Source organism: Pristis pectinata, chromosome 12, assembly GCF_009764475.1.
Source record: "Pristis pectinata isolate sPriPec2 chromosome 12, sPriPec2.1.pri, whole genome shotgun sequence".
In the NCBI taxonomy this organism is placed as follows: Eukaryota; Metazoa; Chordata; class Chondrichthyes; order Rhinopristiformes; family Pristidae; genus Pristis; species Pristis pectinata.
In genome coordinates this window covers 46,066,962-46,139,050 of record NC_067416.1, presented here as the reverse complement: position 1 = coordinate 46,139,050, position 72,089 = coordinate 46,066,962, and the positions used below count along the sequence as shown (strand labels likewise).

The window sequence follows — 72,089 nt, the reverse complement described above, 5'->3', positions numbered from 1 at the left end:
CACGATTCGGATGCTTTTCGGGGTGAGGAAGTCACTACCGAGTAAACACTGAAGTGTCGTTTGGGTTCCATCATGGAACATTTGGATTTCGTATTTACTCTCTCTATGTTTCTCTACGTCTACGTCTTATCTTCAGACAACGGTGGTTGTTGAAGAAGCCCTTGCTCATGTTTCACCTGATGGCTTGCAGATCTGAACTTTAAGAACCATTCCGAAACTGGGAGTGTTGGACTTTGCCACCCACACACACACGAAGAGTTTAGTTTTGGGGTTAACGTTCAAGGTTTAACATTTTTGAATTCTGACATACTAACATTTTTACTTTTATTTTACATATTATCATAAGTAGTGATTAATAAAATAGTTTTTAACACTGAATCATGCTCAGTGTGTTTCATTTGTTGCTGTTTTTTACAAAATTGTGGGCTCGTCCGGGAGAGTTCCCAAGGTTAACGAGATTCGTCCGGGATCCAATCCAAAGATTAACGAGTGTAGTCCGGGATAGTTCCCGAGATTGACGAGATTTGTTCGGGATTAAATGTAGAGATTTCTGTGGGAGGTCTGCTAAATTCTTTTTAATTGGCTTGTGTGTGTGGAAACCAGCAGCAATGGATATTAAGGCATTTTTGGAGTCACCAACCCAAAAGGGATTGGAGGTGGCGAAAAAGGATAATCTGATAAAGATTTCTACAAAGATAAACCTTACAGAAGTAAATCAGTCTATGAGAAAGGCAGATATTCAGAGACTGATAGCTGGCCATTATGTGGAAAAGAAGGTGTTTGAGAAGGAAGTGTTAAAACAGTTTCCTGGCAATGAAATAGAAATTTCTGAGGTACAGGTACAGCTGGCAAAGATAGAGGCTGAACGAGAACAAAAGAAATTAGAGACCGAACAAAAGATAACTCAGATGAAGTCAGAAGCTGAGCGGGAACGAGAGATAACTCAGATGAAGTTAGAGGCTGAACGGGAACGAGAGCTAACTCGGATGAAGTTAGAGGCTGAACGGGAACTAATTCGGTTAAAGTTTGAGGCAGAGGAGAAGGAAAAACAGAGGCAGCATGAGTTACAAATGAAGCGTAGGAGTTTGGAATCTGATTCTGATGATGGCTTATCAGCCAGTAGGGAGGTTCGATTAGTCCCTCCGTTTGAGGAAGATCAGGTTGATCACTATTTCCAACATTTTGAAAAGGTTGCTGTGAGTTCAAACTGGCCAAGGAAAGGATGGGCTCTTATGGTACAGAGTGTAATTAAAGGTAAAGCTCAAATTGCTTATTCTGCTTTTTCTGTTGAGGATGCAGCTGATTATACCAAGGTAAAACAAGCTATATTGAAGGCCTATGAATTGGTACCTGAAGCTTATAGACAAGAAAATTAGAGATTTGAGGAAATCTGCAGATCAGACTTATATAGAATTTGCCAATGGAAAGAGAATATGTTTTGAACGATGGTACATGGCTATAAATGTAGATGTGGATTTTGATAAATTGAAAGAATTGATATTTGTGGAAGACTTTAAAGGATGTGTTCCAGCTGAATTAACAACATATTTAAATGAAAAGGCAGTGGAAACTTTACAAGAAACTGCTAGGTTGGCAGATGATTATGCTTTAACCCATAAATCCAAAGGGGGACAACCTAAAACCTTTCAAAAGAGTTACAAGGACAATCCAGGTAAACCGAAGATTAAATTGGGAGGTAATCAAAAAGGAATAGATGAAAAGAAGCCAGTGCTGGAGAAACCTGTTGAGCGTACTTGTTATTACTGTAGGAAACCTGGCCATGTGATATCTAATTGTGCCCTTCTGAAGAAAAGGAAGGAAGCTGTGCCCAATGCTTGCTTTCAGGCAATTAAAAATCAAAAAGGTTTAGGAGATGCTGTTAAAGATCAGTCCATGCAAGAAGGAAAAAGTGGAAAAGTTGGAGGAGGTGAGAAAGGAATTCCGTTCTTATGTATCAGAGGGTTTTGTTTCACTGAATGATGAGACACCCCAGGTGCAAGTAAAAATTCTTAGATATACTGGAGCTTTTCAATCTCTCTTGCTGGACAGTGTTTTAAATTTTGGTGAAGAAAGTGACACTGGTGAGGTAAATCTAGTGCGAGGCTTTACAGGTGACACCATGTCTGTCCCTTTACACAGGGTGATTTTAAAGTCAAAGTTCGTAGAAGGACCAGTCGACATAGGGATAAGACCTAGTTTGCCAGTGGAAGGAGTTTCTTTGTTATTGGGAAATGACCTTGCCGATGGAGAAATTGTTCCGGTGGTACGGTTACCGACCAAACCAAGGATTGATGAGTCTGAGAATGATCCAGATGTTTACCTATCATGTGCGGTGACTCGAGCTAGAGCTAAAGAATTAGCCAAGACAGATAGTCCGATGCAGTCTGATGTGGTTCCTTGTGACATTCCTAAACAGGAGGAAAATTATGATGCCTTATCTGAGAGTTTTCTGTCTTCACTGGAGGATCAACAACCTTATAGTGAGCCTGAATTTAAAGATTTGTCTTTGTCGAGGAAGGATTTTATGTTGGAACAGACAAAGGACCCTGAGTTGACAGAATTGAAAGAAAAAGCACTCTCATGTGAGGAGATTGAAAAAGTGCCAATTGGATATTATGTCAAAAATGGAGTGTTAATGAGGAAATGGAGACCTCCCCATGACCAAAAATTTAAAACTCGGTTGGAGAAAGTCTGCCAGCTAGCGAGAGAGAATTTGAAAACCAGCCAGATAAGAATGAAGACATATTTTGATAGACGTGCTCGGCCTAGGACATTTGCAGTGGGGCAAAAGGTGTTGGTATTTTTCCCTAGCCAAAATAATCCCTTGCAATCTCGTTTTTCTGGACCCTATGTTATTGAATCTCGAGTGACTGATGTAACATACATAATCAAAACACCAGAGAGACGCAAGAAAACACAACTCTGGCATGTAAACATGCTAAAGCCTTATTATGAGAGGGATTCAGTGGTGGCCTTGGTGGATGATGTAAAGGTTGTTTCTAGCATGCCTGATGTTGAAGTTGAGGAAGGCCAATTTAGACCAAATATAATTCCATCGAAACTAAAAAACCAAAATATCCTGGAGAACCTTGAAACGAAGTTGGACCATTTACAATTTTCACAAAAACAACAGATGAGAGAATTAATTTTAAAATTTAAAAATTTGTTCCCAGATGTTCCAAACAGAACATCGATAATTACCCATGATGTTGATGTTGGGGATGCAAAACCAATCAAACAACATCCATATCGAATGAATGTGGAAAGAAGTAAACTTGCTGATCAGGAACTAAAGTACATGTTGGAAAATGAAATTTTTAGACATTCTACTTCGAATTGGAGTTCGCCCTGTTTTATTGTACCTAAATCTGATGGAACTGTTAGATTTTGCACAGATTACAGGAAAGTGAATGCTTAACAAAGTCAGATGCTTACCCTATTCTTAGGGTGGATGATTGCATAGATAGAGTGGGAAAGGCAAAATTTCTTACACAGATTGACCAATTAAAAGGGTACTGGTGTGTTCCATTAACAGATAGAGGAAGGGAGATTTCAGCCTTTGTAACCCCTTCTGGATTGTATGAATACAATGATTTGCCATTTGGAATGAAAAATGCTCCGGCAACATTTCAAAGAATGATTAATTCAGTGATTCATGGGTTAAAACATACAGATGCCTACATTGACGACTTAGTGACTGGGAATGATACTTGGGAAGATCACATCTCTGCGTTAGAAAGGTTGTTTGAAAGGCTTTCTAAGGCTAACCTTACAGTTGACTTGGCTAAAAGTGAATTTGGCCATGCCACTGTGACGTTTCTTGGTTATGTTGTAGGTCAAGGCAAGCAAGCTCCTGTTCAGGCAAAAGTTCAAGCAATATCTGAGTTCCCTATTCCCACAGGTACGAGGACTGTTAGAAGATTTTTGGGAAGGTTGGATATTACCGAAAATTTTGTAAAAGTTTTGCTGATATTGCTCTTGCCGTAACTAATCTTCTTAAGAAGGGAGTAAAGTTTGTTTGGACAGATCCTTGTCAAGAAGCATTTGAGAAGCTGAAAGCCATTTTATGCTACCATCCTGTGCTCAAAACACCTGGCTTTGAAAAACCATTTTCATTAGCAGTAGATGCCAGTGATGAAGCTGCAGGAGCTGTGTTGTTGCAGAAGAGTGACCTTGACGATATTGACCATCCTGTAGCTTACTTTTCAAAGAAGTTTAATGAGCATCAAAAGAATTATTCCACCATAGAGAAAGCATTACTGTCGCTTGTTTTAGCCTTGCAACATTTCAGTGTATATGTCTGCACCGCACAGAAACCATTGACTGTATATACAGATCATAACCCATTGGTGTTTCTGAGCCGAGTCAAAAATAAGAACAGAAGGCTGTTAAACTGGAGTTTAATTTTGCAAGAGTTTGATCTCATGATAACTCACATTAAAGGCAAAGATAATGTGATTGCTGATTGTCTTTCCCGATGTAAAATGAGAAACATGTATCTGTACTAATCTGATAGTCTGTAGTTGTGTAGCACAATTATTAACATTACTAACTGTATGCGCGGTTAAATTTTTCTTGGGAAACATTTTTCTTAGGTGGGAGGTGTTACGGACTCAGTGAAATTCCCTTTAAGATAGAGAGTGTGTGTGTATGTGTGTGTGGGGCGTGCTTACGTCGATAGAATATAAAGGACGTAACACGTTGTTGAAGAAGTTAGAAGAAGGAGAGAGAGAGAGAAGGGAGAGAGAATCCAGCCTGCTTGTTTTCTCTATCGATGGATGAGAAACAATAACTGTGTTTGCCACTGAAATCCATGTATGGAAGTTGGAAGTAATCCGGTGGAGTTCACTTTGTTGCTGACCTGTTTAAGGAAACAGGTATTTGTGTGTGGACGACCACGATTCGGATGCTTTTCGAAATGAGGAAGTCACTACCGAGTAAACACTGAAATGTCGTTTGGGTTCCATTATGGAACCTTTGGATTTCGTATTTACTCTCTCTATGTTTCTCTACGTCTACGTCTTATCTTCAGACAACGGTGGTTGTTCAAGAAGCCCTTGCTCATGTTTCACCTGATGGCTTGCAGAACGGAACTTTCAGAACCATTCCGGAACTGGGAGTTTTGGACTTTGCCACCCACACACACACGAAGAGTTTAGTTTTGGGGTTAACGTTCAAGGTTTAACATTTTTGAATTCTGACATACTAACATTTTTACTTTTATTTTACATATTATCATAAGTAGTGATTAATAAAATAGTTTTTAACACTGAATCATGCTCAGTGTGTTTCTTTTGTTGCTGGTTTGTGACACTGACCATTTCACCAAATCTTCCAACTGTGAGATCCAGTTCGAATCTAGCCTTTGTACAAAAGAAGCTTCCATCTGCCACTGAAATTTTATTAGCCTCCTCTTCCTTGACGATGACTGTTGCAGAATACGTATCAGCTTTCCAGCCTTTGCCTTCATGCGTAGATCATCTTATTGGTTCCTAATCAGATGCATTTAGTACCTACATGCCTGTGGAAGGCTTTGGAACTCCTTTTAATATTAACAGTCATTTTCCTCCCTTTTTTTCCTCTTCATCTCGCTTTTCACCTCCATTAAAGGTTATAACAAGCTCTCAGTTTCTCCCTTGAATTATCCATATTTTTACTTGTTTCTTTATAATAGAGCAGACCTTTCCTTTCCTCCGTGTCAGCGAAGTGTAGGGTATTAAATTACTTTTCAGACACGGGACTAGGTTCTGTTCCTGCCGCACGTCATCAGCACTGCTCAGAATTGGTCCTAGTGCAGCTTTGCGCTCGTGCTCCAGTCTCTGTATTTTTTGCTTCAAGGATCCAAATGCTTAAGTGTTTCTGTTTTCCATTAGTCACTATGCAATCTTTCCCTCAGAATACAAGCCAGCATTGACACTGTGGCAATAAAAGTTATTGTTCAGTGCACAGAGATAAATTTGATAATATGTCATGTTGCCTGAGTTAAAAGCAACTATCTCAGTTGGTGATTTTTTTTGCTAATTTGTACATTTTTGGTTTCTTGCTGCAGCATCCCAATTGTTCTGAAGCAGATGGCGTTAAGCTGCATTCTTGAAACGCTGCAGTTCTTATAGTGAAAGTACCATCACAGTGCTCTTGTGCAGAGGGTGTCAAGATTTTGACCTAGAGACTCTAAAGAAAAGAGTGACCTATTTCTACGCAGGATGGCGTGTGTCTCGTCCTTGGTATTGGTTTATTATTATCAAATGTACAGTGAATATGTTTTGTTTGCATGACATCCAGGCACAGTATTCCGTACAAGTGAACATCGAGGGAGTAAAAAATAAAAACATGATGGAGAAGATAGTTAACAGTTATGGAGAATGTGCAGTGCAGGTAGACATAAAAAGTGCATAACCACGACGAGGTAGATTGAGAGATCAAGAGTTAATCCTTTAATGTAAGATAATTCTGTTCAAGAGTCTGATAACAGTGAGATGGAAGCTGTCCTTGAGCCTGATGGGACGTGTTTTCAAGCTTCCAGCACGATCTGCTGATGCTTATGTTCACAGGCATCTGGTGATCTTGTGTGTCATGTTGAGAGAGATCGTGACTTTTTATGGTATTGTCAGAGTTACCTGGATAAGTGACTGCATCTTTAAATGGTACTCTCTGCAGCCGCCGTGAACTGTTGGCGCAGGGTATGAATGCTTCAAATAGTGGCTGCTTTAAAAATCAATTTCGGCCTAGACAGTTTTGAGTTGTTGAAACTGTAATAATCCAAAGAAGTGGGCAGTATTCTATCAAGGTCCTTGCCGATGCTGGTAAGTGTTTGCGGTGTCAGTAGATGAGTTACTCACGACAGCAGACTCAGCGATTTACTTTCTATTCCAGCCATTGCTCGATCTGTAAAACATCTGGTCAACCGTGACACCCCAGATTGATCTTGAATAACAGAAGGTTATATTCGATTAAGTTAGAGATGTCATCACTTGGCACTTATGTAATGGAGAATTTGCCTGTCAGTTATTAGTCCAGGCTTGACTGTTGTGTCGGTCCTGCAGTACATAAGTATCAACTTTTTTTTGATAAAATGACGAGTCTCAGTGGGGCGGCTGGTGGAACTGTTACCTTGCAGTTCCAGCGTTTCGGCTTCAGTTCTAATTTCCAGTGTTGTTTGTGTGGGATTTGCACGTCGCGGTATCACTGCGTAGGTTTCGTTCACCATCCCAATGATATTCGTAGATAGATTTATGGAGGTATACTGCAGGGAAACATGCTCTACAGTCCAACTCGTCCACGCAGTCCAAGATGGCTATTGCGCTAATCGCTTTTGCCTGTCCTTGGCCCATTTTGATCGAACCTTCTCCTACTCTTGTACCTGTGCAAATGTTCTTTTTGTTTTAAACGTTGTAATTGGACCTGCCTCTGTCACCTACTTCTGCAGTTCGCTGTGTGCCCTGTGTGTGAACATTTTGCCGCTCAGATTCACTATAAATCTTCCCCACCCCCCTCATCCTGAACCTATACCCTCTAGTTTTCGGATCAACAGCCATGGGAAAAAAAGAGTATGGTTAACTTTCATATCCACGCCAATCATAAGTTTTACAAACCTCGGTAAGGTCAACCCTCATCCCCCTTCGCTCTGGGGCAAACAGTCCACGCCTGTGCCTTTTGACCTTCACAGTGGTCACCCAACTTCCTGCTGCCTGTACATTCGGAGTTACCAAATGGATCATCATCACGCATGCTGCTCAACGAGTCCAAATCCAATTCAGCCTCTCAATGTGGTCAGTCAGGAACTGCAGCTGGACACGCCTCCTGCAAGTACAGTCACCAGGGACACAGGAGTTTACACTATTGCAGAAGCGGGAACAGAAGGGAAACAGACTTCAGGTACCAAGAGCATAATACAGCATAAACACTGGGATATATTTTATTAGCTTCTCCTTGGTGAATACAGAGGCAAAGTACTCAGTTAGGACCATGCCCACACATTCCACCTCCAAACACATGTTTCATCCGTTATACTTGAGTGGTCTTACTCTCGCCCTTGATTTTGAAATCTGCATAGAATGCCTTGGTATTCTCTTCAGTTTTCATTTCCAAGGCCATTGCATGCCCCCACGCCACCCCCACCCTATGCAGTTCTCCTAATTGCTTTCTTGAGTTCTTTTCTGGCTTCTTTATTTTCCGCAAGGGCCCTGACCGATTGTAGCTTCCTAAACATTACAGATGCTTTCTTTTTCTTCTTGACTAAATTCACAACTTCTCTAGTCACCCACGGTTCCCTTACCTTGTCATCGTTGCCCTTCCTTCTTACTGCAACATACCAGTCCTGTACTCTATGCAGTTGTTCTTTGAACAAACACCACATATCAGATATGAACTTGCCGAAAGACAGACTTTCCCAATTAACTTGCCCTCGCTCCTACTTAATTTTCACGTTATCTTCCCTCCCCCAATTTATAAGCTGTAGGAATCTTTGGTTAGGCGGAGTTGGATAATTGAGTGCAATTCTGGTCACCACACTGTAATATCGACGTGATCAAAACAGAGAGGATGTAAGAGGATGAACATAGGTGTTAGTTGTGTTGGAAGGCTTGAAATACATGGAACAACTTGATAGCCTGTGTCTGTTTTTCCCTGGAGCAAAGAAGGCTGAAGTGTGACATAACAGAAGTAAATAAAATTCTGAGAGGCACACATAGTGTTGATCGCAGAATCTGTTTCCCTTGGTCGGCATGTCTGAAACTAGAATATCTAAGATGAAGTTTAAAGGGGATCTGAGCCGTACATTTTCACACAAATGGCAGATAGTATCGGCAAAGTGTTGCCTAAGCAGTTGGTGGAGACAGGATCACTAACAACATTTCAGACGTATCTGGACAGGAGATTGAATGAGCAATGCATTTTGGGATATGGAATTAGTGCACTCAAGTGTGGATGCTCATCATGGTCAACAGAGACGCGATGGGTCGAAGGCCCTGTCACAACGTTGGAGAACACTACATCTATGTAGAACTTCGTGAAGTAAGGACTGCTCCAGATTTAAGAATTTTAACGAATCAACAAAAGAATAATATGGCAGATCTAGAGAACTGAAAACAATGGAACCGCTCAGGAGTATTGAAAATATACGGGCGTACAAAAACTGGGAGAGAAACGCTGTCATGAAATATCAGTGGCGGACCACATTAAGGAAAATGCCAAAGTACTTTGTTACCATTTTAAGAACAAAAGGGAACTCTTGATCCATTAGGGACCAAAATGACACTCTGTGCGTGGAGCCAGAGGACATGGGTGAGGCAGGAAATGTACTTACTACAAAATTGTTCCATCTTTCAGAGCGGGGACAGCGAAAGTCAAGAAAATCTTATCATTCAGAATGAAGGCATATTTTGAATCTAAATGGACTTAAAGTTGGTTAAATACCCAAAAACTAATGCAATGTATCCCGAGGATGTGGGTGGAAACGGAAGAGATTGTCGTAACCTTGAAAAATATTTTTAAAACTTGGCTAGCCATAGGTAGGTAAAATATGACTGGAGGAGAGCAAATGACAACTTATGTAAGAAGGGTAGCAAGGATAAAGTCAAGTTATAGCAGAACGGTGAGTGGCAGGGAATTTATTGGACTAAATTCTGAGAAATAAAATAAAATAAGAATTGGAATGGAAAGAAAGCAAAACTAAATCCTGTTTAGGGGCAGATCCTAGCTGACCCTCTTTGATGGAATATGTCGAGGAGGAACCAAAAGACATCGATGAGGGGAGTGTGGTTGATATAAGTCATGCTGAATTCCGTTATTCCTGTGACAATGTCCCTCATGGGAGACAAGTGATAAACGTTAGAGTCCATGCAATCCAAGTATGTTTGGCAAGTTTTATACAAAGTTAGTATTTCTGAAGAGGTAGACTTTAGTGTTAAAGCCGCTAATCCCGTCAACGTTGTAGCACAGGTCGATAATTAGTGAATAAGGCACTCGGAGACTTCACGTTATTAGATGTCGAACATAAGAACAGGAAAGTGTTAGTTTAACATTACAAAATATTATTTGGTCCATATCTACAGTAGTGTGTGCAGTTTGGACGTCACACGATAAGAAGGGCATGATTGCACAGAAGTGGTGATTCTCCAGGTTGATAAATGCGTTGAATTATGAGTATAGACTGTGTCAGGTTTCCTCTTTCTTCTCTGGAGTGGAGGAGGCTGTGGACACCTCATGGAGCTACGCAAAATTTAAGAACATTTTTAGGCTGGATGGCAAGAAAAAGTCATGGAGTAGAAGTATATAAAATAAAAGGGATAGGTATATGATGAGGGTTGAGAAGATTTGACGTAATCTGGGGAAGAATCTTTTTTCACTTAGAGTGTGGTTGGAATCTGGCGCGCTTTGCCCAAGTGGGTCAGGGGGACAACTGCTCTCACATGCACTTGAATTGCCAATGTACAGGAAGCTGCTGAACAATTGCTGATAAATGACATTACTATATTTTATTTGATGGTTGGCATGGACATGGTGGGCGGATGGGTTTGCTTTTCGCTGTACGACTCTAAGACTCGAACCCTTTTCATGTGTTATCTCGCACTTCAACAAGTGCAGTGGCGATGACCGAATATTAAAACTGAATCTGATATAAATCAAATACGCAGTAGCACAAGCGTTAATGCAGTGTGACGGTAATTAGAACATGGAACATAGAACAATTACAGCACAATTCAGGCCCTTCGGCCCACAAAGCTGTGCCGAACATTTCCCAACCCGAGATATTACTAGGCTTACTCATAGCCCTCTATTTTACTCAGCTCCATATACCTATCAAACAGTCTCTTGAAAGACCTTATGATATCAGCCTCCAGCACCGTTTCTGGCAGCCCATTCCATGCACTCACCACTCTCTGAGTAAAAAGCTTACCCTGACATCCCCTCTATATCTACTCCGCAGCACCTGAAACCTATGTCCTGTTGTGGCCACGAATTCAGCCCTGGGGAAAAGCCTCTGACTATCTACCCTATCAATACCTCTCATCATCTTATACACCTCTATCAGGTCCGACCTCATCCTCCGTCTCTCCAAGGAGAAAAGGCCGAGTTCCCTTAACCTGCTTTCATAAGGCATGTTACGCATTCCAGGCAGCATCCTTGTAAATCTCCTGTGCACCCTCGTGATGGCTTCCACATTTTTCCTGTAGTGAGGCGACCAGAACTGAGGACAATACTCCAAGTGGGGTCTGACCAGGGACCTATATTGCTGCAACAATACCTCACTGCTCCTAAATTCAATTCCACGATTGATGAAGGACAATACACTATATGCCTTCTTAACCACAGAGTCAACCTACGCAGCCGCTTTGAGCGTCCTATCGACTGGAACCCCAAGATCCCTCTGCTCCTCCACACTGCCAAGAGTCCTACCATTAATGCTATATTCCGCCAACACATTTGACCTACCAAAATGAACCACTTCACACTCATCTGGGTTGAACTGCATCTGCCACTTCTCAGCCCAACTTTGCATCCTATCTATGTCCCTCTGTAACCTCTGACAGCCCTCCAAACTACTTACAACACCCCCAACCTTAGTGTCATCCTCAAACTTACTAACCCACCCTTCCACTTCCTCATCCATGTCGTTTATAAAAATCACAAAGTGTAAGGGTCCCAGTACAGATCCCTGAGTTACACCACTGGTCACCGACCTCCACTCCGAATACGACCCTTCTACAACCACTCTTTGCCTTCTGTGGGCCAGCCAGCTCTGGATCTACAATGCAATGTCCCCTTGGATCCCATTTATCCTCACCTTCTCCATAAGCCTCGCGTGGGGTACCTTATCAAATGCCTTGCTTAATTCCATATACACTACATTTACTGCTCTCCCTTCATCGATGTGCTTAGTCACATCTAGCAAAAATTCAATCAGGCTCGTAGGGCACCACCTTCCCCTAGCAAGCCATAAAGACTATTACTAATCATATTATACCTCTCCAAATGTTCATAAATCTTTCCGCTTAGGATCTTCTCCATCAGCTTACCAATTACTGAGGTAAGACTCAGCGGTCTAAAATTTTCTAGGCTATCCCTACTCCCCTTCTCGAATGAGGGAACAACATTCTCAACCCTCCAATCTTCCGGAACCTCTACCGTCTCCATGGATGACACAAAGATCATCGTCAGAGACTCCTAAATCTCCTCCCTCACCTCCCACAGCAACCTGGGGACATCTGATCTGTTCCAGGCGACTTATCTAACTTGATGCTTTCCAAAATTTTCAGCACTACCTCGTTTCTAATATCTACATGCCCAAGCTTTTCAGGGCCGTGCAAGTCCCCACTACAATCCCCAGATCCTTCTCCGTGGTGAATACTGACGTAAAATATTCATTAAGTACCTCCGGTATTTCTCCGCATACATACACACTTTCAAGGTTACCTGAAATCTGCCTGATTGTCAATCCAGTGTGAACTATTGGAGTGACGATATTTTCAAATTAACAAAGTGTGTGTATGGAAATGTGACAAAAGTTTGATGAGTAAAGTCAAGATCATCTTCCTTTGATATCTATTTTTGACACGGGGCAATAGAGCAAAATGTTCACAAAGTTATTGAACGCTGTGATCGAGAGGTATTCCAGTCCAGCACTTCCCCAGCTCTGGCTGAACGATCAACCGAGTTCACTCTCAATGGCTACAGCAACACAATAAATAACGAGATTTGTTTTTACAAGTCAGGTGGAGTTTTGCATTTACATTCAAATACAGTAGAGGTGATTATTATTGCGGACCAGTGTATTCGCAATGGAAATGGGCAGACGTTCAAATTCCAAAATATTTCGATGAGGTAGAGATATTTGTGCTCTGCACTTTCGCATATTTTCCCACGGTCAATATATTTAAATATAGCTGTTCGCACAATGAAGTTACTTCATTTGATTTTGGGGAAATAGCAGTCCCGGTTAGTGTCTCAGCCGTGTGTGAAAGGAGACGGGCAGGAATATTTTTTTTTATTTTCCCCATTAAACAGTGCTTCCTGTTTCCTGTCATTTCTCTCTGTGTGTCTGTCTGTCTATCTCCCTCTCTTTATTTGAGCAAGTGATCATAAATTATCATCTACCAGACTGCGATAATAATCGTGTCTCTCGAGGATATGTTCAGTCATCGACCCTGTTCAAACATTCATCATAATTAATTATTTTCCTTTTTAGCAAAATAAAATAAATTACTGATCTAAAATTATCAGCTTAACTTATGTCACTTATGTCTCATGAGGGAGTTTTCTACTCCCCAATCGCCAATTAATTGAAGAAAATTTTTCAGTACTCCTGTGCTAGATAGCCTGTCTCTGATGCTACCAACATGTTCCTTTACACCAGACTCCCGCATGAGGTGAAACTTCGCTTTCGTTTTCCAATTAATTAGTATAAAATGTTCTAACTTGTTCTATTCTCTTGAATAAATTGTGTGGTGAAAGCATAAATGCTTTGGCCCATACAGAGAACCATAAAGTGTGGCCTGAATCATGTTGACCGATAGTGAATGTCTTTGGAGGAAACCGGTGGCATTCAGCCATTCAGACTTCAGCAACCTGAACTGTTCAGGATTGGTAAAGAGTGTACAAAAACGAAGTAACTTTTTCCTTCCTGCGAGGTATGGTGAAGAATTTCTATAAAAAAAGGAAATGACGTGGAAAAACCTTCCAACCTCTTAAAAGATTCGAAGCTTTGAAACGCGCTCCCACAACAAAGTACACTTCTCAATTATTCTGATTGAAGCCACTTGATTTAGTAATTATCCTTGGAGGTTATGAAGGGAAATTTAGGTAGGTTATCGAGGAAAGCGTTAACTTCGTCAGAATTTTGATGTTTGATGGAACCTGGACAAGGAGAAGAAGGTCCGATCCTGTTCCCATGTCTCCGTGCTTTCTCCCAAAACTAATCCCCCAGGCTCTCTAAGGGCCTGCAGTACACCTAAATGAACATCGGTCACTTCACCCGCTACATAACACTGAATCGTTACCAAACCAAAAAAAATCATTTCGTTGACAAAGTGAAAACAACTGAACTGATGCCGGAAATTTCACATAAAAACTGAAAATGACGGAAATACTCAACAAGTCATGCCGCAGCTGTGGGAAGAGAAACAGAGTTAACGTGTCAGATCGAAGACACTTTGTCAGAACTGGGAAGCAAACAGAAAACGTTGTGCAATCGCAGTAGGGCTGGAGTAAAAAAGTATATCAGAGACATGGCCTGACCTGCTGAGTATTTCAAATATTTTCTGTTTTTCTTTCACATCCTTTCATTCCTGCTATAGTTTTTGTATCAATAACAAGGTCGTCCGATCGGGATTCCGTATTTAGTTATCAGACACATATTACTCCGTTTGGTACATTAATTCAGTTACTTGTGTACAATTAAATTATCTTCAGAGGGAATGATGAACATGAAGCCGTCACTTTATCAGAGAAACCCTCATCTTGTTCATTGGTATCTTCAGGGAACGAAATCTGTTATCATTACTTTGTTAGACCGAAATATGAATTGAGATCCACTGCAATGGGTCTTAACAGTCGTCTGGTGCCCCTTTAGATTGGGAGAGGCGTAAAGCACATTAATCAACATTGGCGTTGTTTACAGCATCACACTTTTCAGTCAAATAGTCAGACGCTTGTTTCATAACAGGAAATTAAATAAGGTTTTCTTTATTCTCTAGTTCAGACGAAGAGTCTTTGTCATGAAACTTTCTGTCTGTTTTGCCTTCACGTGGAACTGATCTGCTGGATTTCCCAGCATTTTCGGCCGTTAGTGATTTCTTGTTTGCAATGTCAGACGGCCCAGAGGGAACAGTACGGTGGTACAGAGCCCCAGGAGTTCTCAGCCCGATGGAATTTCATGGCTTCCGAACAAACAATATTACCACCTACCATCATTCACCTCCCTGATCTGATGAATCAGGGTTTCCTAAGTTTGAACAGCGCTTGTAACAAAACACTAAAAACACAATCCATTCTATTTTACTGAGTGTAGATTTTTGACATCAAAGACAATCGAGTTGGCCGAGTGCGAGAAGACATTGCTGCAGGAGGGAGGGTTTTAGATTTCTGGATCATTGGGATCTCTTCTTGGGAAGGTGGGACCTGTACAGAGAGGACGGGTTACACCCGAACCAGAAGGGGGCCAATATCCTTGCGGCGAGATTTGGTAGGGTGGTCCGGGAGGGTTTAAACTAGTTTGTGAGGGGGAAGGGAACCGTAGGAGTAGGTCAGAGAAAGAAGGTAATGGGGAAAAGTTAGATCAAACAGGTAGAGAGACTTTGGGGAAGGAGAAGCAGAATACAGTCTATAAAAGTAGTACGGTAGATGGACTGAAGTGTGTTTACTTAAATGCAAGAAGTGTCAGGCATTAGGGGGATGAACTCAGGGCTTGGATAAGTATGGGGGACTATGATATCGTGGCTATTACTGAGACGTGGCTGACGTCAGAAGAGGAGTGGATATTGAATATTCCTGGTGTTCTGTGCTTTAAGAGCGATAGGGAAGGTGGGAGAAGAGGGGGAGGGGAGGCGATACTGGTCAGGGACATTGTTACGGCTGTGGGAAAGATGGATGTTGTAGAAAAATCATCTCCAGAGTCCGTATGGGTGGAATTAAGGAACACGAAAGGAGCAGTTCCTCTACGAGGAGTATTCTATAGGCCCCCCGGTAGCAGTAGAGATATAGAGGAGCAGATTGGCAGGCAATGTTTGGAGAGAAGCAGAAATAACAGGGTTGTTATAATGGGAGACTTCAACTTCCCAAATATAGACTGGAACCTGCTTTGTGCCAAAGGTTTAGATGGGACGGAATTTGTTAAGTGTGTCCAGGAGGGATTCCTGACGCAGTATGTTTACAGGCCGACTAGTGGGAATGCCATGTTAGATCGAGTTTTAGGAAATGAACCGGGCCAGGTGAAGGATCTATTGGTGGGTGAGCATTTGGGGGACAATGACTATTGCTCCATAACCTTTAAAATTGTCATGGACAGAGACAGGTGCAGAGAGGACAAGAGGTTTTTCAATTGGGGAAGGGATAACTATGAGGCTATAAGGAGAGAACTTGGGAGTGTAAATTGGGATCTCCTTTTTGAAGGAAAATGTACCATGGAGATGTGGTTGATGTTCAGGGATCTTATGCAGGATGTTAGGGATAAATATGTCCCGGTGAGGCAGAGAAGGAATGGCGGGGTGAAGGAACCGTGGGTGACGAGAGAGGTGGAACGACTTGTTAGGGAGAAGAAGGTAGCATACGTGAGGTATAAGCAGTAAGGTTCAGACAGGGCCCGTGAGGAATATAGGGTAGCGAGTAAGGAACTTAAGAAAGGGCTGAGGAGAGCTAGAAGGGGACATGAAAAGGCTTTGGCCAGTAGGGTTAAGGAAAATCCCAAGGCCTTTTCAAGTACATGAAGGGTAGGAGGATGGCCAGGGTAAAGGTAGGTCCGATTAAGGACAAAGGTGGGAGAATTTTCCTGGAGGCGGCGGAACTGGTAGAAGTTCTCAATGAGTACTTCTCTTCGGTATTCACCAGGGAGAGGGGTCTTGATGAATCGGAAGGGAGTGCTGGTAGGGGTAATGTTCTCGAGGTTGTAGATATCAAGAGAGAGGATGTGTTGAAGTTGTTAAATAATATTAAGAGAGATAAATCTCCGAGGCCTGACGGGATTTTCGCCAGGCTGCTTCGACAGGCTAGGGAGGAGTTGCTGAACCGCTGGTAAGGATCTATGAGTCCTTGTTGTCTACGGGGGTGGTGCCGGAGGATTGGAGGGCTGCGAATGTTGTCCCCTTGTTCAAAAAAGGTAATAGGGATAGGCCAGGGAATTATAGACCGGTGAGTGCCACGTCTGTGGTGGGTAAGCTGTTAGAAAGGATTCTAAGGTATAGGATTTATGAACACCTTGAGAATCATGGACTGATTAGGGACAGTCAGCATGCCTTGTGAAGGGAAGATCTTGCCTCACAAGCCTGATAGAGTTCTTTGAGGAGGTGACCAGGAAGATTGATGAGGGCAGTGCGGTGGATGTGGTTTACATGGATTTTAGTAAGGCATTTGATAAGGTTCCTCATGGTAGTCTTCTTCAGAAGGTCAGAGGGCAAGGGATCCAAGGAAGCTTGGCTGTGTGGATTAGGAATTGGCTTGCATGTAGAAAGCAGTGGGTTGTGGTGGAAGGAGTGCCCTCGGATTGGAAGGCAGTGACTAGTGGTGTCCCGCAGGGATCGGTTCTGGGACCTCTACTTGTTGTGATATTTATAGATGACAGGTGAGGGGGTGGAGGGCTGTGTTAGTAAGTTTGCAGACGACACTAAGATAGGCGGTGTTGTGGATAGTGTGGAGGGCTGTCGGAGCTTTAAGAGGGATATTGATAGGATGCAGAGCTGCTCTGACAAGTGGCAGATGGAGTTCAATCCGGAGAAGAGTGAGGTGGTACACTTGTGAAGGACAAACTCCAGGGCAGAGTACTGTGAATGGCAAGGTACTTGGCAGTGTGGAAGAGCAGAGGGATCTGGGGGTTCATATTCACAGTACATTGAAAGTTGCTTCACAGGTGGAAAGAGCAGTTAAGAAGGCCAATGGGATGTTGGCTTTCATAAGTTTCGGGATCGAGTTTAGGAGCCGCGAGGTGAAGATGCAGCTTTACAAAACTCTCGTTAGGCCACACTTAGAGTATTGTGTTCAGTTCTGGTCGCCTCATTATAGGAAGGATGTGGAGGCATTCTAGAGTGTGCAGAGGAGATTTACCAGGATGCTGCCTTCATTGGAGTGTATTGAATATGAGGAGAGGCTTAAGGTGCTAGGGCTTTATTCACTGGACAGGAGGAGGATGAGAGGAGACATGATAGAGGTATATAAAATACTGAGAGAAATAGATAGAGTAGACAATCAGCGCCTCCTTCCCATGGCACCAATGCTCAAGACGAGAGGTCAAGGCTTTAAGGTAATGGGTGGGAAGTTCAGGGGAGATGTCATTGGGAGGTTGTTCAGACAGAGAGTGGTTGGTGCATGGAATGCACTGCCTGGGGTGGTGGTGGAGGCAGATACACTGAACAGGTTCAAGAGCTTGTTGGATAGGCATATGGAGGGATGTGAGATAGAGGGATATGCGGGAGGAAGGGGTTAGGTAGTGTGAGGGTGTTCTGATGGACGGCACAACATGGTGGGCCAAAGGGCCTGTTTTGTGCTGTATGGTTCCATGGTTCTATGGTTCTCTGGTTCAAGATTTGCTCCAGGTTATGTTTTGCGCGAATCAACCCGAGTGATAAATCTACTTGCACGAACAACCAAATTGCACACAACACTTTGATGGTCGATATGCCATTATGTGATTTCAGTTGTAAAATTTATCACGTCGGATTGTCTTGCCTTTAATTCAAAGGTACTTAAAATCATATAGAAATAGCAACGGAATGTACAACCCTGATTTCCCTTGCTTGAAACGAGTAATGTATATTTCACACCTTTGTGATGCAGTCTGAAATCGACCCCGCTAACTCTCATGTAATGGCTCCCCACGGTAAATGTAGTCAGGAACTGAGATGGATGACTTGAGATGGAGAGCCATGCACCGCAAAGAGTTGAATAGCATTTGATACTCATGACTAGCTGCTCTCAGACACAGCGATTGGACAGGAAATGACCGCAGCTGCATGTGCTTTTCCATGGAGATCTATTTGTTTATTCAAGGAAGGCAATCAGGAAATGGATACAAAGGTAAACGGCTTTAAGCCGAATAATTTATGGTTACACTTTGAAAGAATGGGGAATAAAACGCAGATATTGCCTGACACTGTTATGTTTTTGAAGGTTTTGCCTTGTTTTTTTCCACCAAACAGCTTCGGGCTTTGGTAGTGGGAGTAGAATTTTTTATAATAAAATATATCAATATTTTTCTTCCTTTATTAACTATTATATGTGATTATTAATTTAGAGTATTGTAATCTTAAGTATGAATTAACACATCGTACTCAGTTAGTATAAGTACTCTCTTTTTTGAAGCATGTACTTTATTTTCTTCATGGATTCAATAAAAATATTGTAAAAGAAAGAATAGTTACACTCAAAAACGTACTTGCGATTGAATTTTCGGCTCATTCCTGAGGTTGTAGTGTCCTGTAATGTATTTTTTTGTTTCCTTTTGCTGGAAATACAAAGAGCGTTGGTTGGCAATGGAAATAAAAACATACCTTTGGTCACTACTTGAAGTTGGATTCGCAGTGCAATCTTTGAATCTTTCGGGACACACGTAAGATACTCCGATCTCTCCTTCTGTAGGGGTAGGATCATATTCGGGATGATAGTGTGTGATGTGAAGTTTCAAGGTATATTGATCACATTGCTCGATCATTCTGTGAGCCGTCTGTACTTAAGGAAGGACCAAGAGTGACCTCTTCAATCAAAATGTGATCCAGGAGAAGATCCGGGATCACCCGACAATTGAACAACAGCATGGTAAGGAATAAGTTAATATGTTGCAGATTACTTTCTTTTGCTGCTTGCCGGAGCTTTGGGGTAGGTAGTGCCTGGAGTGATTATTTTATCAGCACATAGAAAAGGTCATTTCGGCCTATCGAGTCCTGCGACTGACAGAGCAATCTTACACACCCCAATAACTTTCATTATAATGCACCCATCCCAAGTTCTCATTAACCTCCCCATCTCCATATCGCCAAATTCTCTCACTCATTGACATACTCGTGATAATTTATGGTGACAAATTAACGTACTGACAGGCACATTGTTGGTGTGGTGGAGGAAACTGAAGAACCCGTGGAAACCCACGGAATCACGGGAACGTTTCCAATTTGTGCTCCCACCGCCCGCCAGAAAATTAGATCGAGACAGAGTGTGGATTAAACTTCTTCACCTAGACCTCAGTTTGGCGAAGTAGCAGAGCAATAAATATGTTTTAGAGAAAGGTAAACCTGAGTATCTTCTCAAATCATGATTGTCCTAACTGTGGATGCGAAAACATATTGAGGACCCCATTTTAGAGAACAATAAACGCTTACTGGAAAGTAAAAAAAAATCACATACACCGCCTAAATAAATGTGCTTTGCATAGGAGATGACAGGAGGAGGTGGTGCTGGTGACGAGGGCTGAAATAGAAAGGGAAGGCAGATTAGGATGAAGTTCAGTTGAATTAATAATTGAACCTTTACTTCTAATTTAGCATGCTGTAATCGATGCTCACAGTATAGACTCCTGTGCACTGGGAAAGCAAACGTTAATTGGGTCACTGTTTGGCAGACACACATACGTTTAGTCCGCAGGAACGACGGCGAGCTTCCACTCGCATGTTAATTTAATCTTCCGCATCACTCCGACTCCAGTCCTTTTGACCGCACAGTTCAATTAATTTTTGAAAATTAGCTATTTTACTTCAGACTTGACATTGAATTTGGCAATTTGGGGCGTATAGCTCTTATTACTACTTTCCAAATTGTTATCCGCTCTTTTGATCTCCCTTCTGCCACTTTTATCTCCATCTGGCGTAACTCTCCACACTTTTTTGTCAGTTGGTACTACTTTTAGGGTCATTGACGATGTCTTGTCCTGGTCTTTTCGCCTCCCTTCCCCTTTGTTTGCTGTATATAGAGCCTTTCTTTGCAATGTATGAAATAGAAGCAAGATTAGGCTAATCGTTTCACTTCGATGCCGATATCCTTTACCAACCTCAAATTCGTCGTTACTTTACCATCGATTTTGCTTTGAACATCCCAACGCCTCAACCTCGGCAATGCTTTTGGGCAGAGAATTTCAAGGAGTCCCTACTTTTTGCCTGAAGAAATGTCTTCAAATCTCAGTCATGATTGGATAATCCTCATTTGGAGATCCTCAGCCAAGCTTCATCATCTCTGATTCATTCTGTGAAGCCCCAAATGATTTCGTGTATTTCAAAGGCATCGCTTTCCATTGTCCTAATTTTTATGCAGTGTATGTCCAGTTTTCCTAATATTTCCTCATCAGCTAATTCCAATCGCCACCCTCGCCACCCAGCGCTGGTGCTTAGACACAGTCTTGATAACACTAATTAATCGGGATATTTAACAGAATGTTATTGTTTATTGCCAGGGGAAATGAATGTAAAAGTTGGGAAGTTATGCTTCAGTTTAGTAGGATATTGGTGAGATTACACCTCGAGATCTGTAAACAGCATTACTTTCTTTATTGTGGGAAGATATTAATTATTTGCAATTAGTGGCTCACTAAATTCATAAGTAGAATGGGAAGGATGTGTTACTTGTCTCATGAGGAAAGATTGAACAGGTTGGTATTGTATTCGCTGGACTTTCGAAATGTGTTGGGAATGGTTGATAAATGTAATGTCCTGAGGATTCTTGACAGCATGTACGTAGACAGGTCGTGTCCTCTTAGGGTTGGATCTATAACCAGAGGTCAGCATTCTCTGTCTCTCTCTGTCTCTCTCTGTCTCTCTGTCTCTCTCTGTCTCTCTGTGCATCTGTCTCTCACTCTGTCTGCTTGTGTCTCTCTCTGTCTCTCTGTCTCTGTCTCTGTCTCTTTCTCTACTCTCTCTCTCTCTCTCACACACACACACACACAAACACACACACACACACACACACACACACACACACACACACACACACACACACACACACACACACACATTTTCTACAGGTCCGGGTGACATGGCCCAGACCTAATATTCCGACATTAAATCACTAGAGTCCTGCATAATTTCAGTGAAGTCCTTTTATTTTCAGTTTTCAATTTTCTCACTTCTAATGCAGTTATCACCTTGAATTCTCGCCCAGCAGATGAAACAAACTGCTGATTATTTCCAGAGTTTTCTGCTTCCTAGTTGTATCGACTCTTTTTTAGAACTCATCTGTGGTACACTTTATTTATGACCACTGCATCTCAACAAGCTTGCATTGATAAATGCTGAATTCCATCCACACTGGAAATCCTTGGTAAAAGAACAACACAAAATGTGTTTGATCGAGCTTCTTCTGTTAGAGGGTCAAGGAGGTTTAAAATTGAACTGTCGTTCATCAGACTAGGGGTTTTGTTTCATTAACAAGTATGCTGTCCGTGGGGAGTACTGTGCAGAATTAGCGGAATTATATCAGGGCTCAATATGTACAATGCGAGGAGAAGACTGTTGTCCTTCCTGAAGTTAAGAATACGATTGATTGCACTGAAGAGATAAAAGTCGTCAAACTTGACAGAACATAATGGAATAAAATAACGCTGGTGTGCGATTCTATAAAACGATTTGAGTAAAATTAGGGAACAACTTTCTTTTTCTTTACCTCTCAAATTTACACAACTTTTGACCAAAAGTTAACAGAAAAACAAGAAATTGAAATGCGAGCTGGCTGAAGGCAATAGGTTTCATTTTGTTTGATGGATGTATCAATGTATTTGAAATATAGCAGATAAATTGAGTTAGAATACAGAAATTGTCATCTTCGAGATTGGCAAGCTCCTGACTTGCTATAATCAGCAAACTAGATGATGCAACTGGAGTTACATCACATTAAATTTCTTCCAGAATCAGAATCACAATCAGAATCAGGTTTGTTATCACTGAAGTGTCTGTCGTGAAATTTGTTGTTTTGCGGCAGCAGTACAATATAAGAACATACAAAACAATAAAAAAAACAAAATAAGAAAATAGTGCAGGAAAACAATGATGAAGTCGAATTCATAGGTTCATGGACCATTCAGAAATCTGATGGCGAAAGATAACTAGCTGATTCTCTGTCGTTGAGTGAGGTCGTGTTCAGCCAATAAATTAAGAACTCGAGATTTCAATTTACGCTGTGATGCTGTTCCAGCTCTTCTGCTGGCATCAACCCAATGTGGATTATCTTTGGAAAAGCAAGAATTATAAATGTTTCGTGGTAACCGGCAAGAAGTTCAGTTTGTGAGAATGGTGTGACATATAAACCAGACTGGTGAGAGAGTGCAGATACTCTTTCCTGATTGGCACGACAGAACCAAATGAGCTTTTACGATAATCCGGTACTTTAGCTCTTGTTCATGATCTGCTAAAACTAACTTCAAAATAAAATCCAGGGTGCATTTACTTAATGATTTCCAATTCTCCAGTTGCCAAGGTTAGATTACGGCTCATGTTGCTGGCTGTTAGTCCATCAGCAGCTTAACTATTCTGAAGTTAACTCTCTCCATGTTATCAAATGTCACTCAGTTTCTATCGGCCACCACCCTCCTTTCTCCTACGTCCCCAACCCTATCTTGGCACACTCTTCCCTATTCCTGCTGAAAATCATCTCTCCGAATAATGTCCCACTCTCCCTCGCATTCCATACGACCATAACATGTGGGAGATTGTCATAAATATATTGGTCACTGACAGAGAGAACATTTGTTTCTTTGTCCTTGACACTCCTGTCTTATGCACTGAAACGTTTAAAAAATCGTTCTTAACGCTGCCCAACCACAAACTAACTGTTGTCTCTATTGTCTTCTCCCATTGCCAATCCGTGTTAATCTTGACAAAGTGAATCACATCTTTCGCTCTCAATGGTAATGTCATCAAACTGCTGAGCATCCTCTATCTTTCACCTCAGAAAACACGATTGATCAGAACAGTTCAAAAAATTGATTGGTTTCTGGTTAAAAATGGATGGACATGTACATTTCTCCAATAGCAAAGAAATGCAGCTTAGGGAGGATGTTTATGTGGGAATTTACAGTCACTTGGAGGAGAAAAATTGAGTATATCCAGTTGGCAGTTGGCATAGCAGGCGGGTAAATGCCGATGTGGATAAATGTAAAACTATTTGCATCTATTTTAATGTAAGAGGCCTGTCTCGTGCTGTCGTTGAATTCAAGGCTTTATTTTAAAACGTCGGGCTATGATATTGTTGACATCACTGATATATGGTTGAAAAACGGCAATCTGTCAACTCACGATACTCGGGACAGAATTTTCGGATGAGACGGGGTGAGATGTAAAATAAGACGTGGTATTGTACTATTAGTCAAATAATTCATTACGACAGTATTGAGGTATGATATCACAGAAAGCTCCTCAAATCAGGCCATATGGAACAAAAAAATGTGTCGTCAATTTGGTGGCGCTGTATTGCAGTTATGCATATCAAAGTTGTTATAGAAAGTGACAATGACAAACCAGGAGGAAACGTCTTAAATCGGGAGAAGACCAATTTCATTTTAGTAGGCATGACATGGTAAAGATAGACTGGGAGCATCGACTTGCAAGTAACTTTACTTCTGCACAGTAAAGACATTAAAAGGAAAAAGAGCGAATGTCTGAGAGAAATTGTTCCAATTACGGTGAAATCCTGGTCCATCTGTGTCATTTTCTATAACAACTTTGTGTTGTTGTAAGTGTGGAGGGTAGCCTTTTGCTACAGAGTGATATCAATCTGTTGGTGAAGGGCTGTAAATGGCAGATGGAATTTATTCTTTATAAACGTAAGAACATGCCTTTTGGGAGTACCGATGAGATTGGGGCATAGATCTCAGCAGAACATAGGAAAAAGAGGTCACGGTATGCAAATCCCAAGATGTGAAGGTAGTAGAGCAGGTAGACAACGTGGTTAAGAAGCCATTGGTTATACTGGCTTTCTTATGTCTAGGCACTGAATACAACTGCAAGGGCGTATATATAGTGCAATTATCATATTGAAGATAGCGTACTAATGTAGTTCTGCTCACCGCACTGCAGAAAGAATGTGGTGATGCAGGAGAGGATACGGAGGAGATGCACCGGGATCTAACATGGGATAGTGCTTTTCATTTATGAGGAGAGACTGGAGAAGACCTGGAGAGCAGGATGTTAAGAGCGGACATAACTGATGTTGCGGAAAATTGCGAGCGGTATGCATGGGGTCGACTGCAGGAAATGTTCCCTATTTTAATAGTATATAACATTGGAGGACACAAATTTAGGCCTAGGGGCAAGATACTTGGAGGGGATCTGATGGGATCTTTTTAACAAGAGCGTGTTGAGTATCTGGAATTCACTACTTTGGGGTGGTGGCAGTGATGGTGGTGTTGGTGGAACAGAGTAGCTGACAACATTTACGCAGATCTTGAATAGAACTTGAGTCACCCATGCAGCTTCGGGTCAAGTGCTGGAAGGTGGAATTAACACGGGTGGGTGCCCACTGGTCGCCGTGAACGTGCTGAGAAGAATGGTCTGTTTCCATTCTGCATGATTCTATAACACTAATTCCCAGAGTGCCAACATTGCCTGATTGCCTGTATCAGCTTACCTGCCGTTAAATAAATGACTCGTGCAATTGTTAACTTTAAGCGAGTCTGTTCAAACACAAACATTGTACACTTCGTTTATTACGCCCTCTATAACAGTGAAGTCATCAATTCTTTTCGAAGCATCAGCCTTAAACTCACCTGGCTCAATCTTCAATATTTTTAATGTAATTCCTCGTCTTATTGGTTGCCATTTAGGCAGTTTTCAAATGCTCGACTCTCTTCTCAAATTTCTCCACGATCTTGCTTCTCCTGTCTCAGCATTCTCTATGTCGAATAGCTTCTAAACCATCTCCATTTCCCTAAATCTTCCCTGTTGACCATTCCCAAATTTTGTCATGTTACCATCCACATTTAAATGCCGAGGCCCTTGAATTCCTTCGGTAAACATCCCCACTCTAAATTTCGCTTTGTGCATTTTACAACCACCGCTTTACCCTAGTTTTCTTGATCAGTTATAATATACCCTCATGGGATGCGATGTTAAGTATTTAAGACTCTGTGTAGCACAGTGAATGTTTCGCCATTTTAAGATCTATTCCATCATGTTCTGAATAAAGTTATGACTATGCACGTGTATAATATTACTTTTTCGACTTCATTTCATAAAGGTCTTCAAATATCAAATCGTATGTTAACGGAGAACTCCAGGAAGGCGCGAAACTGGAGCGTATCATAATCAGCAATTTCCATAATTTAACTCCCGACGGCTGCTATGAATTTTAATTTAAATAAAGTTGAATTACATATAGTAAATTTAAATTGTTTAAAACATTTGTTGAGAAGGTTACCGATTACATGTCTTTCTTAGTCATAAATATAATAATCAAAATGGTTGACGTTGTTGTTAAGGCATTTTAACAAATGTTAAAACAAGTATCCCAGTTGCTTGTCTGAGCTGAATCTTTATGTTATTTTCTTTATACAACATGCAGTTTTATTTCTGATTACACCGGATTTTATTTACATTCAGTTGGGCAAGTGAAAGGTGCATTAAAATGTAATTGAAGACCAGTGAAATTTCGACCAGAATTTTCAGCTGAAGAAAAGTCAATACATCATTGAGCATTTTTATTGCATCCTCTTTGTTTGCACTTTAACAGTAATTTAATACGAGTGAGCAAAGTATAGAATCGTCAAAACAGAGATAAGCAAATCATCTATTTATGAGTGCATTTATTTTCCACCAGAATTTGTCAGGATATACGAAATTCTGACGAAGTAATTGAATTGGCGTAACCATGGTCTGAATTTAATTGCCAATGACTGCAGTTGTTCCTGATATCACAATATCACAGAAACCTAAATTAAGTTTCAACCAATTTGTAACGTTACGATTGATGATATCAAAGTCCAGACTGTACAATTGAAGCTAGGTGTGAACAACATCCAGTTTTTAACCCCCGGAACTGGTGTCATACAGGTTGTGATGTAGTTTTCTCCTGGGTTCCTGCAAGGACGTAAGGCTTAGATTCTGACAAAAAAGAATGTGGACTTTACTCATGTTATTGTGGTGAGCGAATGTGTTCTCCGCCGGGTGCTGCTCATTTCAAAACCCTAAAGACATCCACAGAATCTCCTTCCCCGAATCACCAAGTATTTGATCGAGCTCAACGCCGTCACGATTCGGGAATGGCAGACGTTCTCATAATTAAAGTGTGCCACCATGCAACCAAACAATGGAGAAAAGTATACTTTTACAGCTTGATTGAATTTCCAATGTGAAGAGTCATTTAGTTTTTGAGTTACGTTGATGCATTCTTTTGTCCACAGTGAATGCCTCAACCTATGTATACGCTGTGACTTCTTACTGCGGTCGGTTGTCTAGATGGAGAACAGAAGCCTTTGACTCTCTGTCCAGCGGCCGAGGAACATGGTAGGACAGTTTCCGTTATCATTCTTTATGACATCATGATCATATGCTTTACAGTCTACGCAGGGAATACATTATGCATTGTAACACATTATGAGGTGTGCACCTTGTCTGTGAGATAAACCTGAAACTCCACTGATCTCGGTTTTGTAACATTTAACGATATGAAACCAAAAAGGTGTTGCATGTTTGTTCTCCATAGCTTATGCTCAACAAAAGCGCACGTATATTGCTGCTATTTATTCTCCGATTTTCTTTCATAAAATCTGCACTGCAATTACATTATGATCTAATTTATTCTATGATGACCAACCTCTTCATAACCTAGCGAAGAATTTAGTACTTGTGTAGGAAACAAAGGATTTCCCTGTCGGAGCAACGCAATTGCAGGTGGGACGTGTTACTTGAGGTCGTTAATAGAAATATCCTGATTCTGCAACAGCTCATGCGTTTAGCGCGAGAATTGTTCTGGGAAGTATCAGTACCATCCCAGTCAGAGTCTGATGGAATACTGACTCTCGTGACAGACAGTAAGCAAGCAATAACATAAGTGGAATTCTAAATATTCCTTTCGAGAATTCTACCCTGAGAGAAGGACTCCAATGGAGCAATGTGATTAATTTACAGAAACGCTGCAAATTCCAATAAAAATTGCAATTAATTTTGTTATTGGGAAAAATTCCATATGGCAGTTCCACTGGATTTGATGATAATGATGTCTCACCCCAACCCGGAGTTTCTTTCAAACCAGATTATTGATCAAACTGCTGAACTCTGCAAAGACAGGCAGAGTAATATCGTTTGGTTAATACTCTGGAACTTTCGTAGGTACATGGAATTCTTTCGCACTTATGGCAGATTCCAGTATGCCACTGCTCGATAACAGTTTCCCCTCAATTTACTTTATTCCATGTTGAAGGATATATTTTACAGTTCATTGATTTGCTACTGATTTATGAACCACTGGCGGTTGTTAAAACAGAAATAGGAATCAAACTGATGGGAGAAAGGGAATCAAAGTCGTTAACGATTCGCAGAAATAATAATACAACCGACATAAATGGTCAGGTAGGTAACGGTGAGGAAGCAAGCTTGTGCAGTCCTCACAACGTCTGCGTTCCCCATCTGACGGCGGGCCCATTAAAATGTAATCTGGCGTTGCCTTCTGGTTCAGCATCCACTAATCTACCTGCAATGACAGAACACGAACTGAGAATCCAGTGAACATCACAGTGAGGTAAAGGACAACAAGAGTGAATGGTCGAAATTGTGCATCAGCAAACAATTATTTTCTCATAAACTGTCAGGTCCTTTCTCTGTTTCAGGCGGTCTCGCAATCGCATGTTTTCGTTAGCTTCTGCATGACAAATGAAACACGTGATGTCTCTATTACACATACTGATACAGTAGAATTTAGATATTGATATGATTTGTCGTCAGGCTCCTAGTCTCTGTCTGTTCCTAATCAACATCTGATCGTTTATCTCAGATGAGGAGGCGTTGGTGGTATCTCTAAATTTTCTCTTCATCATTTTATCTGAAACATGGTGGCATGTGGTATAATGTTGACTTGATAAAGGACTGTCTCTTCATATTTAATTAACACGTCATATTCAGCTAATATTCTAAAGCACACCGTGCACAACTTCACACATTACTGCAGTGAACAAGAGCTGTAATCTTATTTCTAAACACAACGCTTGAATTTTCATTCAGTTTCATCAACTTTGCCTCCAACATCCACCCTGCCCTCAAATTTACATGGCCCTTCGCCGACACCACTCTCCCCTTTCTGGATTTCTCTTTCTACATCTCCGGAGACAGGTTAACCACTGACATCTTTTACAAACCCACTGACTCCCACAATGACCTTGACTGTACCTATTCCCACCCTGTCATCTTCTTCTCCCAGTTCCTGTTACTCCGCCACATCTGTTCCCATGATGAGGCTTTCTACTCCAATACATCCGAAATCTCCTCCTTATTCAGTGAACGGGGTTTCCCTTCCATCACCATCATTGATGCCCTCGCCGCATCTCCTCCATTTCCCGTACGTCTGCAGTCACCCCATCCGCCCTCCCCAAGAAAACACGGACAGGCTTTCTCTTGTCCTCACCGACCACACCACGAGTCTCCGCATCCAACTCCGCAATTGCTGCCAGCTCCAACAGGTTCCAACCTCTTAGAACATCTTCCCCTTACTCCCCTCTCCGCCTTCCGTAAGGATCACGCTCTCCTCGACTCCCTTGTCCATTTGTCTCTTCCCGCAGATGACCCTCTCAGCACCTATCCATGCAACAGCACTAAGTCCTACACCTGCCTCTACACCACCTCCTCTCGCCCATCAGGTCCTTCCAGGTGAACAGCGAATCACGTGTGTATCCGAATGTGTCATTTATTGCATCCAATCCTTCGTGCACAAACGAAAATAATCAAAATACAAAAAGCGACAGAAAATGCTGGACGCGCTTTGCAGGTCAGGCGGCATCTGGGCAAAGGGAAAAGAGTTAATGATTTGGGTCCAAAGCTCCTCGTTAGTGCGGCGACAGTGAGAAATTTGTTAACGAGAGAGCTAGAAGCAGATTATGCTTCTGTGTCTGTGATATGTTTTCTCAGTAGGGGTCTGTTTCACGTGCCAAGTGGGCCAGGCTGTACGAATGGGGAGGGAAAAACTGAGCCAAAATCACTGACTGACGACTGACAGAAAGGATCAGTTCTCATGCAGAGAGAAAGAAAGAGCAAACTGCCTAAAGTTGGGTCATTTGATAGTCAAGACAGCAGGGAAGTTGGTGGTGGGCAATGGCTGAGAAAAAATGACTTTCTCTGATAATGTGAAATAATGTGGCCTTTAAGATCAGACCATGTGAATTAAAATGGAATGATGTACGGCAGGCAAAGTGAAGAGCATAGAAACTGTTCTTTCATTCCGTCAGTGCCTATCTATACCTATCCCATTTGCTCGGATTAGGTGCATGACTCTACGGTTTGTCTATTCAATTGACTATCCAGATGTCTCTTAAATGTTGTGATTGTATCAGCCGCCACCACCGCCTATAACAGTGTGTCTAGATATGACCGTTCCAAGTGTGGAGAACTTTCCGCTCACATGTAAATTCTTCACTTTCAACATAAAATTACATAGTCTTGTGTTAGACAAAGTACAAGGAAGAGACAGGATTCCTGCTGTCTATCCCATCTTTACTTTTCATAATTCGTCTCATCATACCTCAGCCTCCTCTCCAGGGAGAACAAACCAAGCCTAATCTCCTCTCCAGGGAGAATAAACCAAGCCTAACCAACTCTCCAGTTCAGCCAAGATAACGTAGAAAATGGAGAACGTCCTCTGTATCCTGTCAGCGCCATTACATCCTTGTTACTGAGTAGCGACTAAACTGCACACAGGACTCCAAGTGTGGCCCATTCAATGTTTCGCAAAGTTGCAACATGGCATCCCAACTCTTATGTTCTCTTCCTCCTCCAATGAGGGCAAATGTTCCATATGCCTTCTTAACCATCTTATCGTTTTGTGTTGCCACTTACAGGGAACAGTTGACGGACCCTAATGTCTCTCTGTTCATTCTTAGTGCCCTGCCATATACCATGTATGCTCGACCCTCAGAGTGTTTAACTTTCCATTACACTCTAGCTCTTATCTTCCAACTGGCAACGCCCCTCCAAACTCTCCTGCTGATATCCCTCTGTATTCTTTGACAAACCTTTTCGCCAGCTATGCCCAGACTTACCAATAGAACCTTCTCCGTTCACATCCAAGTCGTTTAATAAATATCACAGTCAGCAAGGCTCCAACAGCAAACATTCCTATACCTCACGACGGACAGACATTCAATCAGAAAAGCATCACTCCATCACGACGCTCTGCCTCTGATTTCCAAGCCATTATTGGACACAATTTGCCAGCTTAGCTTGGATCCAGTGTGATTTAATCGCCTGGACCAGCCTACAATGAACAACCTTGTCAACGGTCTTACTAACGTCCATGTGGACAACATCTATCGTCTTTCCAAGATCAATATTCTTAGTTATCTGCTCTAAAGAAAATCGATCAAATTATTGAGGAAAGCTATCCTGCGAACAAAGGCACCCTTAATATCGCAAACTATTCACTACCTTTCGCAGTAATAATAACACCCGTCCTTTTGATTTTCTTCCAATGTTGATACAAACAGAAAGAAAGAGTAAGTTATTTAAAGTTCGACACGATGTTATTGACACCGAAGGATGCAGTATGCCCAGATTGGATATGAAGTCTTTTTAGTCCAGCGTGAATTGGGTCTCATTGTAGCTGTAAAGGAAACAACTGGCAGATCGTTCAGAGTGGGAGTTGTACGGAGAAATAAACGGGGAGGTAACTGGAATCGCCATGCCATTTGTGAGGATTAAATGTCGGTGTTCGGAAAAACGATCACAAACCTTCATTTGGTGTCTCTAAGGAGGAGGAGACCACATTGTGAACATCGAATTCATGACATTGATTCAGAAGAGATACAACTAAAAGACTGATTCACCCGAATACTCTAGATATTTGGATGATGGCAAAAGTAGAAAGAACAGATGTTGCATTCGGCAGATGTATGAGGGAGTGGAATTTAGTTGAAACGGTGGAAATAATGAAGGATGATCCGTTGAATAAGGCAATTATGGCGTGGAAGCTAAGGACCTAGCTTGCTTATCTCCTGAGATGGAGCCGGATAGATTCAAAAAGGAAAGAGAAGGGTTAGAAATTGACCACCTGAAGGCGAGAGCAGGGTTTCAGGGAAAGTTATAAAATTTAAGAGTTCTCCGTTATCTGAAGAAACAGCAACAATGCAGTCAATATTATATCCGAAAACGTGTTGATGAAAGGGGACCAGTAGAACTGAAACAAAGACTGGTCCATCCACTTCACGAAAAGGCACACCTCGGAAAATGAGTTTGTTGGTGGAGGGAAACCTTCATTCAAATAGATGGTCATTGCTAAACACTCTCCCAAAATGGGCCATGAAAAGGCTTTGTTTACAAATGACAGTTATAATCAAGTGGAAATGAAGATTGAAACTTACCGCCATTGACAGCCTTGTGTCATTTCAACAAACTTCACATCCAAATAATAGTGCTTACTCCAGGGTCACTCTTGCAATGTTAAACAGAGTTGCAGCCAATCCACGTAGAATATTGCTCCCACAGACATGTTTTCTGCTGCAATGCACTGAGAGAGTTAAACATTCGTCTGGACGTTGAGTATATTTTCGTCGCTCTTCGTCTGAACGTCAAACATGAAATCGGTTTAAAATTCCTTCTAAAGCATTTTGCAATATGCATTGTTCCGTTATTGCGTAGTAGAGTGGGCGAGATATGGAAATCAAGTTGCTGAAGGTGGATTTAGGCCCGCGTGATTTTGTTTCAAAGACATTGGTGTTGAAATCTATTTGCTGGCCTGATGTAGATTTATAAACGAGATACTGGAAGCACATTGCATTACTCACAATTTTACCAATCCATACTTTCACAATTAGTTGTTTATTATTTGACGTGGAACATCTTATTTATTTTCATAAAGAATAATTATTTCTGTATAAAGTACTCGATCAGTGACAGCTGTGGACATAAGCCTCTAAATCGAAATGGCATTTGCAGAAAAAAACTAAAAATAGTGGAACATGCAACGGGTCGGGCAGCATCTGTGGAAAATGACCGTAGCCTTCTAACTTGATTTTCCTCATATGTCTTTGAAAGTCCTGATTAACTCTATTTCCAGTCTTTAGGACAGTGAGTCCTAGGTGATTGTATTTCTCTGTATAAAATACACCCTTCCTGTATCTGTGAATCATCAGATCCTAGGGAGAGAAACCTTGTATTTGCCCTGGCTATAACATAATCATTGGCGGTCTATCAATCTCCTTCATTGCTCCAAGAACAAACAAAACTTCTCCATTTTATATTGCAGCTTAAATCCCTCATCCACAGAACTCTTCTTGCAAGTTCCTTTGCGTCCTCTCTGGAACTTCTACATCATTCCTAAAATGTGCTAACTATAATTAGATATAATAATCCAGCTATAGAGTTACGGGTGTTTCATAAGTATCTAAAATGACCTCTTGTTTTTGATTATCTGAAATTATTCCAGAAACGCAGAATCCCATAGATTTGATTAACTGAACTCTCAATTCTCACTTCCATGGAGTTAAGGACTTTTGCACCTGCGCCTCTTTAAATGCACATTCTTGAGTACAGCGTCAAGATTGCTCACCTCTGTTCGTGTACTTATCTATATTAACTCTCGTCTACAATGTTTCGGGCTATTCTGCGGATGTACCTGTGCCCTCTTGCAATCGACTGCAGTCCATCATACCGTTTACAATATTTTATGACCTGGTTTTATATCCAAGTTTGAAATCTTCCCCGGTATAATCTTGTGCAAATCCTTATGTACAATTAGAGATCCCTGCACCGAATCTTGTTGGACTCCAACGACTACCATCCACCAATCTGACAAACAACCTTTTCCCACCATTGTCAATAGGGTGCTGTTCCTGCCGTTTGTGGTCGACCTCATTGTGACAGTGAACTCGCACTGGTACCATGCTACTCATTGCACTGTTTGAATGTGGCCCAACGCAAGCCTGAGGAAGAGGATTTCATCTTCCGCTTGAGCATGTTTCAAACTTCTAAACACCATATGGAATACTACACATTCACGTAACTTCTGTATATCAGACGTCAGTCGGTAATATTGACCTAACCTGTTTTTCCCCTTTTAATTTCTTGAAGTGGAGGACGCGTACAGACATTTTTTTTCTGCTCTGCATTTAGGAACTCCCTTATTATTTTTTCCCCAAAATCATCATCCTGACTTATCAGATTCCAGTACGTGTAACCATTGTGTCCTTCCTCCAGCTTCTGTTCCCACCTTCACCCTCCTCTCCCTCACTTGGCTCCATTCACCTGATTCTTTACTTTACCTGTGCCTGCTTCCACCTATCAGCCACCTACCCCTTTCTCACAACTCCGGCCCTCCCTTCTCACATCTAGTATCTCTCCATATGATCCGTCACCCCTCCCTCGTCCATTTTTCACCTCCCGGCCCCTAACTGTGTCATCCTCTCCCTCTCCTCTTCAAACGTGCTATTTTCCCGATCCACTCTCAGTCCTGATATAGCGTCTCGACTCGAAACATTGACCATTCCTCCTCCCCACCCCCACATATGGTGTCCGACCCGGTGTCTTCCTCCAGCAGATTGCTTTTGCTCCAGATTCCAGCATATCCAGTTTATTGTGGCCCATTCCTTTGTCTATGTTACTCTGTCTAAGTTCTAATTCTCCAAGTGTTCTCATTCCCTCTTTACTAATCATGATTACATCTTATCGCCGTGGTCATCCCCTTTTTACCCTATCAGACATCCCTTCGTCCCTGCATTCCAACAAGCTTCTTTTGTCTCTTTCATAGTTCAGAAGAAGCGGCTTCGACCTCAATGGTTACGTTTGTTTTTTTCCCACAAATACAGCTGAGTCTTTCCAGCATTTCAACATGTTATGTTTTATTTCGTTTGCGGTGTTGCAGGGCAGGAGAGTGTAAATTATTTCCTCTCGATAAAGATGCTACAACAAGGTGGAAATTATCTTAAATTCTTCCTAGGCCGCTCACATCGACTTTTGCGCGGAATACTTCCTCCCAAGAAGCTTATGGTTCTGCAGGTGATGTTTTAAACCTGAGTTTTACTGATATGTATTAAACAGGCAAGCTACATATAGGCAGGTTGGGCATTGATCAGAAGTAAGCATAATTTAATTATGTGTTGGAAAAAATAGTGGATCCAATTACCATTCCTCTGTTCTTATGCAACAACCTCGAGTCAACTTCTAACTTCAGCATGTCTTAGCTTGTAGACTATTTAGTATTGTTCTTTTTATGAACAGATACTATGTGGATTTCATTGTAAAATATGATTACTACGTTTCATTCCTTATTCAGTTACTAATCTTTTAAACGTCGCCGTTGTTGCGTTTACATAAGCTCGTACTTATTATTGAAATACTAACTTAGTATCCCCACCATTCAGTCCTCTAATTACACCCCTTCTTTCCTTTCATTTATCATATTCTCTTGACAAACCCACTGACGTTATATATACATATCCCTTTCTTAGAGCTTTAATCTCCCTACGTTTTTCTTTAGTCCTCGTATACACGGATATCATATTCAGAAAAATTATTAGATGTGCAGTTAAACATAAGAGTAACACTGAAGCCCGAAATTACTCTCTGGGGACAATATAAATTAGCCGTCTGTGCAAATGCTTAATTCACAGATCGTACCCTAATTATGCCTGAAATATGAGCCAGCATTCAATTGGATTTGTAGTAGGAACTTGCATCACTGAAATTCGCTATTACCTTAATAGTCGTTGTAAATGCACTGTACATTATAGTCATCATAAAGAGGATCACGAAGGCGATAAATGTTGCAGGAGATCTGACATCCTCATCCAAGATTTCTAATATTTCTTCACGGACTGCACAGTTATCCAGGTCTTCCAGGATTTCGGAGATTTCTGGAATCAATAAATACGCATTATTGTTGACATTTTTTTTGTTGTGGAAAGACAAAAATAGACCAAAAGCCATTGCAAGGACATGAAGCGTGAGTTACGAGGGACATAATGCATTAGAACATTAACTGTGCGAATATTCAAAGTTGGTCGATGAGACGAACTGCAAACCCTTCCAGGCATTTCGTAACCGAGAACAGTCGCAGACACAAAAAAGAAAATCTGGGCTTCTGCCCGTATCACTATTATGTTTTACATTATCAGCCGGGGTGACTTCAGATTCTCTTTTCTGTTGTAAAAATTGGATTGTGGTTCACGCGGCGAACTCAGAGAAATGGGATACTGAGACAGTAATAGATCGTTTTGACATTGAAACATCCGTATTCGGCAGCTGTATGACCCATTCCCTTTGAAAAAATTAGTTAACAGAAAATTCTCAATTTCCGATTTCAGTGAAACAATTGGTACAATGCAGCTAAATTCACGGAAGTGAGGTCAAATGAGGCAGGAAACTATCATGCACTTAGGTCTTGGGTTGAAGGATGATATTCACTTCCACATTAAAACAGACTCGACCATTCTCCAAACGCGCCCCTTCCACATTCCCATAGAGTAAAGGGAACGTATCATTCTATAAATACACATGACGTACCTTTCCCAAGGCCAGTAATCATTTCCTACCATCTGGAGCGCAGCATTCATGCTGGGCTTTGCTTTATATAGTTGCAGCATGCCTGCTACCTCCAACTTTTCCTCTTGCATAACCAAACGTATACTGCACTGGATTTGTTATTGCTTTAGTCTGTGCCATTATTGTAACCTGCATCAATGAATTTCCTTTGCCTCACTGGAACTGCTTCTAAGACGGAAGCATCATGAACCTAATTTTGATCTGTCCTCTAAACTGAACTGACGCTTCAAAATATTTGCCAATTATTGAATATATTAATTTCTCTTCATACGGTCTCATTGTTTACAATGGTGCAATTATTGGGGATGGCGGTAATTTGTAATTCTCCATACTACCAGATGAACTTTTAATAACTGTAGTGATGACTCCTAACCAGAGTTCATGGAGCCCTCTCCGAGCAAGACTATAAAATCTTCTGAGTCAATACTCAGTAATCTGCTAACGAGCCGAGATAATAGGAAACTCGCTTAAATATATCACCATAAAAGATGCGAATGAGAATCAGATTCCGGTTTATTATCACTGACATATGTTGTGAAATTTGTTGTTTGTTGCAGCACTACAGTGCAACGACAAAAAAATGCGAAACATTACAAAACTAAATAAATCGTGCAAAAGACGAATAATAAGTTCGTGTTCATGTGTTCAATGACCGTTCATAAATCGGATAGCTGAGGGGAAGAAGCTATTATTAAAACGTTGAGTATGGGTCTTCAAGCTGCTGTACGAGCTCTCTTATGGTAATAAAGCGATGAGGGAATATTGCTGATGGTGATGATCTATCTAAGATGCTGTTTATGATATATCTTAGAGTGCACTTGGACTCATGATGGTCTAATACGAGAACGTGGAATTGACTTCTGGCGCTGTACAGACAGCCGTTTAGAAATTAACCACATGTGGCCTCCTCCTTACGGATCGGTTAATGCCTGACATGCAGTAGCCCATTTCAACGGCAAAGACGGCATATTATTAATTTCTAACCCTGTTGGTGTCTTTGAAATAAATTCTATGAAATCTATTTTTAATGTTTTAAAATGTATTCATTTAATTACTTTAATTAATTGAAGGGATATTCATGTATCTAATATCAGGCATAATTAAAAGGTGTTAAAGGTTATTTAATCGTATGAAAGAGCACCAGAATGATACAGGATTAGAGCTAATAGGATCAGTCACATGATACTCCGTTGCCAGTTGATATTCACACGGCTCACACCCCAGCTTTAGAAACCAATTCTTGAGCTCCATCCTGCATATAATGCTGCAAAAACTAAGTGCGACCACAGACAAAATCGGGCACAGTTGGGGCAGCTAGATGCAGGAAGCTTCGTCTCCTTAATTTGGATTTATTTAGAATTTCACAGGGCCCTTCACGGGAACGTTGCGGGACAACATTTAACAGCAAACATCTTCAGTTTTTACAATAGGTGATATTAAAAAAAAACTTTCGTTGGATTCAGCTCTGCAACTCATGTGGAGATTCGCAAACAGTTATTGAAGGATATGCAATTTTTGGGATCTTCACATGGAGGCCAATGTTTCCACCAAAGTGCCCAGAAAGAGATCAAGGGTAGAGTAGAATGAAGATGTAGACCGGAAAGACCAGTCTGTTGAAGATTTAGTTTCCAGGACAAATATGTTCCCAGGTATGCCTTCACAGATCAGATACTCGTGTATGTCAATGTGCAAACAGAGGATAAACCAAATAGTTAGAACACGCTTGCAGAGTCTAACCCTGTCAGGAGAGCATCAAAACTGTCATGGGTGCTCAAACAATTGCACGGATAAACGGTTGGGTACCTGCTCATTTGAGGAAGAGTAAGAAGCAGATTATGACGAAGAGCATTGGACAGTGAAAGCTAATACCTCCTTCCGTTTCAGCCAATTACCAAGAACAGGGATGGTGACAGGTTAACGATTTTGGAGGGTATCTTTTTTAGAAGGGTTTTAGCCTTACCAATACTAAAGTGCATTGAAAGCCGGATAAACAGCGTCAGAAACCAAAGGAAACATGGAAGAGTGTGGGAAAATTAAAATCACTATTTCTGTGGAATCTGATGTGTTACCGCTTAAAGCAAGCAAAAATGCATCGTGTATTCACAAAGAAGATGAGGGACAGGAAAATATTCCCTCGCGAAACGACAGAGTAATAATCTGAGACTAAGAAGAGAGATTATTACAACACATTTCCTAACGAAACCTGGATGGACAAAAGCGAAATCAGAAAAGCACCAGATTCAATGGAAATTTTCCACCATTATTTTGAGATGATGTCTATCCACCTTTATTTCCATAGTTCTGTTGAGAGATAACTCATGCACGAATGAGCCACGTAAGTCAAATAAGTCCTCGAATCCGATCTAACAAGAACTGTGAGGATCTGTTTCACCTGATGAATTCTCGCTCGATCCACCCCGCCCCCCATCTCCAACCATCTCCCCGCCGCGATCACGGTTTGTGAAAAGCGAGAGAATGGAAGTGTGTCATATATTATAGAGTTGTCGCACAAAACTGAATCCTGGATTACCGCTTAATTGCAAAGAGAAGAGCACACATCGGGAAGCCAAAAGGTTTAAATTCTGCATTTATTTCAATGTAAAGCTGCATACAGGATAAATCAAAATCTCCTATCTATTCAATAGCTGGCTAATTTCTCCGAAGCATTTTCAGCGTCAAAAACCGTAGCAGCATTATGAGTTGTTCATCACAATTTTCTCTGACTGATAAGAATACTGAAATATTTCAACAGTTGTTGAATAATTTGAAGGGGGACTGTGGCTTTTGATAAATATGGGATTTACCTAGTCGGCAGCTCAAACAGATACGAATTTAACGACAACTTACAAAGAATTAGCCACTGATCACGAATAACGATACGCAGGATTTAAAACTGTCCGTTAGAACGAGTGACACATTAACGAAAGTAGGTTTACCGTGATATTTATTTATACTTCTGACTAAATTCGTCGGGAGGGATGGATGTCCAACCAAACAGCTGAAGGTGGTCCCCTTCTCCCAGTCCTCTGCTGTCACCCTCAGTTTGCTGGCAACTGAGCTGGAGCCGCTTCCCTTATCCATGTCAGGTTGGATGGAATATCCCGAATCCAGGTAAGTGTCATTGGCCATCCAGACTATGTATATGTCATCTGGGTAAAAGCCGGTGGCTAGGCAAAGTAGGGACGTTGTTTTCTCGGCTTGAATCTCGTCCGATGATGGGTGCAGTAAGTGGACATTGGGACGTTGCATTTCAGTAACTGGAAGGATAAAAGTAATCGATTAGTAGTTTTCTTTTCTGACCTGAGGATCACTCTTCATTCTGTATCTTCAGCAGAAACAGGGTGGTGAATAATCTTTGAACTCAACAAATGAGATGAAAGTTTTAAATCAGTGCTTAACTGTTCTCCAAATAAATAATGTTGCGTGCACTCGTTATTGATAAAACTACCATTTATAATTTTGCTCTTTCATTTCTGTGAAAGTGACTACATGTTTTCTACGCAACGACGGGGGTCTTAAAATTTATTGTTTATTGTTATTTGTTGAACGGCAAGCAAAAGATTAGGGACCATTCGATTTTTCATTCAATTGACTGGGTGATGAATGTCAATGTCCCAAACTTTATTTCATGGGCTATGTTGTCTCTGAGCGACGGTTAATTGCGCTTACCCTTAGACTTTTTTGTGGAGATTTTCAATAGTGTTGGCAGTTCACTGTCTTTTACGAAGCACAGATATTCAACTCCACTGATCCACTCCTCCACGCTGACCTTCAAGCTTGCTGACGATGGTGTATTTACTTCCCCTCCACTCAGGACCGGGAGTCTCTACTCCATCCATTCTCCGACTCCCATTCACTCGCCAGGGGACGTTGACGTTTTGTAAATTGGCGTAAACCACTTCAGAAACAACGGTTGCTCTCTTATGTGTCCAAATCTCTTCAAAGGATGGTTTTTGTATGATGGCACTAATGTCGGATGCATGGCAATATTCTGGCAACGAGAAGTGGGTATGGTAATTTTTAATCTTTCATGTCCAAGCTGCGGGTAATATCTTCTGCAACCAGGTTACAAGAAACTGATAATCCCACTTACTACTCACTTCTCTCCGATTACCTCTGCTTCGCTAATAACGCCCTTCCGCCTTATGAGCTTGCTTCCTCTGTCCTCTTTGGATAATGTCTTCAATAATATTTCGGTTCAGTTATATCACAGAGCAAAAATTAGATTGACAAAAATTTAACAGTGACTAATTTCTGCCGTTCCGGGGATGCGAAGGTTCACCCGTCAGAACAACAGAATATTTAGAGCAAACATTGCCTAATCGCCAAAGTCTGGCTGCCGCGGAAGTGATTAGCATAATATGACCAAATTGTTTCTCTCTTCCAATCCTCAACTTGATTATTAACCAATCTTGACGAATAGGACAAATACACGGCAAATTATACTCAGTACCAACTGCAACACTTGACTGCGATTTCTCCATTATGGACAGAGTAGATTGCGCTTAGAAATAAAACAAAACATAAAACATGCCAATGAATTCTAATAAAGAGCACTGTTCGATGTTTAACATTGTACACCATCATTTTATGACTACAGAAATGACTCTCATCTGTTCAATATTTTCGGTTATATTTTGTCGAAACAATTCCACCAGAAACAGGAACACGCCCCATTACTTTCAAATTGAAGCGGTCATTCTAACGTCGTAAATTATCACGTGCCGGAAAATATAATAGAACGAACATATTCTCAGTGCGTTCTTGCCAAACAAGTTATCATGTATATTATTAAAATATTCCGCAATGTAAGCACGGACACCGACGATATTTACTTTCCAACTCATTCCAGAAACACAGTGGCATTTTGAAAGAAATACAGTAAAATGTGTCCATATCTTTTAATGGTGCCAATCCGATAGAAGGCAATGTGGCAGAAATTGTTTATGGGGCGATCAGAATAACCACGATTGTGGATCTGGTGTGAGCATGTGAAGAAATACCATGCATTAATTTGCATGACTCCTAAAATGTCATGGCGCACATTATAAAATCTGTCATACAAGGTTTCCATATATTTTCATTTCCAGAAACTGTCGGGATATTGTAGGTGGCTGGGATGGGGAGGGGCAGCAAAATGCATTTGCATGTGAGGAATAAAAGTGTGTGGTCCAGATAATTTAAACGGCAAATGGATCTAAACGCAACTGAGGGCGTGGCATAAAGATCCGCAGAAAAGATACCCTATTAAGGGTATCTTTAAGTGGGGTGATTTACTGTCAAAATATTCTCTTCAGCCTTCATTCAACAAAATAGCAGCATCTTAACTTTAATTTCCTATTTGTTTTCTTGCAACTGCGTAAGCAGCGGGAGCCTCATTAAAATGTTTAAAAAATGCGAGCTGAATTACCCCTGCACAGATGGTTTGTTGCTACAGACACCACTAATGTCGTCAGACGTGTGCTTTGAAAATGGACATTCTTGCTAGACCACCAGAATGTGTAAAGGTCAACCAACTGTTTCACAGAGATCTTGCTGTGTTCTATTCAATCCTTACGTAATCAGAAGCACATAATTGGCGACTTCCACCTGAAAGTCTCCCCTTGGTAAGTTTGACTTCTTTGGTCCATTGAAACTTGCAAACAGCCATAGTGAATTCAGCAAATATTTCAGGTGGGAAATTGGACCGTGAAGGATGAGTAGTTCGCTTTCGAAAGGTACAGGCCTTTAACGTTGTTATTTAATTCCTTTTCTTTTGGAATATGGGTGCAGCTGGTTAGACCAGTATTCAATTGCCACACATGATTAAATTGACCAGGTGAACTACATTCTTGAAATGTTGCAGTGCTTCTGGTGACGCATAATCTGCACTATAGTTGGGTAGGGTCGGGTAGGGAGTTACAGTTTGTAGACCCAGTGAAGCTGAAGGATAGACGATATATTTCAAAATCAGGACACGGCGCCCACGGAGGAGAACATGCAAGTGAAAGCATTCCCTTTTATCTGCAGACTTTGTCCATCTTGTTGACCGGGCGCTGGGAGGAATTGTCGGTTGCGTAAATAAATAACATCTGCGAATGTTGTATATGTTAAAGGGTACAGCAGCTCTGTGCCACTGGTGGAGGAAATAAGGGTCTATGGTCGTGGAGGCTGCTAATTATAGGGAATCGCTGCGATCGGTACTGGAGCCGCAGCTACTATCAATCTATTTCAACGACCATAGTGAGGGGATTTGGTGCAATATATTCATGATAGCTGAGAATACAAAGTTGGTGGCATTATGGGCTGTGAGAAGTATTCATAGAGAATTTAGTGGGATGTGGACGCTTTGAATAACTGGGCAAGTACTTTAGCGATAGAATATGAGGTGGAAAACCTGAATACATCGAATTTGCGAGAAATAAATGGAAAGATGGGCTATTCATTAAATGGTTTGAAAACAGTTGGTGGTCAGAGAGGTCTGCATGTTCTTGTGCATGAACTATTGAACGTCAAAAGCGCATTGTTACATCTCCATCTGTATTTTAGCAGATATATACTGCATGTTACTTGTTACTTCCATTCCGGTTTAGAATGTGGGAGAGATATCCATGCAAGCAGACGCGGACAGCCTCATTTCCTGATGTTCTGCGAATAGATTTGGTAAATATGCATTTGTATGCGAAAATATGATCTTGCCTTGGAGAGCCGTTCTTAAAATAAGCAGCTGAAGGTAATTAAGCATTGCCCTGAACATCTCTTACGGTGATGTCTTGGTGTTTGGTGAACTAATCTCCATTATTTTTGTTGTCCATTGCAGATTTCAAATTTAACAGACCGACCTGATGACACACTCATTCAAATGCTACTTGATGTCACCTTTCCCCTTGAATTAAGATCTTTGGTAAAGTTCGAATCAATGCTCTGAGAAGTCTGGTCTTCGCGTGGACCCAGCGAACCCCAAATGTGGAATTAGCGAGCAGGTTTCTGCTGGGTAATTGAAGCTTTGCAGTGATTTGGAACAGGGTGACTGATTGTCAATTAATTGGATTCTAATTGCCTTACTTTTGTGGGACATAACGACCAGTTATCTGCCTGGCGGGGTACTTCTCTGTGCGCAAGTTGTACTGGAACAATTTACATCCTCGGCTTGTTCTGGAGAGCAGTACTCCATTGCTGGAGGAGTGACACTTTATTTCATGTGGCATGGGATGTAATGGTCCAAATAGTTAGATCATTTATATTGACTTTATATCAACATAAGTACTATATTTCAAGCTTTACCATAACACTGGTACAGCAGGAACTCCCTGCTGCGCTAATGGGTTCTCCTTGTCCATCACGGATGGCACGAGGAGATGTTGCGGCGTCAGGACTGAAGATTATCGAACCCAAGCGAGAAAAATGTGCCAAAAGTGGGGATTCACTCTCAATACTGAAGAAATTTGAATATTTCCCTCCCCCGCAGAGAAATTATTTGTGCTCGAATATTTCAAGATAGTTAGCAACAGAAGTTAAACTAAAAAAAACGAAAATTGCGAACACAGTTATACTCGTCGTGTCGAATTCACTCCATTCTCACTTTGTTTCTCCAGTGACCGGAATTTTAAAACAATGTACAATGTCTCCCATTGATTAGTGCGCCCACTTTTCTATCTAATCACTGAACAGTGTGCTTTGAATATAGTCTACGGTCGCCAGTTGCTCAGCAGTGAATTCAAAGAAACTGGATTTGGTCCTCACCAAGCTATTCACTCAGCACATAGTGAAGATTTATCACTAAACCATCTTTTAATTGCATATTAGTTATAAATAAGCTTATTCATACCCATTGATCACGTGCTACCTCACGATGAAGGAGTCTGATGACAAGTGTGATCCATTAGTCGACATTCCCAGATTATATTCAAAAAGGCCAAGGATGGGTTCCATCTATATTGTCATTCATCAGTTAATACCCACACACATATATCACGCTTTATTCCATTCGGGTCCTATCACTCGTGGGGAATATTAATTTTACATGCAGTTAGTGTCCCTGTACTCAGCAGAGATCCGATTATATGTGTGGCAGCTAAGTTGATATTCATAAATGTTATTTTACCAGACCATCAGAGACGTCTAATCACTACAATCGTATGATAAAATGGTCCATTCAACCTGATCAATTCAGACTGTTATTGGATTTTACCTGCAGACTGGGATGTAGAGCGCGGATTGGATGTGCGAATTTGGTTAAAATGTCCTTACCTTTCCGGGTCTTGATGCTTCTCATCACAGTGGATTTTGAAGGCGGGTGTGAGACGACACATGAGTATTTTGAGTCCTTATTCCAATCGTCTGTAGTCAAATAGAGGAGGCTTTTTGTGCTGAAAGTCATGTCCTGCTGAAGTACTGTGGGTAAGGTGGTAGCGTTCGAGAGGAATGAAGATCCGCCTTTCTGCCAGTAAATGGTTTTGTTGTCGGGATATAACCCTGTTATCAAGCATATGAGTGTAGCGGTACGCGCCGTTTGAATCTTCTCTGGAGACGGGGGCAAGAGTCGGAGCTTTGTTTCCACTGGTTTGGCTGCAAGAGAAGGTCAATGTTAATATTCTGAGAACCACCTTCCGGAAATGTGGTTGGAATGAAACACTGGAAATATCCATCAGGACTTATGAAATCGAGAGAAGGAAACAATATCCCCTTTTCTATTTGAGAACGTCGCTAACTATGGGCTGGTCCAGTTGTATAATGCAAATGGAAACTGTGGTGAGCTGGTTATTTGTTAGTGGGAGGCAAACGGTGGTGGTGATGATGATTTTCTGTTTCGAAATCTTACACGAGTGGCTTACCACAAGAATCAGTCCTGACACCTTTGTTGTTTATGATATATAATAACGATTTGAATGTGTCTATACGACATATAGTCACTAAACTGACAAATGACACGAAACCTGGTCGTGTTGTTGATATCGAGGAACGGCTTCTAATGCTACAAAAGGTGAAAGATTAGAGAGAAAGTTGGGCGGAACAATAGCAAGTCGACTCTAATTCCAACAAATGTAAGTCAATGCATTTTGGGAAATAAGAAAGTGGGTACGCCTTACACAGTGAATGGTTCAGCATTAAGGAATGTTGATGAACGGAGAGACCTTGGGGTTCAAGTCTATAGTTCCCTGAAAGTGACAACACAGGTGGATAGGGTGGCGAAAAAGGAATATGACATGTCTGACTTTGTGGATCAGGGCATACATACAAAAGTTAGGAAGTTCTGTTGCAAATTACCAAACAAAGGTGAAGCCTCACTTGGAATATAGTGTTCATTTCTGGACACCACACTATAGGACGATTGTAATTACTCTGGACAGAGTGCAGATAAGATTAAGTAGTATGCTAACTGGATTCGAGGACCTCCGTTGTGGGGCGGAATTGGATAGACTGGGCTTGATTTTTCTGGGGTGAAGGAGATAAAGACCCGATAAAGACATATACAATTATTGGCTACTGTAAATTATCCACAGTGTGAATATGGATGGTATAATCTGTGAGAAGTGGTTGGAATTGTGAGGAAATTAAATAGGATTGTGCTGGAATTCATGTAAAATGGGTACTTGACGACGGGCTCGGTTTCGATGGGCGGTAGAGCTATTTCTATGATGTAGGACTCCATGCCTCTTACATTTAGGTCAATAAAGAATAGGGAAATGTGCACCGTTTGTGAGAACTTTCCTCTTTCGCCCTGAACATGAAGATGCCTCACCTATGCTACCAGCGTCCACCCCTCTCAACATCATACCTGTTTCGTTCTGCATGTTACTGCGTGACGTCAAGCAGTTTATGTTGTTGTTTCAGTATCTACATTGTTTTACATTTCTGTTGTTGTTATTGCACCCACCTTTTGTCTTCCCTGTCCGCTATGATATCGGAGCTCCTGAATGATTTTGCTGCGCCGAGCACGAATATTCTGCCCCACTGTCCCACTCCGCCACACTGCTGGTCAAACGGCCGACTGTCAAGTATTGGTTCCTGACCTTCGTTGTTTGTTGGATTTACACACCAACAATCCTTTCCTTCCCATCCACTGTCCAAGATATCAGAACCTCGTCTGAAGTTGTGGCGATCACTTCACACAGCAGGGTCGCGGTTTTGTTGATCCAAATTTCTTCAACAGTCGGATTGCTGAGAAATATTGCAAGTTCTGAAATCCACAATTGAGACCAATATCTACTGATGACGGACCGGATATTTAGCATCGGTTTCAATTTCATCTTCATCTGTTACGTGATAAGAACTTAAGTTGCCACTTATTCATTGTTAACATGCTTACGTCGTCATTTCGTGAACCCTTGAGTCAGATCATGGAAATGTGCAACTCTACTACATGAAAAAGGGAGAAAAATGACAGAAAGTGAATTACATAAAGTAATTCAGAGAAAAGAGTAGAGAAGGATGGATACAGCTAGGCACCCCCGGCAATAATGAAAATGACAAAGTCCAGGCGTGGGGAAGGGGTTTGGTTTGGGGCAGAAAAGCCAGAGGGGTGCAGATAGGTAGACAGATGGATCGATAGATAGATAGATAGAAAGAGAGAGAGAGAGAGAGAGAGAGAGAGAGAGAGAGAGAGAGAGAGAGAGAGAGAGAGAGAGAGAGAGATGTGGAACTCAGAGAGATAGAAGGTGGAAGTTCCTGTCAGAGGGAACGTGACACTAATTAAATCTGTAGTCCGAAGATCACTCGGCCTATTGCGTCCAATTGTTCCCTGAAATTTCTTCCGCTGTTAACATGTCCTTCGTCTTTCATAAAAAAATTATAAAGAATGAACGGTTTGGTTGTAGTTTTACTGTGATTAGTCCCGTGGTTGCCTCGCCACCCTGTGAATTCCACCTAGCCCATCACCACGTACTTTCTTCCTTTCATTTGTCTCTTCTTCGACCGTTTCGTTTTTGCATGCCCAAATCTTATTACCAGGTAACAGATGCAACACATTAGCACAAAATGACGAGAAACAGACCCTCAGTTTTAAAGAATAAGACATCAGATCTCCCCTGTGTTTGTCGTTCAAAATGCTGGATTCCTCAGAATTGTCTTCAATAAACAAATGCTATTTGACGAATCATCGTGATCATTTCTGTATGTAACAAGATTTTCCTTAACTACAGTTTGCATGAGTTACTTGTACTTAGCACCTCTGATACTTCATGTTTGCTGCCAAATCATTGTGAATTCCCTTCCCGTAACTGCCTCGCCCAAAATTTACATTGACACACAGCTTAGTCTTCACTCGTCCAGTCTTTTTGAATCCATGTCGATATCTGATCACAAAACCCCAACAAATGAAATACTGAAGATGAAAATGGAAATGTTTCATCTTTGATGACTGTTTCTCACCTGACTCAGCTCGTATGTCTTTGTGAATGTTGCTTCTGGTTTCAGAGTGGGATACTTGGCTGGAATACACGGAACGGCTGGCCCATTCCTTCAGCTGTACCTTGAAGACACTTATGGAGGTAAACGTTCCGTCAGAAGTTTTAGCGGGGGACGTGGTAGGAAACCCAGACTGTACGGATTGTCCGTTTTTTCTGCCAGCTCACTCTGATGTCTTCCGGTTCGTATTCGCTGATGAGACTAATCAGTTTCACAAATCCCTTTGCTCTTTGTTCGTCGGTTGCAGAGTAAACGAGATTGATTGTTGGTGGAGTCGGTTGTTTTACTAAAATTAACAAAAATACTAAATTCTACAGTTGTGGTTAGACATCTTAAACCGCGTCCTGCCCAATATCCATTCTCAGCTAAATCAAAGTTTAAATGATCGGATCAGTCTTACGTTGCTATTTGTGACCTGCTGGGTATAACCTGGTAGCTGCAACATTTCATAAATTGCAAAGGTGATTACACGTCAAGAGGTCTGTTTTCGATTCTAACGCTTTGGCTGAAGTGGTAATTAAAATCAGGTATTTCGTTTCGTATACTGATATCACTGCATGCAGCTAATTGTTATCTATTTCACTTAATGTTCTTTTTCTTGCAAATTCACCCCCGTACTCTTGATCATCACTATCAGAGAATTACCCGCAGCAAAAAAGAAGCACAAATTATGTCAGGGCTGTGATAAGTAAATACATCGGAACCGTCGCCCAACTGTCCGAATTCCAAAGCATATTATTTTATCGTCTGCGCGGTGGTTGACTCGGTAATTTCTGCGACGGGCAAAAAGGTGTGTTGCGACTTCAGCTTGTTACCATTTTCGTCAAACTGCACCATGCAATTTGACGATGGTTGTGGTGTACTGCAACTGCGTGGAAACATGGTGAGGGTGCAGTGTACCCACAGATAAACGTGCTCACCTAAGCAATTACCTGTTCTCAAACAACCTTGGGCATAATATCACTTGTCCATCAAGAACCAAGTCCATTTTTACACTATTCTTACCATGATAATTTGTGTTCTCCCCACATCCTCATCGACTCCTCCCTGCCCAGCTGCCCCAATTTCTACTTTGAAGGGAAATTTGCAGCAGGAAGTGGGAGGAAATTGGAGCAAACCAGGATACTGACAAGGAGAATGTGTAAACTTGACACAGACAGCACAAGAAGTTAAGATTGAACTGTCGGACAGCGCCTTTACCAGCTGATCCACGCTACCGCCCACAACTGGACACTTTCCCATTTATGAAATTGACGACGAATTAACATTTCCAGCACGTCCATGCTCCTTGAGAAATTTAACAATAATCAGATATGCACATATATCTTATTAACGAGTAAAAGTTGAAAGTATGGGCGATATGACTGGCAAGTCTGCACATCTGATCTGGCATGGCCATTGTGTTCAAAGAAATTTGAGGACGAAAATAATCCTAGAAATGTTCAGCAGCGGTTATTTTTACCATTTTCGGGAAAGAGCAAGTGAATCTGCACCAGCGAAGAAACTCGGCTGCGCCAACTAATGGCGGAAGTAGGAAACGCACTTTCAGCAATCGACCATTCTCGGCCTGTGATTTTATGGGTTGATCGCAAGTAAGCTGAGGCCCGTTCTTTCGTTTATAGTGTCTCTTTGCATCTCAGGTCATTTCAAATTCCTTCGTTCGTTACCTTATTACTCTCAACCTAAACCCAGCATCTCATTTTTTTGACATTGCAATTGACTTAATGATATTTTCGAGAGGTAGGAACTCCACATTAAGCCCAATAATGAATGAAGAATGCCTCCTAATTCCACTACTGAATGTTCCAACTCAGCTGTTAAAGATATAGTTTAATGTTATTTCTTCTTACTGAAGAAATAGTTAATCTTTATCTAAGTTCAGTAATGCTTTGTTCGTCACAAGCATTTCAGTTGAATCATCTGATGCTCCGAATGGAACATAAGCCACAGCATATGGCATAATTTAATCCTTTCAGAACTGGTGCTGCTACATAAAGCTCCACTTCACATTCTAAAAATCCAACATCTTTTTTTAGACGAAGAGTACACAGTTATTTCATTCAGGGTTTTCTTTCAGAAAGAGTTTGACCTTTGGTACTCTCTGCTGGGTGTAGTTTCTCAATGATGTCACTGAAAGTGAGTATTCATTTCTATAGTGCAAGCTTTAATGTTTTTATCGATTTATCAGTATGTAGCGGTTGCTACCGCGGAATAAAACAAGACTCTACTCGGAGGATTGCCAAACAGAACTGGTTTTTTTCCCCGCCTTGTGAGGGCCCTTTAAGGGAGAAAAACTCCCGCCCAAAAAAACCCGGCAATGACGTAAGTCCTACGTCATCAGGACTTTCCTGCGCGCGGGTTCTCCCCGTCGCTCGGAAAGACGAGGCCCGCCGCCATCTTGGGCCTCGTCGCTACGACGCCGCGCGACCCGACTGCCGAGCCGGTTCGCCCGACTAGACGGTGAGTCGCCGCACAACCCCCCCCAGAACCGGCGAGACAGTCCCCAAGGTCCGTGGGCTGTGCCAGCTGCCGCTTAGGGGGGCGGCCTCTGCGTCGTGGCGTGGCAACCTCGACAGGCTGTTGCAGATCTAAATGGGCCGGTTTGAGGCGGTCCGCCGTGAAAACCTGTTCCCTGCCTCCAATGTCCAAAATAAAAGTGGATCCGTTATTCCGTATGACTCGGAACGGTCCCTCATATGGTCGTTGCAATGGCGCCCGAGGTGTGCCCCTGCGAACGAAAACAAACTTACAGTCCCGTAGTTCCTTGGGCTGGCAGGATGGGGCTTGACCGTGCCATGAGGTGGGAATCGGGGCCAAGGCGCCGAGCCTCTCGCGCAGTCTTTGTAGAACTGCTGGGGGTTGTTCCCCTTGGTCCTGAAGGGCAGGTATGAAATCCCCGGGGACAACTAGTGGCGCCCCGTATACAAGCTCAGCTGACGAAGTGCGGAGGTCTTCTTTGGGGGCAGTGCGTATACCGAGCAGGACCCAAGGCAGCTCGTCAACCCAGTTAGGACCCTTCAGGCGGGCCATCAAGGCCAATTTTAGATGGCGGTGAAAACGTTCCACCAACCCGTTTGATTGAGGATGGTAGGCCGTGGTGGTGTGCAGCTGCGTCCCTAGCAGGTTCGCTAATGCAGCCCAGAGACTGGAAGTGAATTGGGTGCCTCTGTCTGAAGTGATGTGGGCCGGAACGCCAAAACGTGAGACCCAAGTTGTGAGCAGCGCTCGGGCGCAGGAATCAGTTGAGATGTCAGTCAGGGGGGTTGCCTCAGGCCACCTCGTGAACCGGTCCACGATGGTAAGGAGGTACCGGGCTCCTATTGAAACCGGCAGAGGGCCCACGAGGTCGACGTGCATGTGGTCGAACCTCCTACGGGTAGGCTCGAACTGCTGTGGTGGGACCTTGGTGTGTCGCTGGATTTTTGACGTCTGGCAGTGCAGACAAGTCCTGGCCCACTCACTGACCTGTTTGCGCAGGCCATGCCAGACAAACTTGCTGGCGACCGGTCGGACAGTAGATCTGATGGATGGGTGCGCCAACCCATGTACCGAGTCGAAAACGCGTCTCCGCCAGGCTGCAGGGACAATAGGGCGGGGCTGACCAGTCGCAACGTCGAAAAGTAGGGTCCGCTGACCTGGACCAACCAAGAAATCTCGGAGCTTGCTGACCCGAGACTGCGGTTCTGTAGCTGGGCAGTTCGTCGTCGGCTTGCTGTGCGTCAGCCAGGGCCGTGTAGTCGACACCCAAGGATAGGTTGTGGATGGTTGGTCTGGAAAGTGCATCAGCAACGACATTATCCTTTCCGGAGACATGTTGGATGTCAGTTGTGAACTCGGAAATGTAGGATAAATGTCTCTGCTGACGAGCTGACCAGGGATCGGAGACTTTGGAGAAGGCAAAGGACAGAGGCTTATGATCGGTGAAAGCGGTGAAAGGCCTGCCTTCTAGAAAGTATCGGAAATGCCGGACCGCCAGATACAGCGCTAGAAGTTCCCGATCAAAAGCGCTGTACTTCAGTTCGGGCGGTCTAAGGTGTTTGCTGAAAAATGCCAAGGGTTCCCAGCGGCCTTCGAGCAGCTGTTCCAGTACCCCACCCACCGCGGTGTTGGACGCGTCTACCGTGAGGGCAGTCGGGACGTCAGTCCTAGGGTGTACCAGCATCGTGGCGTCTGCCAGGGCGTCTTTGGCCTTAACGAAAGCAGCCGCAGCCTCGTCAGTGCAGGTGATGTCCTTGCCCTTACCAGCCAGCAGCGAGAACAGAGGGCGCATGATACGGGCTGCTGCAGGGATGAAACGATGGTAAAAGTTGACCATCCCAAGGAATTCCTGTAGGCCTTTGACTGTGTCGGGGCGGGCAAAACGGCGGATAGCATCCACCTTGGCGGGTAGGGGTGTTGCCCCGTCGCTGGTGATTTTGTGGCCGAGGAAATCGATAGAGTCAAGTCCGAATTGGCACTTGGACGGGTTAATCGTGAGGCCGAAATCGCGGAGGCGGGAATACAGCTGGCGGAGGTGGGAAAGGTGTTCCTGGCGGTTACGGCTGGCGATCAGTATGTCGTCCAAGTAAATGAACACGAAGTCCAGGTCTCTGCCTACCGCGTCCATCAGCCGCTGGAAGGTCTGCGCGGCGTTCTTAAGGCCGAACGGCATCCGGAATTCGAACAGGCCGAATGGGGTGATAATCGCAGTTTTGGGGACGTCATCCGGATGGACCGGGATTTGGTGGTATCCTTTAACGAGGTCCACTTTGGAAAAGATGCGGGCCCCGTGTAAGTTCGCTGCGAAGTCCTGGATGTGAGGGATGGGATAGCGGTCCGGGGTGGTGGCGTCATTCAGCCTGCGGTAGTCGCCGCAGGGCCTCCACCCTCCGGTGGCTTTGGGGATCATGTGCAGGGGGGAGGCCCAGGGGCTGTCTGACCTGCGAACAATCCCCAGCTCCTCCATGTGACGGAACTCTTCCTTTGCCAGGCGGAGCTTGTCTGGAGGTAATCGTCGTGCTCGGGCATGAAGGGGTGGCCCTGTGGTAATGATGTGGTGTCGTACCCCATGTGTGGGCCGAGAATTTGTAAACGAAGGTGCCAAAATCGATGGGAATTCGGCTAGGAGCTTGGCGAAATCGTCGCCAGAAAGGGAAATGGAGTCCAGGCGCGGGGCTGGTGGGCTGATTTCTCCCAGGGGATAGGTCCGGAGAGTGCTAGAGTGGACTAACCGCTTCCTTCGCAGGTCGACTAACAGGTTGTGGGCCCGAAGGAAATCGGCGCCTAGGAGTGGTCGGGCGACGGTGGCAAGGGTAAAGGTCCAGGTAAAACGGCTGCCGCCAAAATGTAATTGAAGCGTACGGGTGCCGAAAGACCGTATCGGTGTACCGTTGGCGGCATTGAGTAGAGGACCTGGTGGCCTGTCACGAGTGTCGCGGCCTGTCGGGGGCAAAATACTGACCTCCGCTCCAGTATCAACGAGGTAACGCCGTCCAGATTTCTTGTCCTGAACGAAGAGGAGGCTCTGTCGGCGGCCAGCCGCCGTAGCCATCAGCGGCGGCTGGCCCTGGCGTTTCCCTGAAACTTGCAGGGTGGGCGGCATCGACGGGCCTCCGCACCCCACCTCTGATGGTAGAAGCACAGCTGGTCACCCGTGTCGTCGTCTGCGTTCCTGGGGCGTGGCTGCTCGGTTGCTGGGGCCGGGCGAGGCAGGCGTTGGGCTCGCGGCCTGGTGATTTGACTGACGGACGAACCGCTCTCGCGCTTGGCCCTCCACAGGACATCTGCCCGGGCGGCCACCTCACGGGGGTTGCTGAAGTCGGCGTCAGCTAACAACAAGTGGATGTCATCGGGGAGCTGTTCGAGGAAGGCCTGTTCGAACATCAGGCATGGCTTGTGTCCCTCGGCCAATGCCAGCATCTCATTCATTAGGGCGGATGGGGATCTGTCCCCCAGGCCGTCCAGATGAAGCAGGCGGGCGGCGCGCTCACGACGGGAGAGGCCGAAGGTCCGGATCAAAAGATCTTTGAAAGCCGGGTATTTATCTTCCTCCGGAGGCGACTGGATGAAGTCTCCAACCTGGGCGGCTGTCTCCTGGTCCAGAGAGCTAACCACATGGTAGTACTTCGTGGAGTCGGAGGTGATCTGCCGAAGGTGGAATTGCGCTTCAGCCTGGTCAAACCAGACGCTGGGCCGAAGGGTCCAAAAGGTGGGCAGCTTGAGGGCCACTGCGTTGGCTGCTGCGCTGTCGTCCATTTCGCGGGTCCAAAAGCCGTTTGGACCGTCGGGGTCACCAATGTAGCGGTTGCTACCGCGGAATAAAACAATACTCTACTCGGAGGATTGCCAAACAGAACTGGTTTATTTTCCCGCCTTGTGCGGGCCCTTTAAGGGAGAAAAACTCCCGCCCAAAAAAAACCGGCAATGACGTAAGTCCTACCTCATCAGGACTTTCCCGCGCGCGGGTTCTCCCCGTCGCTCGGAAAGACGAGGCCCGCCGCCATCTTGGGCCTCGTCGCTCCGACGCCGCGCGACCCGACTGCCGAGCCGGTTCGCCCGACTAGACGGTGAGTCGCCACAAGTAATGTTTTAATCAATTATTAGCCGACAGCCTAACAGATTATGCAGTATTTTCACTACTGGAGGAAAATAAAGGGCACTGAACCTCTGACACAAGTTCTGTTCACCGGAATCTTTCATTCGGAACATTTACAATTTATTATCAAACATTTTCGCAGATTTATTTCTTATCAATACACATTTCTCGTCCGTGGTTATCTATGTCGAACTCCTCCGGATACTCCTCAGCTATTCTTGACTTCTCTCTCCTCTAACCCCCTAACCGCGTTTGTTTTAATTTAAATCGATAAGGCAAGGAATGTGGCCCTAATGTGGGCATGTGGGTTTAGTGTGAGGAGATTGCAGAGTGTAAGCTATAGGTCGGAGCAGAGTGAGTTGAGGATATGTTTAGCGCACAATAGTCGCCATGGACATAGTGTACTGAACAAATCGTTTCATTTCTTTGCAACCCCATGAATCTGCGACCCTGTGCCTCACTTGCTATGTTAGAAACTCGAGGCAAACCCCTTTTAACATCTTTTCAGTTCATTCATCTTTCAAGAGACACTTCCCAATTTCACTTCGTATCAAATAGCGCCCGTAGGTTTCTCAGATGCAACATTCGAACTCTTAGTTTTCTCTACCTTTTCAGAAAAAAATAATTCCTCCATAAACTTAATTATCTTTCCAATAATCTCCCCAGAATACTTCCGGAATTTTAGAACAGTAGTACACAAGGATGCAGACGGACGTTCATCATGGACTTGGTTTGGTAGGCATTTCATCATGCTTGTCGTGTGTATTGTCGAAGGAGATTTCAGGGATGAACTGACGTGGTTGGAACTGAAAGGTGATGAAAATGACTCTTTATGAAATGTGGCATTATTTTAACTAAATTATGACCCTATATCAATCTGAAATCCCTCCCTGTATATTTGAGTTAACTCCCTTACCACTGCTTTAGACACAGGCTGCCTGTTCGCAATCTCTCTTTCCTGCTAATTTTACCGGCGTTGTATCATTTTCAACGAGAAACTCGCATCGCAATGACAGCAGAATTCATCCTTTCTAATATCACCGCCTACTAGAATACCTCAGGCTGTCTGTAACTGACATGGTCATAGATGTCTTTGTCAACATTAATCCCTTAAAGGTAGTGCCTACCCTCTTTAGGATTTGAGAGTGGGGTCGTGTTGAGCAAACTCCGTTTCTCAGTACTACAAATCTGAAATGAGAGTCTTTGTATGCTTCCGGGTCCTTCCCCGAAACAGCATTCAGAATGATTTCATTTATTATCAAAACCTGTTAGTAAAAGCAGAATGGGTTTTCTAGAACTGTATAGTGCACTGATCCGACACCTAATGAGTATTGCTCAGCGTTGGAACTCATCAAATTGTAGCTCATTAGCAGTTCAGAAATATCATAGTCACATGGGGAATAATAAATGCAAAGAAATCAAGATTTCAGCATCATTAAATTAGTCCACTTAACTCTGTTTGAAATGATAACGTGAGACAGGATGATGATGGGATTTACGAGAATACTAGCAGAATTCAGAACTATTATCGACAACGAAAGAGACTGCGTTTGATTCGTTCGTAAAACGGAGGTTGAGAGTATGGTTACGGATATTTCGAGGGGCTTAACTGTGGTAAATATGGGTACGGTGGAATGGAAGTAATTTGCGAAACAGCAGCTGGAGTCCAAGACCATTGATTGGGCAGCATCATCTGGAATTCTGTCATGAAAATTTAAATTAAAATAAAGAAAGAAAACATGTCGTACTATCAGGGACCCCGAATCAATCGGACTGATGTCAAAACATCTCCTGTTGAATAATATTCCTCAAGGAATGAAGGAGTTCCACAATTTGTTCCAGGCCTACCCTTTATATAAATGCATACTTGCCTATGCATTGCTTTTTAATTGCTTTCTCTACTCGGAAGCAATAAGGAAAGCCCGATTTATATCCACATCATCAACGACATTCACGTGACAAAATAATAAATAAATAATAAGAAAGTTACTTTGGTTTTAATTTTCCAATAGTCCAGCTATTCCGGGGTGGTTCTATTAGACAGGTAAAATACCAAATTTATCTCAAAAAGCCAGATCGACAGAAAATAGGAAGCTATGTCAGTTAATCGAGCGCCTGTCATATGGAAAATATTATAAGCTGTTATCAAAATAATATCCCAGAGTATTTAGAAAAAAAGCAACATAATCGGACAAATTCAATATGGCTTTGTGGAAGCGAAATTATGCTTAACCATTTTACTGGAGGTATTTGGAACAGTAATGTGCGCGTTGAATAAGGGGAACTAGCGAATGCACTATCCTCGAATTTCTCGAAGGCATTGGTAAACTGTTGCATCAAAGATTACTACGGAAAATAAAAGGTCATGGTGTGACATATTAGAGTTCACTAAACACCAGTTGGCCACAGAAATCAGAAAATGGGCATAAGTAATTATTTTTCTTCTTGGTAAGGTGTATATAGTGTATATGGTGGAGTGCTGCTAGAATAAATGCTGGGCCTCAACTTTTACAAATCCTGCAAAAGATTTGAACCAAGGTACAGAGGACATATAAAAAGATACAGAGAGATACCACATTGAAACAGGTTGATCGGTCCACCAAGGTCGTGCCACTATTCAACCTGTCATTTACACGAATTCCATATAAATCCATTTTAGTTTCTGCTCCCCACGTTCCCATCAACTCCAACAAAATGCTAACGTTTAATTACTGGGGGTAATTTACAGTTGCCAATTGACCTACTAACCTGTAATCTTTGGGATGTGGTAGGAAAGCCGAACACACGGAGGAAACTCACGCGGTCACTGGGATTATATGCAAACTCCACTTAGACAGCACCCAAGGTGAGGAATAAATCCGTGTCTCTGGCACTGCTAAGCCAGAGAAAATTAACAGAACGCCATCGTTTATTTCAAGGGAATAGCATGCAAAACAGGGAGGTCATGATTCACTGTTATTGAGTATTGTTTACACCACACGTTGAGTATTGGGTGTTACCTTGATCTCCTTATTTATTCGCAGAAGTGAAATGCTGAAGCGAAGCTCCTTCAATGAAAACAACTAAACGCACCGTGACATGTAACAAATAAATTAATATTTTCCAATCAGTATCAAAAAATTTTAAATGGTCTAATAGCTGGAATGGACGGTTTATCTCATGAGAAAATGTTGAACGGGATCGGGTTATATCGGTGTAAGCTTTCAAGGGTGAGAAGGGTCTTGATTAGAACAGATAACATCCTGCCGGGTCTTAAATGATGTGGGTGTTCCAAGGATGCTTCCACTATTGGAAGAATCTGGAGCTATGGCTGACCGTTTATAATTAACGCGTCGCCCATTTAAGACAAGGATGAAGTGAAGTTTTTTTTTTCTCTCTCCGAGGGTTGCACATATTTTGGAACTCTTGAAAAGCTAGAATTGGAACCTCTACAATGTCATTAACATAGAATTAGATGGATACTTGCAAAACTAAGGGGTAAATGGATATCGCAACGAGAACGGGGGAGTGTAGTCGAGATTACAATCAAATCAAACCTAAAACCTTAAGGGCCGGAAATTCCTACTCCTGCTCCTAAAAAGTATGTTTGCATTTTTGTATGAGATGTTCGTTTCAGCAAAGGACTCAGAAGAAAAGTTTTTAAATTAATTGCTCGAGTATAAGTGGGAAATGAGGTGGGGGATCTCATTGAGGATATTGCTGTGATCTGTAACTGACTGTCTGAAGGGCTGATGGAGACAAAAGCACTCATCACATTTGAAAAATACTCATATGCCCACTTGAATTGCTACTGCTTGCAGGACTCACAAAGATGGGACTAGATTGGATACGATTGGATTAGTTGCCTCCTACTGGTTTCTATGTTGCATGCTACTGTGTCATCCTTCAACTCTCAATCCCCTTCACAGTTTACTGAAAGGCACAGTTTGAATGCTAATTCATGGAATTGTTTGTAATATTGTTGTATATTTGAGGCCATGAACTAACAATGTAAAACATAAATACATCTAATATTGGAGCTCTGATGGTCGTCTCGGTGAAACGTGGGGAATCGGTGCTGCAGAGGAGGAATCTGCTTTTATCTATTGCAGGAGATGAAGACTTAGGATGGTTACTTTCAAATGCAGGACAGGAGACATGTTTTGTATATTTCCTTCGACTGAAGATCAGGTGCTGGCATTACACAGCTTCCCATGCAATATAAAGTAGTACAGTAAGATAAAAAGGACAGTGATAACACAGGACCTAAGCTTTCCCAGGGAACCAATGCTCAATACAAGAGGGCATGGCTTTAAAGTAATGGGTGGGAAGTTCAAGGGAGGTATCAGAGGGAGGTTTCTCACCCAGAGAGTGATTGGTGCATGGAATGCGCTGCCTGAGGTACTGGTGGAGGCAGATACATTGGTTCAAGTTCAAGAGATTGTTAGATAAGCATACCGAGGAATTTAAAATAGTAGGATATGTGGGAGGAAGGGGTTAGATAGTCTTAGGCGTGGTTTAAAGGTCGGCACGAACATGATGGGCCGAAGGGCTTGTATTGTGCTGTATCATTCTATGGTGAATTTGGTGGGAAGTATTTAATAAGTTTACACTCTCGTACTCCTCTCAGATGAGCAATCATACCCAGATTATCAGACAGGTTCAAAGAATGGGCTGGGCCTAATGTGATATACCTTCCTTTCTGAAAAGGGTCAAAAACTGAGGGGAATAGATTTATATTAATTGCTAAAATATTGGAAGGAAAGTTGGTAGGGAGCCTCTACAAGGATGCAGTAGTATATACTAACAAAGACTATCGTGTGTATTTGTACATTTAAAGGGCACGTTGGGTTAGATGGCTTCCAACATGAATCCAAAACAATGAAGATCCCGATGAAGTTTACGAGCAAATACGCTTGCACAAAAGATCTTTAACGGGTGTTTGAAATGAAGAAAGATGAAGCAAAGAAATGACAATGAGATCAAATTATTTGTCTGGATGATGAAGAAAAATGCAATTATAACATTGCATCACTCCTCATTTGTCCCATGATACCAACAGAGAAAGGAGTCAGGTTTAGCTTTCACTGGGAAAGAATTCCTTGGACGTATGATCTTTCAGTTGATCTAATAAAGATGATACCCCATTTTTCTGCAATGCTTCTATTGTAACCATTCTCAACATTCTCACCAACTGTTCACCATGACAACAGTTTTATGTTCTGAGCTGCAAAACGTTCTGTGTAACGCTGAGACGTTTTGCATTAATTGTCTGGAGCTACTCTGAAATGTTGACATGTCATCCAGTTATATCTGGAGTGTAACTTATCTTATGCTCGATTTCAGTGCGGTGCGCATTAACCTAGAAGCATCTAGAGGTGGCGGAGACCCAGGTTGTGTACTGCTTTAGGACTCCTGCATTGATTATATTAGATACGGTGACTGTTCCAGTTTTTTTATGCAGATCCACCTTTCTCCTTCCGCTGCCCACCCTGAACTCTCCGATGTTTCATACTAAAATATAATTAGGGTGATCAGAAGTCAAGCGATTTTTGACAACAGAAATCCTGCTTTATCCTTTGCTTCCAGACGCGGACTGAGTTCTCAGGGTTATTAGATCATGATTTACGTTTCTAAATCGAAGACTGCTTATTTCATTCCAGGAAAAGTAACCATCTGTTTTAGCAATGAGTATGTACTTGAACATCTTCTTGAAATATCAAATAATGAAAATACCGTTTAAATGTCCATGGATCCCTTTCTGCACTAAAACGTATTGCAACTTGAAAATTATCTGCTATTCGGATCCATATTATGCAAAAACATCCACTTCAAACCGAACTGGGAAACTGGGTTCCTTGAATACCAGTGTCCCACCTAACTGCAGGTCCTGTCTGTGACAAGTGATGAGCTAATCCATATTCACAAGTGGCAATATATGATATATATACCTTTATATCAATGCAGCAGGTAATAGTGTAAAGTGAAGTTTTTCATGTGGCAGGGTGGGGGTGCGGGGTTGTCGTGCTGCTGGGCGACGGGAATTTCTTTGCTTCATTTTGTAAAGTTACTCTAAGTTCAGTTTACTTTTTTTTAGACCAAGAAGGTTTTATCTTTGTTGGGAGAAAAAAGACGCACATTTACTGTATTCTGGAACATCTGAGTGAGTAAATATGTTTCTACAACCTTTTCAAATAAGCATCCTAAGTAATTAATAGGTGTTACTAATATATTTATGTTTGAGGGTAAATTATATGTTTTAAAGCACGTTCGTCGTATTCTCGAAAGAGGTTATTTTTATTTTTTGTTTTAAAGTTTAAGCCCATTACACTGAGGGAGAATCAAACCAAGGCTTCAAAAAGACAAAATCACAATACATTGCTCGTTTCCCGATATTTCAACGAGAATATTAATTAATCGTTTCTCCTCGAGAAAAGAAGGACATGGCGAAAATGTAATAAGAGAGGTCACTTACCAGGTTTCACTGTCAGCTTTGTGACAGGTCCGTCAGAGCGTTAAATACACAATGATTTACTTCCTAGTCGGCCCATTTCAAAGAATAGTCGTTGAAACTGAATTGTAACAATAGGTTCTCCATTATAACACAGCTGCAAGAAACAAATCGATGCTTTGTGATCGGTGATGAGTCTCTGTTTCCTTCAGTTTTCATCCGTCCAGATCCCTATTCCGTGCAGTATAAGCGCATATGATACTGAAACTGGAATTGCGTTGAATGAGCACCAGGGAATGCGGGTAGATTTCAACGAAAAAAAGAACTGAAGTTAATTTTCTTCCGTATTAAGTAGTATCCTTGAGCGGAAATAAATATTTCGTTATCCCATTCACGAGTAGCTGAATATTAAAAACTGTCTCGGATGTTTGTGCTATGGCTTGAGCTCCTGTGGTAGCACGCCCACATCAAATCACACAAGCATAATAACTCCACTGTTGCAAAGATCGCAGAAATCCATCCGATATTCCAAAGTGCTACATAAACGATGTAGTTGATGTGGATCAAATTGTTGCATTGACTTCTTGGAACTTTGTGGATAATTATAACTCTCAGCCACACAAGTATCGTAGGAAATATCAAGACTGTGTTATTGATATGATTATATCATGTATTAAGTATTTTCTCAACTATATAGAGATAAGGCCCTGTAATGGCTACCAGTTGCTTGCAGAGGCAAGGAATATTTGGCAGTAATGAGCGTAAGTTACCGAAGGAATTGTTTCCGTTAGCTTTGCATTATGAACTTCGGAAGGGGTTTATGCAAGATGGGGGTTCAAGATTCATCACTGTGATGTATCCCAAACACACAATCATAAAGGCTAGTACGAAACGGCTCCTTGTACATTATTACAAGATCCCGATGTCAAGCGGCAGACTATCATCCATCTTTATCTCACAATACTTCTGGACAACTTTTCTTCTACAACCAACAATTCTTAGTAAATATGTCTGCATTTTTACATTCAGCAACGGGTGAATATTGGCCTTGCTCCAATTACCAAATGTGTTCGTGGTTAGTGAATGACAGGTTCCGTCTTTTCGAATACTGTGACACATATCACAGTGGTAGAAGCCACTTCAAAAAGGTTTCCATCTGCATAGCTCTGGGGAGAACAACGACTAAATGTGCCGCCTTGTTTATATGTGGACTGGTAACTGTCACCAGTCCATTACAAATCTGCCCTCGTCCTTCACTGTAATCAGGTACTGCTCAATAATGTTCTTTTCATAAGAGCGACACAATCAAAGTTTCTTCCGCGAGAGATTTTCTCGTGTTTTTGTATTGACGGGTGCTCAGATTCAAGACTGTGATCTGTGCCTTGCAATAATACGTGGCAGTGTCTTCAACAATCAGCTTGCTGATCTTCAGGGAAGAAGACTTTGCTCCCTTGTTGACTGATTCAGCATATCGACCTCCAATCGATAGACTTACCCAATCCTTTTGACCTGCATGTTGGCGGAACCAGCTTGTAGCATGCAGATCCCAGCTAGCATCACGTAAAACACAGTTGATTGTCAGAGTGTCACCTGCTTCTCTTATTACCTCTCTTGGTGTCTGTTCTACCTGTGCACTGAAGGCATCTGAAGGGAGAAAAAGAAAACATATTTAAAACACAGCATATCTGTGGCAATACAAGATTTAACAGAGAATGGAATTTGTATAAGCTGGACGCATCCGCACAACAGTGATCATCAACCTCTATAAACAAAATGCGCTTACTCGGTAACCAAGCTAAAAATATCGAAACCCAGAAGACGTTCATTGTTCCTTCACGACCTGAAAATCCGTTGAACAGAGAGGGTTCTAGAACTGAGCGCCGACTGCCTGTGTAACCACGTGGATCTCAGCAAAGACTTTATAAGACTCGAGAGGCTTGGCTGATTTGCATAATGCGAAATGAAAGAGCATCGACTGCGAATACAGTTCGACTAATGATAAGCATTATATGCAACATTTCCATAATTTAATCGTTGGACTCTGTGGTGCATTAACGTGAACATGTAGATGGAGATATCGAGAATGATCTTCATTGCCTAGTTCCATCTGCACTGAAAGTATTTCCATTAACTTTTGATTTTATAGTCTGGGGGTGCTTTCCCATGAATACATTACAGGTTTCCATGACAAACTATCAACTTGAGAGCGCAATACTGCAAAACCACTTCAGTTAATCACCAGTAATTTTAAAAAATATATAAAGTTTATTCCAATGTATGTAAATGTATTGAGGGCCTCCGTCCCCCGTTCGTTCTTTTGTTATTCACCATCGGTGGTCAACATGAATGTGAGGCCAGCCGTGGTAATGAAATATGACCCCAAGTTCAATTTCAACTGTGGCATTTTCGAAATTGGTGACTTAGTTTGCCATGTACTTCAATACTAAGAAAGCAATACACAAGAAGCTGGATGAACTCAGCCAGTCAGAAATCATATCGCACATTACTGCGGAAAAATGTTGCACGGATTAATTTGTGCCTAATTAATAGCAATAATATGGATAATTTGAGATCAGAAGATGTGGAAAAGGGAATAGGCCACAGTCAGATTTCTGGAAGAAGATTCTGTCAGCATGTGCAGTGTGAAGGACTTCATCGAAATTTGAAAACATAATAAAATAAGAAGTACAGTCCATTACAAAGTCAAAAGTAGAAGAAGATAGGCAACATATGTGAAAAATAACCAACCTCCGAGAGCAGTTTATGCATATTTCATAAAATATATAATTTGAAGGGAATATATAATTAAAAGGGAACCTTGTTTGTGAATTTAGTCAAGAAGAAAAAGGAAGCTTATCTAAGCTTCGAACATGGCCCATAAGAAGCCAGGAAAGACTTCAAGAAGGAAATTAGTACAGCCAGGTAGAGCATGAACATATCTTGGCAAAGATGATAAAAGAGAATCCTAAGGCATTTTATTCATACATCTAAAGAAAGCGGATAACTCGTCAGTGGGTAGAACAACTCAAAGATAAATGAGGGAACATATGATTAGAGGCGACGGATGAGGGCAGGATCCTAAATGAGTGCTTTACCTCGGTATTCACCAAGCAGAAGGATATAGAGGATCGTGAGATATGCGGAGCGTGCTAATATGCTGGGGTATCTTGAGAAACAATTGGTTCGATTGAATGACATTAAGGTGGTTATATCGACAGGTCTTGATCGACTATACCCAGGTTATTGACAGAAGCAAGAGATGAGATTGCTGGGGCCTTGACGTCTCTATCCACAGGCAAGGTACAGAAGGACTGCTGAGTAGCATATTTTGCTCCTTTGTTCAAGAAGTGAAATAAAGATAATCCTGCAAATTATAGATTGGTGTGTCTCACGTCAGTGATAGCAACGCTATTCGGCAAAAACCTTAGGGATAGGATTCATGAGAATTAGGGAAAGCATGGCCTAATTAGGTACAATAAACATGGCATTTTGTGGTCAGATCATGACTTACAAAACTGAATGAGGTTTTTGAGGAGGTGATGAAAGTGCGTGATGAATGTAGAGCTGTTGAAAATGTCTACATGGAGTTTAGTAAGGCATTCGACATGGTCCCCCATAGTAGGCTTATAGTAAGATTAAAATGCCTGGGATCCATGGAGACGTCCGTATGAATCAGTATTGTTTTGCCCGTAGAAAACAGAGGGTTGTGGTCGTTGGCCCTTATTCTGGCTGGAGGTTCGTGACAAATGATGTTCCGCAGGGATTCGCAGTTGGACCTCTGCTGTCGGTGATATATATATAAATGACGTGGATGAAAACGTGGCTGGGTGGATTAATAAGTCTTCAGATGGCACAAAGATTGCTGGCGCTGTGGATAGTGTGGAATATATCAAAGTATACCGTAAAATATAGAGCAGTTGCAGATATGTGCGGAGAAGTCGCAGATGAAGGTTTATCGGCCAAGTGTGAGGTGTTGCTCTCTGTAAGATCGAATCTGTAAGACAGTACACAGTTCATGGCAGGACACTTACCAACGTTGATGTACAGAGGGATCTTGGTGTCCAAGTCTATTCGCTCACTGAGACTGGCTACACGTGTTGATGGGGTAATAAAGAAAGTGAATGACATGCTTGCCTTTATTAGTCCATGAATTGAGTTCAAGTGACTGAAAGGAATGTTGCAGCTTTTTAAATCTCTGGTAATGTTGCATCTTGAGTATTGCATTCAGTTCTAAGGCTTTGCAACGGGTGCAGAAGAGGTTTACCAGGATGCTGTCTGGATTAGAGGGTCTGTGTCGTAAGGAGATTTAGGACAAACTCGGGATGTTTACTCGGGAGCAGGAATAAATCAACTATACCAGACAAAGCCTTGGCAAATAATTACTCGCTCCGCAGAAAGGATACGGAGCCTCAAGAGAAATGCAACAAACTCCAGGACTAAACGTTGTAGCGTCATAGCTGGTCGAAGAACAATATGCATTTGTATTTCTTTGACGGTTGGGATAAATGAGTCAGCTTCAGATTGGAAAACTGTAACTAATACAGTGGAAGGAGATCAGTGCTCGGGGTTACAGTTTATATGAAGTGATCGATTTTATTACCTGCATGTTTCCCCAAGAAACGGTGAAAAGCATGAAGATAGATGGCAAGGACACAGTGAACCTCCAAATGCATACCGATAATTCAGAGAAGTTAAGTTTATTTGCAAAAACAGATTACAGATGTATCATGTAGGGAAACGTGAGGTGATCCTGTATCATAAGAAAAGTAGGAAAACACAATATACGAAACGTTGTGGATGGGACATCCGCAGACCATTGTACAACAAGGACAAATGTTTGTATTTGTGTGCAAAAAGTAATGAGGAAGGCTAATAGAAATTTGCTCTTCATCACAGGAGGTGGAACAAAAAAAACGTTTTCAAAAGTTTAACAACATCAGAAGTGCAAAATCACACTTAGAATACAGATGACTTCCCCCTTTACAGGAAGGATTTTCTTAGCTTGGAGGGAGGGATGAGGCTGATAGTTAATTGAATTCCTGGCAACAGCCGTTAGTCTTATCAGGAAGGACGGAGAATATTGTCACTTCGAGGAGCTAGAGATAATATTATAGAAACATTTAAGATCCTGAATGGCCTCTACGGGTTGCATGTTGTGAGGATGTTTCAATCTGTTTGGCAGTGGAGTTGGGAATCTAGAACTTAGGAAAACTGGTAAAATAAACACTTACTCATTTAAAACTGATGGGAAGAATGCTGGGAATGTTTGATAGGCTCTGCATCACAGAGACGTGAATGCTGAGTTGCACATGAACAACTAACAGAAGTGGATTGATTATTGAATTAAGGATTATGGAGATAAAGCAAGACAGTGAAATTAAAGTCAACGACATAATCATTAATCATATAAAATTGCGGAGCAGGTTCGAAGGACTTAATATTCCTCTTTTGCTCATAGTACTATACTCTCACGTTATAACGTATTTGTATATGAACATATACAAGGGCGGCACTTCAGCGCAGCGGTTAGCGTAACACTATTACAGCGGCAGCGATCAGGGTTCAAGACCCGGCGTCATCTGTAAGGAGTTTGTACGTTTTTCCCGTGACTGCCTGGGTCACGGTTAGGGTTAGGGTGCTCTGCTGTACTCCCACGTTCCAAAGACGTACAGGTTAGCAGGGTTGCATGGGAGTAATTGGGCGGCGCGGCTTAGTTGAGCCGGAAGGGCCTGTTACCGTGATGTATTAACAAAGTTTAAAATTTTCCCCACAGTTCTCTCCATACGGGGATCTCCAGAATATAATATAACTTAGTGTATATGATTCCTTCTCATTTGTACACCACAATGCGTCACTTCACACATTGTACAAAGTGTATCATTTGATGGCCCAATCCACAGTCCACCATTGACGCTCTTTTGTCGTATCCTCATTCTTGACTATATTCTCGAGTTTCATTTCGTGTAAGAGGGAGTCGGGAGACGATTGAATAGCCCCAAGAACCAGAATCAGTGACACTGATATGTGATTACGCCATGCTTATTCAGTGACACGATTTCAGGCGTCCAAGTCTACCAGCACGCACAACGAGTTTGCCTGTTATCTCTTGAAAGATGTACGCAAACTTCAGGAGAACAAAAAGTTATTGCAGATACAGCCAGTTATTTCCCAACCGTTCGCGTCCAGGGAAATGAGCTCAAGCTGCATATTCCTTTCCACGCTTTCTGCACGTCAGAACAATAAACAAGGAACGGAAAGATATGTAAGCTAATGGAAATAGCCATTCAAAAACTACTCATTCTAATCTGAAAATATTGAATTGACGACGTAGCAGTAATTTTGGACATGTTTATTCAAGATAACAGTCTAATTCCTGATTTCTGGTACCATGAGATTACTGTGTGGATGTAACGAGGTCTGTGCTGACAATCAGTACGTGGAACATTGAAAACCCATTTCTGCCTTCGCGGCTCCATTGGTTAAGTTTGAACGGAGGAATGATCCAGCAAAGGAATGTGAAGTGTGGATTTACAAGGACAGTCCGCTGCGCTCCTACCTTCAGTTCCTATCTGTCATTGACCATCTGTGCGCATTGGAGACCGCAACATCTGAAGTCGGGTTAGCCCCGTGCTGCATTTAGAAGGAGGCTTCTATTTATCTTTCGGGAAGTAAAACTACGGGATGAGTCACTGAATACAATTATACCACAGGTTAACAGATGGAATGTGTGGGCGGACGGGGCAGGTGTGATGAACAGCATTCTCGGTGAGAAATGCAGCCAACTGCACTGAGATGAAAGATCGAAACCGTAAGGACGTTCATCGGCCAGGCACATGGTAATTTTGGACCAACGTGACCATCTGATTCAATGGGGTCTTTACCCTCTGGCTCTTCAATAAACTTAACTTGTCCAGTAGCTGCAGAAGCCCTTTAAAGATGATTTGATAACGGATCAATGGAATAACGATCTTACCTGCTGGCCGTACAATCCCATCCACTGATCACAGTTCACATCACCATCCACCAACATGAACCAAAAATATACGCACATTCCCCACGCTACGCATGCGATACAAGCCCACTGAACATACTTCACAACCTGCTGCTCCTGACATCATAGGAATTAATAATGAACAACAAGAAGATGTCAGATGAATTAATCGGATATTTTGTATCGGATTTCGTCAGAAAGAGGCGAAAATTGGGAGGGAGGGAGGAATTTGGGAAAATTACAATCACCAGGTTAGTAGTACTGAGCAATCTGTTGAAGAACTGATTGACAAGTATCCAGGTTTGATGCATGCATCGATGGGTCTCAGAAGTACTAGCTGTTGAGACAGTTGCTGCCTTGCTTTTGAGAATCCAAAATTCCCTGAATTCTGGGAAACTGCATAAGATTGGATAACAGAAAATGTGACAGTATACGGAGCCTTCTGTCCTTCAGAAGCAATGTTTAACTGACTACTCCAGTTTAACGGAGATTCTGGCCAGTGGAAAACTCTGGAGTTTGTGGTGAACACAGGAATTTCAGTGCCATTAAATGTCAGTGTTCGGCGCTTGCAGCCTCTCTTCTTGGATATAACCATTGTTTGGCAGTTTCTGGCGCGCACGTTACTTGGCATTTCTGGGTCTGTACTTCAACGTCCTCGAAATCTAAGTGAAGGTGGCCGTGGACTGTTTCATTTACTGAGGATTTACGATTGGAATCGCATACTGTGCCATCATCAGCTTGACTGCAATGAAGATACAACCAACATTATACCAACCTGAGCTCGTGAAATTCTCCATATAAAAGCAAGGCCATCTTTCTCAATTAATCCTCGGCTTGATAGGCTTGATTTTTATCCGAACCCTGTGTTGCTACAAAACCATCACTCTAATTCTGAACACTGAGATCCATTCCCTATTTCATTCCCGATTTCATTGCACGACTAGTTCGCTTATTTTCTCAGAAGCTGACAGCACATCATTGATACTTTTGATTAACTACCTTATACCTGCACTGGTTTTGACAGAGGTGGTATTAGGACAGGCTCTTGATTAGGTTAGGCATAGAAGGAGACGGTCCAATTGCGGAAAAAAATTGATTAGTTTCGGCAGATAAATAGATCGACGTGGGCGCAGTGGGCCTGCGGGCCTGTTTCTATCCTGTAAGACCACATGCCTCTCTGAAATGATACCATTTTAAAGGTGCTGTGCCTGCGTCATGACTTAGGGTGCACATATTCAATACTTGTATGTGACAGACCTATTTCATTGAAAAGCTTGTTAAGTAACAATGTTCAACAGCATTAACAGAGAACAAGGGTAGAGAAGTTAAAACATTTTGCTGAGCCAAGATAAATGAATAGAATGCCAATTTCCAATTGTCATCATCTCTTTACATCGCTGCTTCGGAAAATACTATTTTTCCTTAAGTTCATTAATGTTATTGCTCCATGTTAGATATAAGGTCTGTATTCGGATTCCTGTTTAGTCCCTCATAAGATGTTCTTTATGCCCCTTTGTTGTTCCCTGTAATCCGCCCTGTCCTGCACACTGCCATTTCTCTTGTTTATTGTGTAAAAATACTTCTGGTTCCGGAACATCTGAAATGAACAAAAGCGCAGAGAACTTTTCAATGTTGGATACCTAAAACACAGATTTGCAGAGCGATAAATAAGGTTAACGTTTCACTTGTACTGACATAGAGCTATATTCCTGGGCGGGTGGAATTTTGGTTCTTCTGAATCTGCGCAAGCTGGGTCATATACTTTTTAAAACATCTGGATCTCAAATTATTTTACTGATTACTTCCTCTTAACCGTTTAGCTCTTTTCAACATGTTCAGAATATTTCTTATTTCTCAAAAATCGGTGTTGGATGAATTTAACAAATTAATTCATGACTAGCCTTTCTACTTCGCTCAGTGAGATGTTATCTGGGCATTTGAAGGCCAGAGCCATCGCCATCTCTGTCTACCCTAGGGTAATATCTAAAATTTGGATTTCATATTCGAAAACAACCCGGAACTTTTTTGATCTCATTGTTTGCTCTTGAGTTCTTCCAGAAATACAGGCATGGTAGTGTAGCGGTTAGCTTAACGGCATTCCAGCGTCCCGGGTACAATTCCCACTGCTGTCTGTAAGGAGTTTGTACGTTCTTCCCTTGTCTGCGTGGGTTTCCTCCGGGTGCTCCAGTTTCCTCCCACATACCAAGAGACGTACAAGTTAGGAAATTGTGAGCATGCGATGTTGGTGCCTGAAGCGTGGAAGAACTTGCGGGCTGCCCCCAGAACACTCGACACAAAGTATGCATTTCACTGTCTGTTTCTATGTACATGTGACCAATAAAGATATCTTATTTAATCTTATATACGAAGTCAGAATCGATAATAGCTGTGGTCATAGCGGATGGACATAAGATTAAATGAACGGTTTCAGGTCTATTGAAGGAACATTGTCCATTTTATCAGCGTTTAACTGTTCCACGAAGTACAAATGAAACCCTCCCTGGCCATGAAACTGTTACAGGTGGCCATTATGTCATCGGAATTTTTACGATTACCCCACAATTACTTCAGTCAGTATGGAGTTGAAACCCATTCAACAGAACTGTAAATTGCATCCTCGAGTCCCGTATCCATTATCTTTATAGAGGTTTATAAAATCATGTGGCGCATAGATAAGGTGATGGCAAAAGTTTTTATTCCTGGGGTACGGGAGACGAAAGCTAGAATACATAGGTTTAAAGTGAGAGGGAAAGAGTTCAAAGGGGAGTGGAGAGCAACGTTTCACACAGAGGCTGATGTGTATATGGAGGAAGTTGCTAGAAGAAATGTTAGAGGTTGTTCTAATTATAAAATTGAAAATGTGTTTGGACAGGTACAGGTAAGGTTTCGAGGAATATGGGCCAGATGCGGGCAACTGGGAGTTTCTCCATTAGGCAGCTTGTTCGTCATGGGTAACGTGCCTGATTCCGAGCTGTATAGCTCTATGACTCCATGACTCAGACAACACTATGATAATTTTACGCGGCTCTGTTGTTATTTATCGAAAGTGACCTGGTTAAAAGGTCCGGACGCAGGGAGAAATTTAATGAGTAAATAAGGGAATGCAATGAAAGGGGAATGCATTTCAGTCATCAGAATTAGAGTGATGGAGTTCTAACCACACAGGGTTCAACAAGAGGAGATTTCTGGGAATTTGACGAAGGCATTTGTATTCTGTTTAGCTACAGGTGAGGTCGCAGAGAGCTAAAGTGTGGCTTTTGTCGTTTCTTTGTTTCAGAAGGGCAAGAGGATATCGCATGCAATTATAGGCCAGTGAGCCTAACATTTGTGTAGAGGAAGCTATTTGATAGGATTCGGGCATAATATTTATTCATATTTGGAGGAATATGGGTTACTTCTGGAGTGTCATCATGGCCTTGTGGGCAGCAAGTCATGTATTACACACTGTGTATGTTTTTTGAGGAGATAACCAGGGTGATTGATGACGGTGGGACAGTGGATGTTGCCTGCATGGACTTTAGTAAGGAGTTTGACTAGGGACTCATGGTAGGTTGATCATGAAGATTAAGATGCGTGGGATCCACTGTGACTTGGTATTTAGGATTCAGATTACTTGACCATATGACAGACAGTAAGTGGTGGAAGGTTGTTAATCTGGCTCGGGTCCGTGAGCTTGGTGTTTTGCAGCAATCAGGGCTGGGACCTTTATTGTTTGTCATATATATATGTAGATCTTAGTCGAAAAATTATATGGGTTGTTTAGTAAGTTTGCAAACGACACAATATTGATGGAGTTGTGGACAATAAAGAAGACAGTCAAACGATACACGCAGAATATTTTTTTTCCCTTTCCAAACATTTCTATAAATTTTCAAATTAATAAACATAAAAATGGTAATTATACACATGATACAAAGAGATCGGGACTACAATAATAACAGTTAACGTATACGGACACACGAGAGTAAAAATATGTTATCTGAACTTCCCAATCTCTTGATAATTGAGCATGAAAAAGATTTAAAAGGAAATTTGATTATATGAAAAAAAACTAAAAAAAAAAAGAGCAGAGAGTCTGTTGGTGGCGCTCGATGGACTAAGTCATAGCTTGGCCTTGGTCCAGGCACTTTTCAATTTATTATTTACCACCCTTTAATAAGTCTTTTACAATACTGGCACAAGTTTAATCTTGATTTTTAACTGTGAAAATGACCACCAGATCTAAAGCCTCTGCTAATGGTAAAGGTAGTGGTGACCAACCTACTTTGGAAGCTATTTCTAATGTGGACAGAAAGTTTGATCGGATCTTTGCTGAATTGAAGTCTATTTTAAAAGACTTCGAAGAAAAACAAAATA

General features: G+C 42.1%; 1 pseudogene; it reads right to left on the bottom strand.

Moving 5' to 3' along the window:
* Window positions 1-35,459: 35,459 nt before the first annotated feature.
* On the bottom strand, window positions 35,460-62,568 carry LOC127576966 (Ig heavy chain C region, membrane-bound form-like; annotated as a pseudogene).
* Window positions 62,569-72,089: the final 9,521 nt, after the last annotated feature.